A 72089-nucleotide genomic window follows, 5' to 3' on the forward strand; every position below is an offset into this window, starting at 1 on the left:
GCTCTGGCTTCTGGTCAGAGGCTTTCCTCAGCGGTTCTACATTTAGGAGGCAATAATTTTCTAGCAAAGAGATAGGTGAAAATTTGTTAGGACATTTTTGGTTGTTCTGACTGGGGTGTCCTCCTGGCATTAGTGGGTGGGGCCACAGGTGCTCAGTGACCCGAAATGCATAGGACAGTCTGCACAATGAATTACCCGTCCACCTCAAATGCCAGCAGCAGCCAATTTGAAAAATGAAAATAGATTAGCAGAGTTCTCTAAGTTCCTCAGCTTAGAGATGGGGTTACATCACCATAAACCCATCATAAGTTGAAGATATGATGTCCAAAATGCATTTAAAACACCTAACTACCCAATATCAGGACTCTCAGCCTGCCTACCTTAAACGTGCTCAGAATACTTAGCATTATCAGGACATAATCCCACCATCAGTGAAGGAGTAGCTGTGATTTCCTCACGCCTCTTCTGCTCTTCATCAGAAGCAGGAGACATTTATGGGCATTTTGTAAACATGATGGAAGGAGAAAACAACAACGTGATATCCAAAAGACGCTGGCAGTGAAGCACGCTGCAGAGCGTCGGTCGTTTGCCCTCATAATTGCGTGGCTGACTGAGAGGTTAGGGTCACTGCTGCCCAGCACCAGGAGAGAAGATCACACTAGCTATCATAGCCCAGGAGATGCATGAAATGCAGACTTCAAAGTACAGTGTCTATTAAATGCATATAACTTTTGCACCATCAGAAAGTTGAAAAACCCCAATACAGGGGCCATCTGTATTGCAGTTTCATTTGTGAGATCTGTGATCTCAGTCCTATCCATAGTCAATTCTGTCTCTTGTGATCTGATCTTATTTCCTCCTGCCTCCTCAGGGACCTAACTTTCCAAGTGCGCTCATTTTGTCCTATATCGACAGCCATTCTCTCTCTGTTTGAGCACACTCTAATCTATCCTTTGTTAAATGGCCCCTTTTCTTTTTTTTTAAGTTTTTATTTTATTTTTAGAGGGAGAAAGAGAGGGAGAAAAACATTAATGTGTGATTGCCTCTCGTGTACCCCCTACTGGGGACCTTGCCCACAACCCAGGCATGTGGAAATTGAACCAGTGACTCTTTGGTTCGCAGGCCCACACTCGATCCACTGACCCACAGCAGCCTGGGCCAAATAGTACGTTTTCTTAATCCCATACTCTGGCTGGGACCATCTCTGCCTCTCGTTCCCTATAACAGAACAGGGATTTGTTCTGTTCTGTTCTCAGAACAGGACTTTTATTCACCAAGCTATTGATGGAAATTATTTGTTGTATCATGATGAAAAGAAAGCCCACACCATACGTAATTTTGAAACACACTAGTTTATTACACAGACATATCAACAGAGTCCTCATATCATGTTCCACTTTCAAACAGTTGTATACATTTGTGTGTAGGTGCATATATACACACACATATATGTGTAAAAGTTCCAGGAGGAGTCCATTTTCATTCTTTTACGCTACAATGACTGCCCCTTTTGTAGCTAGTCTCCGCAGCACACTGCCGTACCAATTTCATGTATTTTTTTCTATTTAGTGTCACATTAGTTTTTCCCAAGGGTAGGCTTCTACTAAAACTGTAATATAGTCACTTAAAAATATTCTAGTTCATAGTTCAATGTTTGTGAAAATTAAATTTTCAAGTACTGTAATAATGTCTTCCTAATTTCCCTACCCATCTCAAAAAGAATGACTATACACCCCAAATATATCACTCTAAGTAACTGAATCCTGAAAATATTGGGTAAAAATAACTTACATTTAAAGATATAGCTATACTTGGTTATATATACTGTAGACTATTTAGGAAATTGTGATGATTGTATTTCTTCTTAGCTCTATGTCAAAGTAGTGATATGCCTACTTTTGTCCTTTAAGTATGATTTCATAAGTTATTTCAAAGGCATTCAAACATCTTACTGATGTATTATAACTCTGTGTTGTGCAAACATGTGAACAAGGAAATGCCACCTAAAATTAGAGTCAGTGACTGTTCTTTCCATACAAAACTACAACTTTAGATAAACTCAGTAAGACCACACACACAAAAATCGGCATTGTACAGTTTAGATTTTCAGAAACAAAGATCATGCCTGTTTGTGGCATCGAATGAACAGTGCTGATGTTGATTCACTATCTGAGGTTGCACTTATGGCAACTCTGGTAATCTACTGGGGAATGAAATTATCCAAATGAGTTGAGGGACTTCAAAAACTACATCACACAACCATAGTCCAGCTATTTCTTTTGACTATATACAGCCAGCAATTTTTTATGAGCTCATTTAAAAATGGTTAAGTGATTATAATGTTGCTCTAAAACTAAAAGACCTTCAGATTTCCACTAACTGGAATTATCATTTTCTTAGCACAATTAAAACCTGTATTTTGCATCTACTGTATTTTTTGGAGTATAAGACACACTGTTCCACACCCAAATTTGGGAGGAATAATGGTTGTTAATGCTGCTGTTGAGTTCTGTTTGCATTGGTGAAATGTTTTTTATGTTATTAAATATTTTACCACGTTTTTTTGTTTCAGAATTTTTCCCCCTATTTTCCTCCTCTAAAACCTAAGTGCATCTTATGATCTGAAAAATATGGTAAATTATAACATGTTCTCATACTAGATATTAAAAGTGTTGACTTACTTATGGTTCAGTAAGTAACACACAAATATGAGTTGAAAATTAATTAGCTTTGGGGAAAACTAAAAATATGCAATACAGTGAGAGTTACATATTTTAAAATATCAGAGTGTTTTATGTGCTGCCAGAGGTTATGTTCTTATGAATATTTTCAAAGACCATACTACTTTCTTGCCTACACATTTTGTATAGGTTACTATCTTAACATTCCATCATGAAAGAATTGAATCTTGCTATGCAAATGTAATCCTATCTTTTTATTTCCTTCTATAGAGAGCTCTTTCAGGTTCTTTGGACATATGCATTCTTAGAAATGGTTTGTCTATATTGGTCCATGTGAACTGTAAAGCAAACAAAAGACTAAATTCAATTATTGCAAAGCTCATGGTAACTTTATCACTTGGGAATACTTCTCCTTCCTTGCATATAATTTAATTGGGCTATAAGTGGATAAAATGTATATATCATGAATAATCATTTGCCTATATTTATGAATGTGGAAGAATATAATTTAAAGTTATGTTTATAAATCAATATTAATATTGTTATTACATATACACCATAATAATAGTAAAATAGCCAAATAAATTAAGTAATTTATCTTTATACTACACTGTTCAGATCAATTGACTCTATAAATCCCAGCGACAATAATATGTACACATAGCAGACATATTAAAAAGAATAAAAATGAACAAATTTAGTAGAAATTCAAATATGTGATTATTGTGGGCATAGAAAACCCCTGAAAAACTGCCTTCCCACCTCTGTGGGAACAGAATCTTGATGATACCTGCCCAGGATCACAATGTCTTTTCTACTACCTACTCACATTCACGAATACTATACATATGTGCTGTATATATTGTCAATATTTACAGTATATACATGCACATACACATGCATACTTTTTTACTCTTAGGCTCATTCATGAAGTTGCAGATCAGTATAATTAATACTTGTTTATTTACCTTAAGTGATATTCATTCACAACTTTTTCACTCTTGTGCAAAAATATCATACAGATTAGTATTCTTTCTCTAAAAATCTTTTTATGCTTTAAGTTTTTTGTCTTTTACAAATAAATTAGGAAATATAGTTTATTCAAATTGAAAATCATTGCAATGTTTTTACAAGGCATTGCTGAGGTTTTGAATTGTGGTATTCTTGAAACCAACATCTTTCAAAACACAAACTCAGTAAGTTATTGTTATTTCTTGATAGTTGCAATTTGAATTACTTACATGAAATACATCATGACAGATCTAACCCTCATGCTAGTCAAAAAGTGTTTGTACAGAATATGAACCCTTCTGTTTTATCTATTTCTTATTTTTTTTTTCTTGAAATGTCTTTTTAAGAGCCATCTGGAAAATGTTGAGATTTCTGTACTAGAACATTTCTGGAAAGTTTTTCACCCAGTAAAAAAAGCTGAGGACATAAGTGAGGCAAAATTGAGGAAGAATAATTTTAGTGGATGCTCAGGAGAGGTAACAGCAAATGCAACAAATGTTTTAGTTTTATCTCCCAGTCCTTTGGTGTTTCCTTGCCTCATGAAAGTCCTAAAAAATGTCCAGTTCTTTAAAACATCGGCTATACTCTTCCATTAAACATCAGTTGTGGTCCTCCATTGCTCATGCTGTCTGTCATTTCCTGTTAGGAAAATAACATGAATTAATTAAAGTCTCTATCAGAGTAAAGACATTTGATTTGGTTGATGGGTTTGCAAAACAGAAATTTGAAGCCACTGAAGAACTTGCTGGGTTTGGGAGAAGGACAAGGATTGGTATTGGTCTTGCATTCGAGGCAATGAAATTTCATGGCATCTCGGGGCGCATGAAAAAGCTGAAGCGACACAGTCTATGGGACCAAATCTTCTGCCCACACAAGCAGTGCAGTCTCTCTCCAGTTCTGAGTTTCCCCTTTCATTCCTCACCTCTGTTTTGGAAAGACCTCACCTAGAAACAAGATGGTTATATGCTCAAGGGTCTCTAATGTAGAGATTCCTCCGCTGAGCATGTCAACAGAGAGCCAACTAGGCATTGCCTTCATTCTATAGAAAAGTATGTGGCCTTTTTGCTAAGAACTGAAAAAGGCCCACTAGGGGATGACTGCTTATTTGTGACTATGGCTCACTAATAAACCACAGTGAAAAGATTATTTTTATAATACTGTCACTCATACAGTAAAAACAAAACAAAACATATTTTTAAGGGATCAAGTACTAAGTTAATGAGAAAACTACATGGGATAGCAATTAGAAATTAAATATAAAGGATGACCTAACATAAAAAGTTCCATTTGCAAAGGTAGAAAATATATTAACTTAGGAAAAATTTAGAAGCTAATAAATTCTTAGGAAGAATTTATTAAACATTAAACTCTTCCCTACACAATAAAATGTAGTGAGGAGATGTGAGGTCTGTTCACATTGATAATGGTTAATGTACCATATTATAAATAATATTTAGGCAAAACTATCTAAAAATAGATAACAACATCTTTCCTCACTTGAACAAGCCTACTTGCAACAGAGCAGTAAAGAACAATTCAAATGAAAATTATTTTCTCAGTGATCTCATGCCTATCAGTTTATACCTACTTTCTGTTTGGATGAATTAATAATTACAAAGTAAAGTGTTTATGCTTTAGAAATTCTTTCAGATATTTATTTGAAAGTAAAAAGTTATCCATACTTTATTTATAGTCTTTTTTCTTTGAAAAGTCAATACACAAGTTAAAATAGAGTGAAAATGCTTGCTTTTTCATATTGGGGGTGGTTCAGAAAGTTCCTGAGGAAGAGCAAAGAGGTACCTGAAGACCGGAATTGGCCTGGTGGTAGAACATGACTTTTGAAAACTTTGCTGTCTTTTAGAAAATGGGGTAGAATTCCTTCCAAGAAAATTCTGGGAAAGAAGACCATGGGCAAGACGTTTCCTCTCACATCAAGACCAGTCTTTCTAAGCAAAGTGCCCTGGCCTCTTCCAGGCTGTAGGGGGTTGGTCATCTTGTCCCTGGGCATCCATTGTATCTCCCCTAGTAAGATGCAAGGAAATTACCAGACTGAAAAAGCCTAAAAATTCAAGCCCCTTCAGAATTAAGGCAGGAAGTAGAGAACATCTGACTTTCTGACAGGAAGCAGAGTATGTCCTTTAGAGCCTGCAGCCGGCCTCTATGGTCTGGTGATGGTTCAGCTAATTGAGGGGCTGGCCCTGCTAGAGATATGTGAGGTACAAGTGCATCTGAAAATACACTGAGGTTGTTGGGCTGTTGTCAAGTTAATGAATAAGAAAACAGATTTAAGGTTCCATTCAAGAACTCAGTGTTGGTGGCAAGATACGTAGAAATAATTCTTCCAAAACAAAATGATCTTTAACAAAATTTACTCATACATCTTTTTCTATTTCTCTTACTAGAACAGAAACACAATTTCCTAATGAATGTATAAGAATTAACTTTTCTAGTTTCCTTTTCTTCTCCTAAAATGACATTGCATTAATAGTGTAGCTTAAAACTATTAAAAACTAATCTAATGTATAATCTTTTATTGCAGGATTAAAATATCCAGTTTCTTAAATCTTAACAAAAAAAAACCCAAGAATTTTCTCAACTAAATTCACCCTAATATAGATTCAATAAAATCACTGATGGAAAATAACAATGAATACCAGTTTTTTAAAGGTATTATTTATTTTTAGAGAGGGGAAGGGAGGAAGAAAGAGGAGAGTAACATCAATGTGTTGTTGCCTCTCACAGCCCACTACTGGGGACCTGGCCTGAAACCCAGGCATGTGCCCTGACTGGGAATCAAACCTGTGATCCTTTGGTTCACAGGCCAGTGCTCAATCCACTGAGCCACACCAGCCAGGGCTGAAACCAGTTTTTAAATAGCTGAGTATCATACAGTTTATTTGCAAGTAGTCATGTCCTATTTAACAAGATTATACTCTAAATGTGAGCCTGACCAAATGAGAGTATTTGCAAATGGACATTTTTTTGCAATTGGGCCACAGTGTCTATGTGACTCTCTGTATTTGCAATTACATTATTTAACCAAACCAAGAATGACAACTATTTTCAGTGATCCGCATTATGGGAGATAAATTTAAAATGCCTCAATCAGATAATTTTACAAGAAGAAAGTTTCCATACAGTATTTTTACTGCATTAGTGTCAGACTTATTTGTTCATGCAGTTTTGGCATGAGGGAGACACAGTTTGTTTTTATCAAATACATCTATTATTATAAACAAAACTCTGGCCTGAGAATGATGATTCTGAATCGTAATCAATGATGTAGCAGAGAATAAAGGCGTCGTGAATCATCCAAGCAGAAGTGTGTTTGGATGCCTATGGGCAGGCTGAATATTTTAAATACTCAACCAAATTTCAAGCTTCAGATCTGCCATGTAAGTGCATGTCTGGTCCTCAAAGTAGCTCTCATAAAAGTGACACTTTGAGGAGCCACATCCAGCATCAGTCCAGACTGATCTGCTGACCCCATGGCTTCCTACAGGAGGCAGCACTTCCTGCAGTGACATCACAACACGGTAACTCCCTGGAAATCAGCGTACCTTGTAGGTAACTCTGGTGTCGGGGGCACCACCGGGCAGCTGGGCAAGTCGGTTATTTCAATAGCCCTCAATCTCTAATGTAAATATAACAATCATACAATAAATATTGCACACATATACACAAAAATAAATCACACTAGTATTAAAAAGAGCATGAAATAGCCACTCTCCAAATAGATAATGATCATCTATTTTGAACAGCCCATTTCTTTACATGACCAGTCTTAGTATTTCTACTATTAACTCTTTTTTGAAGGACACACATGGATCTAAAATTGCTTTCTAAAAACAATTTAAGGGCCTTTACTCTCCTCATTTGAATGCATAGATTGTATACAAAATAGAAACATAAAACTACAGAAGAAATCCTTTTTCTTCAAAGTAACATTATATAGAAATATACAACAGTAAGTCTTGCTCTTCTTTCTTCAATTCTGTAGTTATGCAGGTGTATTTCCACAATATCAAGTAAAATATGATGTAATTGTTATCTTACTGAATTTATGCCACAGATGCTTTATCTTTTCCTTAATAGATCCAGTGGCAGGAACTAAATTTAAAAATATGTGCAAATATTGTAGAAACACAGACAGCTCACTATATCATTTGTTCTTTTCTGCAGTAAATGTAACTTCCTGTCTGAATGGGTTTCATGAAACAATTATGCAAAAAACATTGTCTAAAATACCACAAAGCTACCCAAATATGCATGAACTGTAGATGAAAATTAAATGAAGCTTTATGTGAATTATAATTTCTGCACTGATAGGCCAGGCTTTTTGTTGCCTTACTAAAAGGCCCTTTTATGCTTGAAAAGCTAATTTACATAATCAAATGCATCTACTTACAAGCATGAGGGGTGGGCTAAAAAAGGCAAATTCATCCAATTTCTGAAACTGGCATCATTGAGTGGAGAATGTATTTAGTGTTTTTCCTCAGTATAATACATAAAAATCCATATTTATAAGGCATTTGATATTTTATGAAATCCTACTTTAGATGCTGTGTTCTTGTATAGAGAGCCTACAAAATTGTGCTGAAAATAGGTGTGTCCAGAATTGCAGAGAGAAGAAAAAATTCTCATCCTTGGTCCAATAGGACCGAAATTTCATAAAATGTAATTTCTCACATTCCCATCTAAAGCTCCAAATTGACTCATCTAGACTTGACTGCGGTCTTCATCCCATGCCCGCAGTGAGAGGACAAGGTCCAAGACTCACTTTCTCGGCCATCTCATGAGAGTGGTGCAGCGAATGCTCCCTTTCTGAGAACATCCTCCTCTGTTCATAGCTGGCTAGGCGACACGTGAGCCATGAAGAGAGGGTGCAGCCACCAATCCCAATGCAGGCAAGAGACATGGAGGCGAGATGCAGAGGATAGAGGGAAGAGGTCTTCTTTGTCACTGCTCGGAGGAACTGAACATTCAGGATGCCCCCGATGAGTCCACAGATGCAGCAGGCGGAAAAGAGGATCATCTGGTAAGGATAAAAAAAAGGGTGTTACTGTTGAGAAAGCAAAGCTGACTCAGTACAGCACAATCTCCCCTCCACCCTCCCCAACTCTTTCTTTCATTCAAGTTCCAAGCAATTGTTACTACACAGCCATAAAGAGTCTTGGTAGAAAAGGTATAGAAAGAATGAAGGCCATGTCTAAAGAGTGATGGGACCATTGTAGAGGCTAATTATAATCTTTCAAGAAAAAAATTTAGCTGAAGGTTTCTCTTTATGTAATTTTTAAACATTACATCTCACACATCTAAAGTGATGGGGTCTTCATCCTTTTCCTCCCCATAGATACTCTCGCACAGAACAAGGAGTGACACAAACAAGCTGCACTACCCTTCCTTCCTCGCCCTTTTCAGACAACAGGTCTCCCCCTGGAAACTCTTTAAGGCTCCAAGATCATTCACTTTCTAGGGTCCCTGTGTGATATTCATTTGGCCAATATTTAAAGGTCTATGATCTTTCCTATGGCATTCAGTAAAATAAACCACATTTTTCCTTCTTTCCAAACTCTCATAAAATGACGTGGAAGGCAGTGGGGAATCCACACTCAAGCACGCAGAAGTTGTCCTGCAGCCAGTATCAGAGTTGACAGGGAGCAATGTTCCGCCCCCCAAAACCCATGATAGTGCCATAAAACATCTGAAAACACTTATGTTTACAATCACAGCAATAAAATAAAATTCAATAAAAAATCTTTGGGAATTAACTGTAGCTATAACAACACAGCTGTTTTGCTGCTGTGTAAAATTAACTTCACAGTCAAGCAAAGCCAGTAATCTTTATGCCTGATTCCATGTTTAAACAGTTAAATTTCCCATGAACTCAAGTTATATCTTTTTCAGCTTATTGAAGGATTCATGTGTATGTTTGGGAATCTATGAATTGGAAAAGTGGAGACTGTCACCCACAGAAGTCATTAAGGGTTGCGTATTCATGTACTAAAGAGTGTCAAAGCACTTCTTTCTTTCTTTCTCTCTTTCTTTCTTTCTTTCTTTCTTTCTTTCTTTCTTTCTTTCTTTCTTCCTTCCTTCCTTCCTTCCTTCCTTCCTTCCTTCCTTCCTTCCTTCCTTTCTTTCTTTCTCTCTTTCTTTCTTCATAATCTCTAATAATCTTCATGGTTTCCTTTGAAAATAAAAAAGCCAGGGTTTATTTATCAGTCTTCTTTTTAGCCTAAATGAGTAACATTCAACATATAATTATTGGCCAGTCACCAATTCCATTTTTGAGCTCTGATATTTCAAATACTTCAATGTGTGATAGATACAAACAGGTCAGAAACTTACGACAAGTCCAGATTTTTTTTTGGCGCACAATATCCCACATATGCCACAAAGAAGAAACTGAAAAGGAAAAGAACAACAATTACTTCACATCCAAAGATAAGAGGACGCCAGTTTTTAGCTTGTAGTTCACTCATGGCATTTGCTCCAGGGAAGCTGGGAAAGTTTACGTTCCCATCCAAAGCTGAAAAGGAAAATAATCCATTCCAAAATAGGAAGGGGGAAAATGCAAATGCTAATAAAGTTTGTTATTTGCAAGGTTAATGTACATAACTGTGGGATATTTAAAAAAAATTGAATCAGTTTTACCACCAGGCAAAATTATGAAGTTAATGAACTTAGAGTTCTGTTCCTCCAATATCCATTCACTGTCTGCTTGTCCCTTCCTATTTGCTTAGGGAAAACAGTGGTGTGATACAATCATTTATACTATGCAATTAGAAACCAATGGGCTAGACTGAAGATAGGGAATTTAGAACAAATGAAAAGGTAAGGCATCAGAAATGGAGATGTTTTTCTATAGAGACATTCTTTACACCTTTTAAACGATGTCAGGTAAAATGGCTACCCCTCATTCTACCAGAAATACTGTCCTTGTGGATATGTTGGAAGAATACAAGGGGATGAAGCTACAAGAATCTCCCCATCCACTGGGGACATGTTCTGAGACGCCCCAGAAAATGTCTGAAACCACAGATAGTATTAAACTTTATATATACACTGTATATTTTTCTATACATACATATCTATGACAAAGATTTATTTATAAATTAGGCACAGTAATTTACAAATAATGATAAAAGAACAATTATAACAATGCACTGTAAGAAAAACTAAGGGAATACAGTCTCTCTCTCAAAATATTTTATTGTACTGTACTTACCTTTTCATTTAAAGCAGTGATTTTCAACTAGTGTGCTGCAGGAATTTTTCAAGCATGCAAAACCTTACAATGTAGCAGGGGCACTGACCTCTTTTCCCTTAGATTGTCAAATTTAAAAATGACAACATTCAACACAATAGCCAACTGGTGTGAATGAATCAAAATTTACCATTTTCTGATAGACTGGCAAAAACATCTTTTTGGGTGTGCCAGAGAATTTCCATAATTAGTTGATGTGCGTCATGAGACGAAAATGACTGAAATCGATGACTTAAAGGAAGGGCTTTATGACTCCTTTCTAGCATATCCAAATTGTCAGCATCACTACTCTTGAACTTTGGGGCCTTTGCTCAGTAAGATAAGGGTGAGTTGACACGAGCATTGTGATAGTATAATAGCTAATCTGATTTTATCACACTACTCAGAAGGGTGTGCAGTTTAAAACTTATACATATTTTATTTCTGGAATTTTCCATTTACTATTTTGAGACCATGGTTTTCCACAGGTAACTGAAACAGCAAAAAGCAAAATCCTGAACAAGGGGGAACACTGTATTGATGGCAACTACTTCCTTGTAAGTGAGCACATGGCTGACCTAATTGTTTGTAAAAATTAGCTGCATCAAATCATCTTTCAGTGATACACAACTAAGACATTTTGGCTGTCAAAAAAGTAAGTGGTTTAATTTGGACAGAAACATTTAAGGCCATTTGAATGTACATTTATACATACTTCTAGATGAGAGGAAACCATATAAATAAAATAATCATTCATTAATAAATAGTAAGCTTACTAAGGGCCTTCAGATTAGCAAAGATAAGCTTGAATGAGGTTAAACTCATTTCCATTTGATTTTCTACTTTTTAAATTTGCTACCTCAAGTCAGAGGTAGCAAATTACCTCTGTCAACATTACATGTTGATAGATTTTTAAAACTACAAATCAAAAGACTGGAAAGATAATCTAAAATAAATTGTATGCTGTTAGAAGCAGCAATAACACTGGATAGAAAATATTGGGTAAGGGAATTTTCCCTCTGCAAGGGAGTTTTCTGTACAAGGAAACTCAGTGATTACAAAGGAAGTAATGATGCAGCAGGGCAGCTCAGGAGACACAGGGATAGATAAGAATTTGGTATATAATAGAAATAATCTTTCAAATAGTGGGGAAAAGATCAGGGTGATTTATTCAATAAACAGAATTAGTTAATCTACTCCAACGTCATATAGCAAAATGTCTAAGAAACAGTTTGAATATTTAAATATATTAAAATATAGGACTTCTGGCCAACATGGAGGCATAGGCAGATGCACTTTGCCTCCTCGCATAACCAAAAGAAGGACGACAACAAATTTAAATAAAAAAAAAACTAGAACTGGCAGAAACTCCAGTATGGAGAGGACTCCTGGAAGGTGGTGGCTAGAGGACTGGGACATACAAGGCGGCAGCTTGTGGACCATTTGAGGTGGTGGCTGGTGGACTGCGCGGTGTCATACTTATTTGCAGATAAACTGGGAGGAACAACTGGGGAGTGAGACAGACCGTGCAACCCAGGGTTCCAGTGCTGGGAAATAAAGCCTCAAACCTCTGACTAAAAACTCCTGTGGGGGTTGAGGCAGTGGGAAAACTCCCAGCCTCACAGGAGAGTTTGTTAGAGAGACCCACAGGGTCCTAGAACATACACAAACCCACCCACCCAGGAATCAGCACCAGAAGGGCCTCATTTGCTTGGGGTTAGTGGATGAAGTGACTGAAAGCCGGCTAGAGCCCAGCAAGCCACACTGTTTCCTCTCAGACCCCTCCCCCACATACAGCGCCACAGCAGAGTGATGTGCTTGCTCCCTGGTGAACACCTGAGGCCCCACCTCTTAGTACATAAAGGGTACTCTGAGACAAAAAATATATAGCTCAAATGAAAGAACAGATCAAAGCTCCAACTAAGTGATGAAGAGATAGCCAACCTACCAGGTGCACGGTTCAAAACACTGGTAATCAGGATGTTCACAGAAATGGTTAAGTATGGTCACAAAATAGAGGAAAAAGTAAAGGCTAAGAAAAGTAAAATAAAGGGAAGTCTACAGGGACTTAATAGTGAAGGCAAAAAAAAAACCCCACAAAAAAACAGGACTCATATCAATGGTTTTGAGCAAAAGGAAGAAATAAACATTTAACCAGAATAGAATGAAGAAACAAGGATTCCAAAAAATGAGGAGAGGCTTGGGAACCTCCAGGACAACTTTAAATGTTCTAACATCTGAATCACAGGAGTGCCAGAAGGAGAAGAACAGCAGCAAGAAATTGAAAACTTATTTGAAAAAGTAACTAAGGAGAACTTCCCCAATCTGGCAGAAGAAATAGACCTCGAGGAAGTCCAGGAAGCTCAGAGAGTCCCCAAAAAGTTGGACCCAAAGAAGCACACACCAAGGCACATCATAATTACATTTCCCAAGATTAAAGATAAGGAGAGAATCTTAAAAACAGCAAGAGAAAAGGAGAGAGTTACCTACAAAGGAGTTCCCATAAGACTATCAGCAGATTTATCAAAAGAAACCTTGCAGACAAAAAGGGACTGGAAAAAAGTATTCCAAGTCATGAAAGGCAAGGATTACTCTACATCCCAGATTACTCTACTCAGCAAAGTTACCATTTAGAATGGAAGGGCAGACAAAGTGCTTCCCAGATAAGGTCAGGTTAAAGGAGTTCATCATCACCCAGCTCTCATTATATGAAATATTAAAGAAACTTATCTAAGAAAAAGATGATGATCAAAAATACAAACAGTAAACTGACAACAAACTTACAATTATCAACAACTGAACCTAAAAAAAACAAAAGCAAACAACTAGAACAGGAATAGATTCACAGAAATAAAGATCACATGGAGGGTTATCAGCAGGGACAGAGAGGGGAGAGAATGGAAGAAAAGCTACAGGGGAAAAGAAGCATGAATGGTAGGTACAAAATAGACAGGGGGAGGTCAAGAATAGTAAGGGAACTGGAGCAGTCAAAGAACTTATATGTATAACCCATGGACATGAACTAAGGTGGGGGAATGATCGTGGAAGGGTGGATACAGGATGGAGGGGAATAAAGGGGAGAAAAAAATGGGACAGCTGTAATAGCATAATCAGGAAAATGTATTAAAAATACATGTATAAAAATATAAATGTAGAAGGATAATAAAGTTATCCTTTATATAATAATTATATAAATATTAAGAGTGGGGAAGGATTTTCTAAACATACTAGCAAAGTCACACAAAAAGGAAAATACTTATAAGTATTAATACATAGAATTGTAATTTTGATAGTCAAAAATATAAGTCACAAAAGCAAAAAGTAACTTGGGACTATATTCAGAAAGCATAAGACAAAAGGTTAACAAAGTCATTTTAATACCATAAAGCCACGGGAAGATAGAACTGAGAACTTGATAAAACTCAAATACTTGCATCATTTTCCGAAGCCTTAAAAGCTATTTCCAAGTGACCCCTTCTCACTGTCCTCTGTGTCCACGGTGTAGATGATTGTGTCCCACATGGAGTCTTTCTTACTGATGCCATCTCTCATCTTTCTGGGCTGGGCTCAAACCATTCCAGGTTGGACCAGTTTTGTACCTCTCAGCATTTCCAAGATTCAGATCAAAGCCTCAGGGTGTTCTTCCCCTTGCCCCCCCAACTAAACTATTATTCACCCTGAAAGCCCATTCACCTGGAACTCATTCTTGAAATAATTTGAAAGCAGTTCCTTGGATCTCTTTTGAAATCTATAAACATTGCCGTTATTTATTCACAGCCAAGCCCGAGGGGACCTCAGGAGGGGTAAGCAGAGTTCCCCACCCAACCACTTTGTTGGAGCATCTAGGTAGCAAAATAATCGTTTCTATCTATTGTTCCACTAAGAAAAGGAAGTTCAGGGCTTGGGAGGAGGAATGCAGAGGAGGAGGGACATCAAACAATATTATTTCACTCTCAGTCAGGCCTGGAGTGTAAGTACTTCCCCACAGTTACTTTTGTTAGCCTACCCAAAACCCACATTCCTTAGAGGAAACTTGTAACCTGAGGAAAATTAGACCCATATAATCAGAAGTATCTAAAATCATGGAATTTCTGAGGAGGTTTTAATGGATCTTGGCCGAAGTTCAGCCATCACAGTTTATTGAAAAGTTAAAACAAGCACAAAAAGCAGCAAAGGATATTTTATTTCATTGGCTGTATTTACCCAAGTCATAGCACTGCAAGGGATCTTAGCAGATGATTAATCTAGCCCTTACAGTGACCAGGGGGAACCAGAGGTCCAGACAGGGTTATCGGCTTCTTCAAGGTCACACATCAAGGTCACGAATCAGAAAATAATGTAAGGTTGCACTAAGTGTCTAAGTTCATTCTAGTAAGTGAATAGAAACTCTTTTCACAAGTTTTTCAGGGCTAGCGTGGTGTATTATATTAGCAAATCCAACCAGAGCAGTTCGGTGGACACCTGGTCATCTGTAATTGCTTGCCTTTGCCATTATTCATTTTTGTTATAGGAAAAATAATTATGGAATTACTCAATGGTATTGCAGCCTACAATTAAGTATACCTTATTATATAGGGAATTTGTTATAATATTTCAAGACACTTTTTTGTTGCTGAACATAGTTTTATTCATGGTTCCAAGCACTCGCCACATTATGAAAATTACAAAACAAGTTAAAAACAATTTAGTTAAAAGAAGTAAAACTGATGGCTGAAGACACACACACACACACACACACACACACACACACACACACAGGTTTACAAGAGAAAATATCATTTTATTCCTGAAAAGATGGGCTGCTTAAACACATAGAATGGTATTTGTTTATCTTCATGAAAGTATGTAAACTAAGTGATCTAAAGACAGGGAATTAAGCACAACAATGTAATAAAACTAGTTAGTCCTCCAAGTAAAATTCATTTCATTCCAACTTAGAATAAATTCGATAGATAGATAACTAAGGTTGTCAACTCACTGTAGAATGAAATGGAGCTCTGACAGAGATGGCATCCTACATTTTGAGTGGATTTCCCAAATAAAAGGTCCATGGAGGCTTCTGCTTAGGTTGTAGAAGGTCCAAAGATGTTCTTCCCACCTTAACAGTAGGCAAAACCAGATAACCTACAACTTTCCTACACTGACAGCTTTTCTGCAGTCAATCAGAGAGTGAAGGTTCCAAGGCCATGAGTAACCAAAACTCAAAGAGGAAGATGCTCCTCCAAAAAAGTCTGAAAACACAAACTGTCATCAGTTGCAGAGATGAGAGGAGTGGATGCTGGTTGTCATACACGTGTGTGGCGGGGGCAGTGGTGATGCAAAGCCCAGCTCCTCCCTTAGGTCTTCTTTCTTGCAAATCAAATGCTCTAAGTTCTTTACAGAGGGGTAGCAAAACCTGTCATTTCCAGGGCATTTACAAATACGTATTGCTACAGGAAATGGAGAAAAATAGAAGAAAATATTCTTTATATAAGGGAAGAGGCAAAAATTCATCTCTGGCCTAACATCCTATGCCTCTTCTAAAGGAGAGTCAATAGCCTCGGAGGGGAGGCAGGCACCTGGTACAGGAAACCAACCACAGATGCCAGGCCAAGTTTGGCTGTCTCAGGGAACGGAGTACAGGGTACTGAGAAAGTTTTGCCCCTGAGGCCAGATCACAGGGCCTTCCCAAACCAAGACTGGAGCAGAACAACAAAAAAATCTTCATCTCCACTCCCACCTATCCATCACCATAAATCTAACAGGTGTGAGTAACGGGCAACAGCAGTCTACACCAAGGGAGATGCTGGAGAGCGGAAGGAGACCTCCACTGCAGGGAGGTGGGTGAGAACAAGGAAAAGCTGAGTTTGAGGCACTGGTGCTGAGTAATGTTAAGGTAACCACACACAATCATCATTGATGGAACTGATCAACTACAGTGCTCTGAAGACAATTGTAACAGTAAAGTCAGCTCCTCACTAGAATGACTCCACCTTCACACTGATAGCCTAAAGAAGATACTAAGATAAGATACTACCAGGTTCTTTTATAAAGGACTTTGGACTTTGAGCTATACATCAGCCCGATCCTCACACAAGAGACTACAAGAGACATATACTCATTTGCTCAATAGCACTGTGGAAGACTGGATTATGGCACTCCAAAGATTATGTCTCAGTCCCCAGAATCCATGACTGTTACCTTCCGTGGAAAAAAAAATTATAGATGTAATTAAATGATAATCTTCACATGAGGAGATTATCCTGGATTATCCAGGCTGTCTCTATATGTAATCATGAGGGTCCTTTAAGAGGAAGACAAGAAGGTCAAAAGAAAATGAAAGCTATATGAAAATACCAAGAGACAAAGAGAGAAAAGGACTCAAAAAAGCAACACCGCTGGCTTAGAAGATGGATAAGAAGGGCACAAGGCAGCGGACGTAGGCAGCCTTAGAAAAGTGGGGAGGACAAGGGAACAGGATTTGCCCCTGGATCCTCCAGGAAGGATGTAGCCCTGGAGACCCCCACTCGATCTGTGGCCTCCAGAACTGAGAGAGAATAAATTTCTGTTGTTTTAAGCCACAAAGATTGAGACGATTTGTTCCAGTGACAATAGGAAACTAACACAGGCTCCAAAATGTTATTTCTCTAAGGAGTTACTAGAAGCTGTTCCTCCAAAACAGAAATAGGGAGAGACATAAGATAGGAAAGGAAGGTAGAATAAAAACACAAAATAAAACAAAACACTAAACCTTTTAAATTGAAAAAAATGTTGACTGGAAAAGTTAATATCTTAGAGTTAATGTTTAGAATCAATATCCCAGGTGATTTTAGTATAACAGATGGTGTGTTGGCAGTAAAGGAGGTGTAAGTAAACTCCCAAGATTCTTGTATCATTAACTGTATAAAAGAAGACTTAACCTGTTCTAGATGTCAATGGAAAAGTAGAACTTTAAATTTGTTCATTTAAAGTAGAACTTCTCATTTGTTCATTTTCCCATCAGTAGATGAGTGGATAAAAAAAGCTGTGGTACATTTACACAGTGGAACACTATTCAACCATAAAAGAGAAGGAACTCTTACCTTTTGCAACAGCATAAGTGGACCCGAGAACATTATGGGAAGCAAAATAAGCCAGTCAGAGAACGACAAGTACCATGTGACTTCACTCATATGTGGAATCTAATGAACAAAATAAAGTAACAAAGTGGAGACAGACTCGTGGACACGGAGAAGAGCTGTCAGAAGGGCAGGGGTCGAGGGCTGGATGAGAAAAGTGAAGTTATTAAAACTCACAGACACAAAGAAAAATATGGCGATTAGCAGAGGGAAGGAGGGTGGGGAACGTAGAGGAGGGTAAAGGCGGGAAATGGTGATGGAAGGAGACTTGAGTTGGAGTGGCAAATGCAAAATATAGTGTACAGATGATGTATTGTGGAATTGTATGCCTGAAACCTTTATAATTTTACTAAACAATGTCACCCCAATTAATTTAATTAAAAATATAGATGACAAAAAAATCTTAAAGAAAAACAATAAAATGACACTAAAGTTTGAATCCACAGATGTCAGGAAAGTTAAAAAAAGTGAAAAGAAATAAATGAAGCTATAAAGTAAACTGGTACAATTATAATAATGTAAACAATCTGACTAAATGTGAATTCACTCAATTTTCTTACTAGGAAAAATAGAGGAAGGGACAGGTCCATTGCTATGTAAGGAGGGAAAGGGACTTGTTAGAACTTCCCCCCAAATAAATGAAAACCTCTTCTTTCCTTATTGTTTTTCTTCTCTCTCTGCTTTTTTGTTTTTTGCTATCTCACTGTCTCTCTCTCTCTCTCTCTCAGCACTGACCTACAATGCTAGTTAATTAATTCTTCATTAATATTTCTTTCTGCCCAAGAAACTTTATTTGGGGAAAGGACTAAGAGTAAAATAGGCTATTGTAGATTTTCCAGGTTTAAACCGTGTAATGGAAAATTTTGGAACCATGGAAGTAATGGAAGCAGATAAAAGCAGCAGTTCTATCAGCTGGGAGAACAGGTGCTGGGCAGTTGGCCTTATCATAGACCGCGGGATGATCTTGTTTTAAGACAGCTTATTGAAATTTTTTCCCAGAAAACATCTATCCACCTCAAATTAAATAATTTTGGAAATTCACTATTAGAGAGATACACTCATTAATAAATAGAAATGGCACTTTTTCCCTCATGATAATGAGCTGAATCACAAATGAACTTAATACTTTGATACCCTTTTAAGATTTATACAGTTTCATCAGACTTAGTCAGTTTCTTTAAAAGGTGTAGAAAAAATTACCAGGAAAACACACTGATGGTAAATGTTGACAAACTGAAACAGAAAAAATCTATCTCTGGTTCAATACTGCATTTTCTGTGTGTCTGGATCCAGTCTGATGGTTTGCTTCACTACCACCAGTTCTTGAATAATTTTAGTCTGCTTTGATCACCAGTTAAGAATGACAACTGACTCTCTTAAAGAGCTACTTTGTAGCACAGCATACAAAATGCCAGTGTGCTGAGCAATTTCTGTTTTTGCTGATGCTGAGCTGATAAGATGGTGCTTTTCCTACATGATACCCTGACTAGACTCATGAGGTCATCCTCTCTGCCATGGGCTTCCTTCCATTTGGGATCCTGTGTCTCCAGTGCTGCCAGCACAAATTATCTGTGCAAAACAAGGAAAGCTCATCAAGTTGGAAAGCCTGCCCAATGACAGCGATTCTTGGCTGTGTGTTAGCTTTTAACATTCCTGATACGTTGGCCAATTAAAAACCGGAATCTCCAAGCTGGGGCTAGGCATCACTATGTTTAAATCTCTCCACTCTTTAAAAATCTTCAGTGTGTCCTGATGTCCAGAGCGGCATGCAGGGTGTCCCCCAGTGCTTTCTCAGAAGGCCTGCGCGCTCGGGCTCCCCGCTGGCGCACCCAGGTTCCCCTTAATCACTCTCGGTTAGAGATGAACAAGCATGAAGCTATGAAAGTGCTCTTCAAGGGGGAAACAAAGTCCTTGTTTATGACGTAAGGTCAAAGGGTCAGAACTGTTTGGTCTCTAATGGATCTTAGAAATAGACATCATTTCATCATCTTTTAACTTATTCCACCCAGTGCCTTTCCTTCATTGCTGCTAACAGATTTTTGCATATATATATATATATATATATATATATATATACACACAAACATATATGTATACATATATATATAGCCTGAGATAAGCAATGCCCCTTTTATTACAAAACATTTCATTATAAAATCATAAGCATGTAATTCTGTAATATAACAATATCATACTCAAGCACACCATATGACATTTTAGGTGAAATGTTCAAATTGCTGTCCACTGTGTGAGACATTCATGTACCCTACCAACCACACTTAAGTAGGTGTTTCTTTTGCCGAACCCTGTATAAGGTAAACCAGTATATGTGTGAATGAGATAGAATAAAGTGCTGTATATTTCATACTATTATGCTTTATTTTATTTGCATATATATATATATATATCATATACTGGCAATGAGCTACCTCTATTTCAGAGGAGAGAAGACACAAAGATAAACAGTTACAATTGTCTTAACAACCAGAGAATTAATTTCACATTCTGCCCTATAAAGTGACCCAAACACCTTGCCCTACTGCATGGAAGTAATAAGACACAGTTCCCCATTAACCCATAAGGATACTTGTATAGCACATTACTTACATCTTATTTAAAGTATAGAGCTGTTATAAGGCTCAAACTGGAAAACATGTAAGAAACAAACAGTTGTGATTACCTGGGTTGGAGAAGCGCTGGAAGGTATTAGGCAGCGATCGTCCATCCAGATTCATCCTCACTGGTGGATCACTCCCAGCCTTGTGCACAGGCAGGCAAGATGGCGGCCTGAGTGTTGAGATGCAAGAAACACTGGCAGAGCTCCTGGAGTCTGAAATATGGGCCGCCATCTTCCTGAACACTTTCTGAAAATGTATAGGTCAGTGAATGGCTCAAAGTTACGTGCTCCTCATGGGCATGGGAAAAAAGTGCTAATAAAAACTCCCCAATCTATGGTTTTAGAACGTGTGTTTGGAAAGGAGGATGGCAGGTCACATTTTGGAGTCTAGGCGCTCTGATCAGTGTTTCTTCAACATAACTGTGTAAGACCATCATCTCATTCACCTTTGCACAAGGCTGGGTTTTTGTGTTCAATTGAGTTGAATTTGGAACCTGCCATGATCAGAACTTCCAGGCATAAATTTGTAAGTGCCGTGGAGTGGTTGACAAGAACTGAGTTCAGTCCTTCTGAAATAAATGGGACCTGTCCTGGAGAATTGAGGTTGAAGGCTGAATGTGGTTTATTCTCACTTAACTTGAATAAAAAATAAACTGCTACATAAGTAGATGTAGCCTCATCTTCAATGACCAGCAGATTTTCATCTTTATTTAGAAAAGATTCTGTAGTTCTACACATCCATGGTAGTAGCTGAAATAAAGCTTTTATTGCGAAAAGCATTTTGAGTCTCTCTACCTTTTAGGAAAAGATGGATTGTAAAAGGAAAGTTTGCTCTATGATGAGCAAGTCAGTGAATAAAAGAAATTATGGGACAGAGACACGGTTTAGAACCTCATATTATACAAGAAAAGGAATTGAATGTATTATTTATGTGTGATTACTGGTACAGTCATGGTAAGAAATCATTGATTTTTATATCCAACTTTGCCATTGATTCTCAGACAAAGCTGTGCTGTTGAAATCAAATTTCTAGATGATATAATGAAATTTCAAACTGAATGGATTAATTGCTAGATGGACAGATGAATATATTTACAGTAAGCATGGGAAGGGGCAGAAATTAATCAAATTTAGCCAATTTCAAGACACATAACTGAGTGCAATTAGTCTTTTCATGAAATAAAATCCAATGAACTTTTTGAACTTTTTTGTTTTTCTGAAATACTCAATGGTTGATCAGATTAGGTTAATTCTCTTCTCAATGGCGGCATTTCGAAATGATTTGAATGATATTGACCTTTTAAGCGTCACAATCACAGCTTTTGTGGGTTTCAACATTTCCTTCTGAAACCCCGGTTGCTCTTTATATGTCAGCATTGGACCTTTTTACACCAAAATCACTGAAAAAGGAGTTAGCTTGGCACTGACGATAACTGCCACATTCTTTTTAAAGGTGAGAAGGTACTTTCCAAACTAGAAAGGTTGTGACCTTTTAAAATATTTTATTAAACATCTTTATTGAGATGTCATTGATATAGAACATTATGTTAGCTTGGGTTCTCAATAACGTCAAACAGAAAATGACTTGGGAAAGTAACCTATGAGTATATTTCCCAGAGGTTGATTCATTTCCTCTGAGAACACCAGGCTTAGCTTCAGAATAGACATAAAATAACCTTTTCCACTTTGGTGAAACTAGAAGTTGGACAGGGTCTCAGCACTGTCCTATGAATGCTGTTACCTATAGACAGCCGGTCTGTTCTGCAGTAAACTGCCCTTGGTTATTATAGCTCAGTTTCCCCTTCAATCACCCTTTAGCCTTGATGCACACACTACCCCAATCCCATTCAGAAAGGTGATCCTGGAAGAAATCCAGATAGTTTTCCTTCAGTCAGGGTAAAGATCAAATGTAAAACTATCTAAGGATATCACCAAAAAAAGCTCCAGGACATTAAAATATCAGAATACAATTTTTAAAACTGCTTTGTAACTTTTTCTCAAGCCATCAGGTACTATACCTGGCAAATGCAACCTGTCTGCACAGAGATGCTAATGGAGGGGAGTACCTCATTTCCTGATTATAAGCCATGGTCTGTCCTGGAAGAGCTACAACCAAAGGTAGGTGTTTTCTATCATTATGTGGTCCTTTGTACTATGGCAGGCAGAGCAGGGTCCCCTCAAACAACTCCATCAAACCTCAGGGCTTATGTCACAATTATAATATTTCTGACTTTATGTACTTGAAATCTTTGTATGATTGCAAAATAAAGCAATCTTTCCTCAATTGAGGACATATGTTTCATGTACCAACTCCATCTGAATATGCACGGGCCCAGTTTTAAGTTGCAAGGTTTCTCTCAACACTCTTGGCTTCAGGCAGCATATAAAGGTTGCTCATCTACATCCCCCTTTTCTTTTTCTCCAAGGACAGTCTTTGAGAATACATGTTTGGGTGTCTTTATGTTTGGACTCCTTGTAGCCCCAATGACCTGAGTTACAAAGCACTGACAAGAATATTTTGAAGGATTTCATTCATAAACCATTTATCAGGATGACCTGTGGACACTTCTTATAAGTATAGTCTCGAGCTCCTATCAAATCAAATTTTGGTGGGGTGGGGTGGGATCCAAGAATCTGAATCTTGGATAAATTCCAAGGTAACTGTCATGCCCCTTATAATTTGAGATGCTTAGATGTAGAATCACAGGACTGATTTAATTTTCTATCCAATAGTTTGGCTGAATGAATTGGCATTGCCATAAGCTGGCCAGAGGTGGGAACCACTGTGGGAGTAGTAGCCTTGAAGGGAGCAGCAAAGGACATCTAAAATCAGACCCTGAACACTAGGCTTATATGAGGAACCTAGCTTCATCTCTTTCCTGAAGGGTTTAAACTCTCATACTTCTCCATTCCCAGGTATTCGGCTGGTTAACAGAGCATTCTAGGAGAAGTACCATATTTTGCCATGTATAATGTGCTCCTGTGTATAATGTGCACCCACGGTTTTGGTCCAAACATTAAGGAAAAATCTTTCATTTTAATTTTTAATTCATTTATTTATTTATTTATTTATTTATTTATTTATTTATTTATATTGAGAAACAAAACCTATTATCATATTCAGGGTATTATTTTGCATACAGATATCATTACTGCTTTCTAGAGTTATACTTTTAGTGCATTAGCATAAATAAAAGCATTAAAAACATTTATATAGATATGGAATTAGTACTACCCACATATAATGCACATCCTTATTTTTCCCTCAGAAATTTGGGCAAATAGCCCTGGCTGGTATAGCTCAGTAGATTGAGCACAGGACTGTGAAGCAAAGGGTCACTGGTTCAATTCCCAGTCAGGGCACATGCCTGGGTTCAGGCCAGGTCCCCAGGAGGGGACACATGAGAGGCAACCACACATTGATGTTTTTCTCCCACTCTTTCTCCTTCCCGTCCCCTCTCTCTAAAAACAAACAAAAAAATTCAGGCAAATAAAGTGCTCATTATATGTGGCAAAATATGGTAAGAGTATTTTGTTCATATTTATTTCCATCAGCCACAGGAAGAGAGGAAGTTGATGTTAGTTTCTCTGGACCCTATTGTGGACATTTTAGACCTTTGCCTGGCCAGTTTTAATGGCTTCTCTTTGACGGGTTCATTTTTCCCATTGAGGAACTAGTGGTATATTTGGGTTTTAAGATCCTTTAAGCTTTTTTTCCCCCTGTTTTCTATGATGGTGGATCATGTTCGGGGATCAGAACACCAAGGTTTAAGCAAAGATGGGGGCCATCAGTGTTCCACAGAGAGCCTCCAAGGACCAAGAGAATTGGTTCTCTAAGTGGAATGAACAAAAATGGTGATAACAAAAGGGAAAAAGGGCCACAGGCCATTTTCCTGTTCATCTGCTTCTAATTTCTTGCCCCAAATTTTCCCTCCACCCCTTTCTCTGTCTGCCTCTGTCTTGTAAGAAAGAAAGCCTGCACCACTTGATTTAGAGGATCTTGCAAAATAAAGAGAGAAAATGTTTACTTTCACTCTGTGAGTCAGCATTGTAGTTTGTATTATGTAGCCAGGCTCTCACTATTTGCAATAGGTCATATAATAAAAAGCTTGGATCAGGTAGAAAATTATAGTTTTCTTTTTTGATATATATTTATGTCAGAACTTGTCAGTAAACATAAAAGGACTGTGAAAATCAAGAGGTTGGGAAGAGTCAACCAGAATAAGGTGTTTCCAAACTCCACGAGTAACCAATGGGTTGCAGAGTGTTATTTATAACGCACCTGAAATTTCCTAAGGGAAAAGTGTCCCTTCTCTCCACAAAGCTATTTAGTTCAGTTCAAACTGGTTTTAAACAAGGGCAAACATGCATTGCATCTTTCACTACCTGGTTCAGTTAGAATCCTGGCAAGTCCTAAAACCTTGACGAGGTGCACAGATAGACGTAAGTCAATTCTCAAAAAAGATTATTGGAAATGTTATAAAACTAAAACTGATCATAAATTTCTGATTGTCTTAAAATTATCTTGCAAGACATGAATCAGCTGTTCAAATGAGCAGATTCTAGGAAAGGAATCTGGAGAGTGAGGTATTTGAGGACTAAGTTTTGGAAGATATTATTGCAATTAAAGCACAATATTGGTACAGAAGATTTATAAACTTAACCTAATAAAGCATCCAGGGAAGATGCTGAGTTTCTGAATTGTTTCAGAATAGCTCTGAATAGTGGTTTCTGAGCCTCATTGATTTGTGTTATTAATGCGATGGTTTTCAGCTTCCTCTGGATAAAGAGGATCATCATAAAACAATTGGAACCCTTCTTCCAGGCTTCTACCCATTCATTTCTTCATTACTCAGCACCTTTGTTATGCCAGTGTAGTTGTATGGACACATACACAACTTTTTAGTATTATATGATAACATTACAGTGAATAAAAAGTATCCTACACACTCAAAAGAGCCAGACAATAGGTTCTGGCTCTTAAAGGAACAAAAAGATTAAGTCTGACAGATTTTCCATTTCCTGGTGTTAAGGTGTGCCTGAAAACCTCACAAAGATTGCAAGAGAAATATAATAATGTGGCAAAAAAGAATTTTGGAGCACAAAAGCATTCCAGATATGGTCTTTGAAGAAAGTATTAAATGTGGCACTCTCTGTCAATATGCTTCAGCACAAAGATTATTTGCCTTCCTGGAAGAAAGGTTACAGCTGCCTTAGCAGACAAGCCTTCGCCTTCATCATCCAGCCCCTTCTTTAATTTCCATTCAATGGCCCCAAACAGAAATACTTTCTCAAGTATTGTTGCGATCAATACTCAATTTTCCACAGTTAATTTTTCAAAAGTTTGTAACACATATTGTTTGGGTTCTCTCTCTCAGTATTTCTGGGAAGGCTGGAAAAACAACCCCACACTCTTTAATATTTTCATTTTGTGGATATAGGAATTAAGATGCCAAAATATTACACTGCATGTGAGTAGAGTAAGTTCAATGAAAATGGAAGATTGGGGTTCTCACATTATTGCTTGCTGTGCACTCCAGCCTGTTTCATCACAGCCCTAAGTGTATCAGAAACATCTTGCCAAAAGCCTTTTTTTAATAGAGAAGTCATCAAATGTTCCCAATGAAAAAGCTTTGAGAGAAGTAGCCAGAGGAGAGCTGGGAGGGGATTAGCAGGGAAAGAAAGGGAAGGGTCATCAAGGAACATGTATAAAGGACTTAGGGACAAAGCCAATAGAAGGGTAAGGTGTGGGAGGTGGGGTGGGTAGGGCGGGAGAGCATAATGTGTATGTGGGGGAATGGGAACAACTGTAACTAAACAAGAATAAACAAACCAACCAACAAATAAATGAAATTTCCAAGGAAAAAAAGAAACCTTTGTGGAGGGAAAAACAGCTATACATGTACACTGCACCACAGTTTCAGCCCTCCCCTTGAAATTTTTTCCTTGCATTTTTCCCATCACATTCTCCTATCACATTCAGCCTCAGCTTCCCGACTGTATCTCTAGGCCCACTTCGGATAAAACCTAACGTTAAAGAAACTGCTTTCTATTTATCCCCTCAACACTATTAAAATAAGCTGGTATTATAAAAACAACTTGGTAAAAAAACAAAGGGTATGACAGCAAAATTAACAAAGAACTGGTCAGACGGGCAGCCGTGGTCCCCTTGCCGGTGCACAGATCATCTGAAGTGCAGGCACTGCTCCGTCCCCATGACTTCGGTGCTGCTCATACCAAGAGGAGGTCAAACCTTAGGAGCCAAAGGGCCAGAGGCTATTTTGATGTTCATCTGCTTCCAACTGAAATCATCCTCTGGAGTATTTTGTGAGCTGATTTTTTAATTAAATTTATTGTGTCGGGGACTTCCACCAAGATGGAGGCATAGGTGGAGACACGGTGCCTTCTCACACAACCAAGTTTAGAGACAACTAAATATTAGCAACAAAAAACACAGCCAGTACACAGAAAATTGAACTTTTCGGAAGTCTGTTAACAACAAATTCTTCAGCCTGGCCGGTAAGGGGCGAAACCAGCAGCTGGTGGAGTGGGGTTGCACAGGAAAACTCGGACAGATGGACTCAGGCGCGCGGAATCCAGGTGCAGGGTTGGACCTAGTGAGCGACCGAGTGAGCGACCAAGTGAGCAACCTCGGGGAAACAGCGAGAGAGCAGGGCTGCGGGTTGACTGTGGTCATGCATTGGTGCACGGATAGACAAGCGAGGGAGTGGGCGATTGGACCGGGACTCAGCCGGTCCCTGAGGCAATCGGCAGAGAGAGCACCGCCATTTCCCGGCTCTGACCCCACCTCCACATACAGCGTCATAACCCAGCGACTCTGAGTGGCCCGGCCCAGGTGAACCGCCTAAGGTGCTGCTCCTCACCCAGCGGCCTGTAACAGCAGAGGGGGCCGCCATTTCCCCGATCTGACCACGCCCCCACATGCAGCGTCACAACCCAGCGACCTGGGAGTCCAAGGCTCTGCTCCTCACACTTAAAGGACCCGAACAGACCAAAAATGGCTCAAGAAGATCTCAAAGCCCCAGAGCCTATAAATCTAAGCAATGAAGAAATAGCAAAACTCTCAGACGCACAGTTTAAAACACTGGTGATCAGGATCCTCACAGGACTGGTTGATTATAGCCACAAATTAGACAAATATATGAAGGTGAAACTAATTGAAATGAATGGAATTGCACAGGAAACCAATAGCAATGAAAAGGAAACTGGGACTCAAATCAATGGAGTGGACCAGAAGAAAGCAAATAATGGCCAAACAGAAAAGAGTCGAGAGTCTTAGGAACCTCCGGGACATCTTTAAACACTCCAACATCCGAATTATAGGGGTACCAGAAGGGGGAAAGGCACAGCCACCAGTGAACAAATAATAAAGGAGAATTTCCCCAATCTGGCAAAGGAAATAGACTTCCAGGAAATCCAGGAAGCTCAGAGAGTACCAAAGAAGTTGGACCCAAGAAGAAACACACCAAGGCACATCATCATTACATTAGCCAAAATTAAAATGAAGGAGAGAATCCTAGAAGCAGCAAGAGCTAAGGGGACAGTCACCTACAAAGGAGTCCCCATCAGACTGTCAGCAGATTTCTCAAAAGAGACCTTACAGGCAAGAAGGGGCTGGAAAGAGGTATTCCAAGTCATGAAATCCAAAGACCTACAACCAAGATTGCTCTATCCAGCAGAGCTTTCATTTAGAATGAAAGGGCAGATAAAGGGCTTCTCAGATAAGGTCAAATTCAAGGAGTTCATCATCACCAAGCCCTTATTATATGAAATGTTAAAGGGACTTATCTAAGAAAAAGAAGTTAAAAAAACATGAACAGTGAAAGGACAACAAACTCACAGTTATTAACAACCACACCTAAAACAAAAGCAAACTAAGAGGACAGCTAGATCAGGAGTGGAAACATAGAAATGAAGATCTCAAGGAGGGTTAGCAACAGGGGAGTGGGAGGAGGAGAAAGGGGGGAGAAGGTACAGAAAATAAGTAGCATAGACAGTAGATAGAAAATAGATGGGGGGGGCAAGAATAGTATGGGAAATATAGAATCTAAAGAACCTGAGACACATGGACATAAACTAAAGGGGGGGTAATGGTGGGGATGGGGGATAAGGTGGAGGGGAATGAAGGGGGGAATAGAACAACTGTAACAGCATAATCAATAAAATTTAAAAAATAAATTAAAAAAATAAAGAAATTTATTGTGTCGACATTGGTGAATAGGGTCATGTAGGTTTCAAGTGCACGTTTCTGTGATACATGATCTGTATATTGCATCGTGTGCCCACCACTCAAAGTCCAACCATCTTCCGTCACCATGTACTTGGCCCCCTTAACAACAAGACAGGTAATAACAAGTGTTGGAGAGCTTGTGGAGGAAAAGGGACCCACATACTCTGCTGTTGGGAATGGAGACTGGTGCAGCCACCTTGGAAAATAGTATGGGGCTTCCTCAAAATCGTACAAATCAAGTTCCCATATGACCCAGCAATCCCTCTTCTGGATAACTACCTGAAAACCTGTGAGTCGATTTAATAAAAACGGTGACCTCTTTGTCATTGTGATTTCTAGCCAGAGCTTTTAAAAAGTTGAATATCCCAAGGATCTTTTTTTTTTAATTTTAAAATGCTGACATCATAAAAACACCTGCCCATGAGATTTGATTGCTGAGAGATAAGTGATACAGACTATACAGAACATGTACATTTTGTGTTATAGGATGTACAAATTCATTGGGATGAAGCTAAAAACAAAAGTTTGGTTCTTTGCCCTGATGGGACATGGAGGTAGTCTAGAATATTGACCATTATTTTTGGATTTAAGTTGTAGACTAAGAAAAATGCATCTGAGTTTCACAGAGAGAGATTTTCGATCATTACGAGGACAGTTTCTCTAATGAATAGACCTATCTGCAAAATAGCTTGGGTTTACTCATAGCATTAGTGAGGTCCCTTTGGATATGTTTGGGGAGTGACCATCTTTGGGGGTGTAGAAGACAAATGGCTATAATTCTGACAAGGGGTTAAAGTAGGATCCCGTGAAATGTACTGACATTCTGGTTGAGGGCAATTTACTGCATAGCAAGATGATGAATTTTCAAAGAACTGGAGTTCAGTGACAGACCTGTGGCACTGCGCAATCTATCTCTGATGCAACAGAAGGGATTTTAATCTTAGGCTCCTCGGCTATTTATTGTTGTGACCACAAATTAGTCAAGACAATGTACTGGAAATAAATGTGTGGACATACTGGTTCATTGAAGCTACTGAATATATGGAATGCCAGATAACAGTTTACCATAATTGCAGAAACAGCCTTGCTATTTTTACCTTTTTTTAAATTTAAGGTCAATAACAGGTTTATGTTATGGTCTCCCATACATAAAATTATAATTGGCATCCTTATATGGATTTTATATTGTAGGCAACTTGCCAAGGAATTAATTCATTCATTCATATTCTTTGGAGCACAGGGTGAGTTAGGGGAGCAAAAGGTGGGCTTGGTTGCCTGACCCTGAACCTGAGCAGGAAGAAACCACTGCCAGGTCTAGATTTAGATATTAGAGAGTTTCTTCATCTCCTTATGTCTTCTCTCTTTAGTTTTCTCTTTGGGAAATCATGGAACATCCCTCTCGAGGTGGCAAAGTTTGCTGTTGTGATAACACTACCTTCTTAGCTTGTACCTCTGGAGGGTTAGCTAAGTTGGATTACATTAATAATTATTGCAGTGACAAGATAATATGTAGGCTCAGGGAGGGAAATGCAGTGTAATAGGCATAGTAATAAAAAGAACGGGCTAACATTTATTGGGAACTTGCTAAAGACCAGGCTCTGGATTACACATTGGATGTGCATCATCTAACGTAATCCTCATATTCAACAGAGAAAACTGAGACAGTCTTTTTTCATCACACAGCTGGCAATGCAGTGCTGACCTGGTGTTCAAACACTGGCCTTTCTAACTCTAGAGGCTGAACTACACTGGATTTTCTAATCGTTACTTTACACCCCAAATTCCTTCCAGATTCATTGCCTTTATATTTATTTCCTTTTTCTTTCTGTATTAGAGGAAGCTCCTGAGGCAAAGATCAAAATAAGCCTTAAGGTTAATCTTTTGACAGAAGGATATTTTGGTACCGTGGTAATAGAGATCAAAGACAGCTGTCCATCTGATGAAGATCAGAGCTTGCATGGCTGTAACTCAATGGGAAAAATGGAATAAATGAGGGCCCACCATGTAATTAGGAAAAGGGATCTTTTCCCCTTACAAGCTATAGATTCCAATCTCTAAAGTAGTATTTTCCTACCACTTGGTGGCAGTAGCGACCAATTAATTTACAGGGTTGTTTTCCAATTTACCACAAAAATCTGATATCCATCTAGGAGTGATTTCTCCCTTCAGTTAATCAACCTTTTTTAAAAAAAACAACATTGTATTTTACTGATTATGTTATTACAACAGTCCTGATTTTCCCCTTTTTGCTCCCTTCAACCCGGCACCACTCACCCCCTCAAGCAATCTCACCATTATTGCTCATGTCCATGGGTCATGCATATAAGTTCTTCAGCTACTCCATTTCCTGTTTGGTACTTCACATCCCCATGACTATTCTGTAACTACCTAGTTGTACTTCTTAATCCCCTCACTTCTCCACCCATTCCTCCACAACCCCCTCCCATCTGGCAACCATCAGAATATTCTTGTTTGAACAAACGATTGTGTCTCTGTTCTTCTTGTTTGCTTAGTTTGTTTTTTGGATTCAATTGTTGATAAATATGTATTTTTCCATTTTATTGTCCATAGTTTTGATCTTCTTTTTCTTAAACAAGCCCCTTTAACATTTCATATAATAATAATTTGGTGAGGATGAACCCCTTTAGTTTTTTCCTATCTGGGAAGCACTTTATTTGCCCTTTAATTCTAAATGATAGCTTTGCTGGGTAGAACAATCTTGGCTGTAGGTCCCTGCTTTTCATGACTTTGAATATTTGTTGCCAATTCCTTCTAGCCTGCAAAGTTTCACTTGAAAAATCAGCTGACAGTCTTATGGGAACTCCCCTGTAAGTAACTAATGTCTTTTCTCCTGCTTTATGCTTCTCCCTGAATCTTTAACCTTTGGCATTTTAATAATGATGTGTCTTGGAGTGGGTCTCTTCGCATCCATCTCGGCTGGGACTCTCTGGGCTTCCTGGAAATAGACTTGCATGACTATATCCTTCACCAAATTAGGGAAGTTTTCTTTCACTATTTTTTCAAATAGATTTCCAATTTCTTGCTCTTTCTCTTCTCATTCTGGCACCCCTATGATGTGAATGTTGGACCTCTTGTTGTCTCACAGGCTGTTTAAACCATCCTCATTTTTTTGGATTCTTTTTTCTTCTTGTTGTTTTGATTGGTTGTTTTTTGCTTCCTTAGGTTCCCAATCATTGATTCTCAGCTTTATCCACCCTACTGTTGGTTCCCTGTAAATTGTTCCTTATTTTAATTAGTGTATTCTTCATTTCTTACTCGATCTTTTTTATGGTGTTAAGGTCCTCACTAACTTCCTTGAGCATCCTTATAACCAGTGTTTCAAACTCTGCATCTGATAGACTGATTATCTTCATTTTGTTTAGCTCTTTTTCTAGAGTTTTGATCTGTTCTTTCATTTGGGCCATGTTTCTTTGTCTCCTTGTTTTGGTAGCCTCCCTGTGTTTGTTTCTGTGTATTAGGTAGAGCTGCTTCGACTCTGTGTCTTGATAGTGTTGTCTAAGTAGTGGGTGTCCTATGGGGTCCAGTGGCACAGCCTCCCTCCCCTATCGCCCAAGCTGGGTACTTAAGGTGTGCCCTTTGTGTAGGCTGAGTATACCCTCCTCTTATAGTCAAGCCTTGATTGCCATTGGCAGATCAATGGGAGGGATTTACCCAGGTCGGTCAGTGGCAAGGACTGACTGTACCTACTTATTACCAACCTCCACCCTCCATGGAAGATTGGTTGTGCAGGGGCAGGGTGGTGGTGCTTTGATGTGGTCTGTATCTGTCTGCTGGGCACACTGGCTCTGGGGTTTCCAGAGTGGTGCAGGCCAAGGTCAGCCCCCACCTGTGTTTTCCCTGGGGCACCTTACCTGAACTAGAAATCAATCTGAGATGGTTGCTACTTGTGCTGGGCTTAGAGAATCCCAGGCAAAGCCAAGTTGTGAATCTAAGCTGGCTGCTGCTATTGCCAGGCCTGGAACTCACTGAACCCAGACACTGCTTCTTTGGTAGGACTTAGGAAGTTGTGAGGCATGAGCCAAGATCAGCCATTCACATAAAGGAGTTTGGGTGGGCCCATGGGTTGGGTAGGGCAGAGCCTCTGGGGATCTCCAAGGCAGGGCAAACAGTGTTCTCCTGGTTGATGCAGTCTCAGACATGGCCCCAGCTTGCAGGCTCTGTGGGCGGAGTGTTTAGCAAAGGGACAATGGCCTCTGCTCTCCTTGATATCAGACACTTCGGTTTCTCTCGGTATGTCACTGGTGCATTACAAGCTGCCACCCAAGTGCTAGAGCTCAAAGAAAGTGAGTCTTAATGGGTGAGTCTGTGTGTGGGTTCCTTAAGAGTAAATGTTTGGGGCTCAAGAAATTTCTTTTACCGACCCAATCCCTGCTTATTTTTGCAGCCAGAAGTGGTGGGGACTTATCTTCCTGGCGCTGGAACCCTGGGGTGGGGCTGGAACTCCTTGCCTCTGAAATATCCCTCCAGAATTTTTATCTATTACACATGGGTGTAGGACCAGCTTGTTTCATGTCTGTGCCCCTCTTACCTGTCTGGATGGATGTGGTTTCTTTAATTCCATAGTTGTCGGCCTCCTATTCAACTCGATTTCTGATGGTTCTGAGCAATGGTTGTTCTATATTTCAGTTGTATTTTTGATGTGATTATGCAAGAGGAGAGCCCTGTCTGCCTACATTGCCATTCTGCCTGGAAGTACCAACCTTTTAATGTAATGCTTATACTTCCACCAGTTCCTCTCCCAAGTATATTTATGCTGATGCCCTCCTGCCCTTCCTAAGTTAAAGTCCTTTGCTTTCTCTTTAGAATAAAGACCCTACATAATTACAATAGAAAAGTTTCTGCCATTCACCGCTTTAGCGGTATTCATTCGGTGGCTGAACAAAACACAGCGATGACAGAGTTTGGTGGAAATAGATAGGATGGCTTATGAAGCCACACATGGAAGGGAACTTCAGGAGTCATCGAGTATTAATCTATTAGCATTGGTTTACAATAATCAAGGAACTTCAAGCATATTGTCTCAATTGATAAAACCAGTCCATTTTACAGAAGAAGCTGAAGTTCAGAGAAAAAAGTCAGTGATCTTGTCCAATGTCTAATTGGATGGTGTTAATGAATGGCAGAATTGGACTTAAATTCAGAACTGTCTGACTCTATAGAGTGTTTACTCTCCACTGTCTCAGGCTGGCTCTCTGATAATGGTATTACCATCCCTTAGAAGAGAAGCAGTTATGACAGACATCCCATTTTCAAGCTTGAGAGGTTATATCAAAATTCTAAGGGTGCCCAACTCTCCAATGTAAAGACAAGAAGAAATGAGTTTATTTGATAAAGAATAAATCTTTGTTCAGCTTTGAAGTAAGGTAGAAGTTGCAGTGGCCTACTAAAACAGGCAAAGGCAAATGTTTTTTAGGAGGCATAGATAATATTCATCTTAAATAATTGTATAAAGTGTCTGAAAGAGGGCTGGACTAAATAACTAAAATTTAGTCCTTAAAATCATCTTTTCTTAGAATATATTAGGCCACCATGAAATGCTTATAGCACTCTTTTAAGTTTGACAAAATGACAGAATGCAAATTTTGTTTTTATATTGCAAAAATTATTATTTTCTTACAAAGCTAAAGCAATAATCACAATATAAACAGTGATTATTTCTGCACACTGGGATCATTGGTGATTTCAATGTTATTTTTGCTTTTTTTACTTTCCCAATTCCCCAGAGTAAACTTTTATATAAAATAATAGAATATTTCCTTTTCTGTTTAAAGAACTTTGTTCTGGTCACATTGTATAAGCCATTGGTTATGACTTTAGCATTTAGAGGAGTTAATGAATATGAACAGGGTGGAAAATAAGTCAGCAGAGGCAACCCACCCTAAAAATGGAGAAGGACATAAGTGCATATGGAAAGCACTAAAAGTATTTCCCTCTTTGGCTTTAGGTTCCCACCATGTGAATATATATTTGAACTAAGTCACAGAATCCCCAGAGGGCATCCATTTAAATTCCAATGTGTAACTTGGGTGGGTTCTACACACAAATAATTAGTATCCATATGGGTAAAACATCAGCTTCTTTTTTATGTGTATGTCAGAACACTTGGTAATGATCCAGAGCAGTGCTAAATGTCCTGGAGAGTTCTGTTTTCAATGAAAGAGAAGGTCAAGGGCTTTTGGGAGTTAGCCTTGTATTCACAACAGCTCCTCCAGATTCTTCTCTTCCATTTATCTTCCTTCCTTTCTACTACTCCCTGTTCCTGCTTCCAAATAAAGAACATTCACAAACAATTCTCCTGCTTAGTAAACTAGGAAGTCAGTGAGTCATGCAATCATAATGTCACCAATATGATTCTGTTACTTCTTGCTTGTCAAGAGTCTACAGTTTAAGATCAATCTTGTGCATTAAAAGAGGCTGCCTTGTTCATCTTTAAATAACTCTGACTTTCAGAAAGTTCTTTCTTTCTTTAAGCCTGAAGCCTTTATCCTTGTGGTGTCTACCCACTTGTCCACATTTTAAGACAAGTACATACTTAATCCTGAATTTTCTCTTGGACAAATGAGCCCTGGTTTCTCCACCACCTTCCTAATCACTTTTGAATGTTTTCTTATCTTTCTCTCTCAATCTCTTTAAGAAACAAGTGTCAGCAATGTAATTGCCTGGAAAGCAAATCAATAAACTGGCATACCTTCTTCTCTGAGTTAAGAGAAGATTCCTTTCAGGTAAATTTCCAGATCATTGAGGTCCTAATCATCATTATCTCTGGCCCATAACATTTACCCTCCTTACAGGTTTGCATCTCAGAAGAATTAACACATGTCCTAAACTAGTGGAAATTTGTTGTTGGGTGACAGACATTTTTAAGTCATGCCCTTCTGGTGTTGGACATTCCAGGCCATTTTCCATCCCAAGCAGAACAAGAAAGATGAAAATACATGGGACCTACAATGTTAGAAGTCTATAAACAAACCCCCCTCATTATCCAATTCCTTTCCTTTCCAGATTGTTCTGTACTTTACAGAACTCAATAAAATTAACACCATTCCCTCAGAAATACAGTGAAGCTTGTATAATTTATGCCCAAAATACAGCTTCAGATTCTCTGAAGGCAGAAATAGCATGTATTATGTGATTTTTAATATTTGTTTTAAAGGTTACAACTTCCCAGTGCTCATTTCCTTGAATAATGTTTTGTTTCCAAAAGTGTCTGAGAGGAGTAATTGTGAGTTGGAACAAGTTGAGGGGAATAGTTAAACATGAAACACAATTTTAAGTTTTACTCTGATTTCTGGAGGAAAATCAAGGAGAGCATCTGATTAAAAAACATCAGGATTATTTTGGGTTCTAGTGCAGGACTAGGAAGAAGCAGGCTGGCATGTTTTTTCTGTTACCTCACATGAAGAGGAAACATGAATATTCGACGAGAACCTCACCCCTTTCCCTTGCTAGATAGCGTGTTGCTTAGGCATTGGCTGTCAGATACGATTAAAGGGCGAAAAGGGCATCTGCAGTGACTCTTCAGGTGGAGCTGCTGGCTACTCTGAAGCATTAGAGGAACCATATTTAAGCTTCAAGTCACTTCTCATTCTGAATGAAGATTAATCAATGGGTGCTTTCCACCAAGTCTGGGTTATAGAACCACCACTGCTCTTTCTAGCCAGGGCTTTGAAGAAATGAATGAAAGATAGCCTGTGACAAGTACAGTCTTTGGAGTCAGGAATGCATGGGATTTCAATTCAGCTATGAAACATATTACTGGGACATCAAGCAGCTACTTCAACTCTTTGAATCTCAACTGTTCCATCTGTAAAATGGATATATCACTACAAGTATCTTAATTCTTACCTAGTGCTATTACATTGGATTGAGATAATGCTCATGAACTTGGTATAATTTCTAATATCTAATAAAATAAGACTAAATGAGTTATTATGATTATAAAATATATAATATTTTTAGCACCTGATGGGTTCAGATCAGTGTCTGAATTCATGACAAATCCAAAAATGTTTTTTACATATTCTTTTTTTCTCATTTGCAGAATCTTGCCTGAGTGTACACTGCTGTGTGTATACTGCTCAGGTTCCCTCCCTCGTGGAGGTGGTTTGTCTGATAGTGAATCGATATGTGCCTCGGGATTTGGGTATTCATCTTCTCCCCCGCTTCTGGTGCTGCAGTGCTGAGCTGCAATTATCCAGACTTAAAGGCTTATAAGTGGACTACTTTCTAGAAAGTAACAATAAATGTATTAATTTCTATTTGATAAAAAGGAAGCCTTTCTGGTGTTACCAATATTACTTGCCTCTGAATGTGACATTTCAAGGCAAAATGTCATATCTAAAGTGGGTCCATGTTCCAAGAGACCAGAGGATAACACAGGATGTTGTGCATCATGAAAGCTGTGTCTATTTTTAGCTCAGCCTACAATCGTTCTGCGAGTCAGTGTGCTCACAGCCAGGAGCTGCAGAGTCAATGAATAGATCCACAGGGATACTGTCAGTTCCAAATACTCACAAAGTAACTCTCAACTCGGCTTTGACTCATGACTTTCCTACTTTTTATCACTCTTACCACTATTCTCTGAAAACTCAGAGGCATTTAGATTTTTCCCCCTTTTCCATATCCATTCCCATCAAATCAATTACTGTGTGCCATTAACTCTACATCCACAGCAAACATACTTCATTCTGGCCATCACCAGGCCTCACCTGCATTATCTTAGAGGCCCTCCCTGCCCTCAGTTTCCCCAATGTCATCCTAAGGTCATTCTAAGCATGATTTTTAGCATCTCAGTCCTTTGTTCATTTATTCCAATGGCTGTAAAAATGTCTTGGCCTGTAATCAGGGCCCAGAGGGATGGTTCATAAAAATCTTCTCTTTCATTGCCATTCCCACTAGAGTGGCCCTGCATCTGGTTCCAAATTGTAACATGAAAGATATACATAAACCCCCTGGCTGGACATTTCCACACTGCTGCCTAGATCATCATTCCTGAAATACATCAACTCTTCATGTTACTCCTGTCCTCAAAACCTTTAAAACGTTTTCAGTGCCTCTCTTTTTTTTTAAGTATATAATTCAAATTCTGTAGTATAGTACTCGAGTTCCTCACCATTGGGTCAAGCCTCCCTCTTCAGGCTGTTTTCTGCCTGCACATTCTGTGCTCTGAAGCCAACATTCTCTTTACCTGTCTCAAGCCTTCCATGGGCCCTGCCTCCACCAACCTCAAATGCCTTTCTCTCCTCAACCCCCATTAGTCTGTCTCTATTTCATTTTTTGAAGCTTACCCTGACCCCAAAGACATATCCTCCATGAAGTCATCTGTCTCCCTCTTCATTTTCCTTTGTGCATCCATGGGGTTAGCACACATTACATTCCCTGTTTATTCATGTTTATTTTATCTACAGTGGGAGGTAGTATAAGTTAGTGATTAAGAGAGACCGAGCTAGAGTGAAGCTGGCTGCTTTTGAACCATGGCCCCACCATTTACCAGCTCTGTCACTTTGAGAAAGTTCTCAAATTATTTTACCACCGTGTTCTCTTTAATTAGATGCATAGGAGTTCATTTCTCATCAAATTGCTATAAATATTAGATAGAATAAAAGGTGTCAAGCACTTAGAAGAATTCAAGTGCTTCATATGTAAGATGATTTCCCCCACGGGCTCCAAAGACCTTGGAGTCAAAGTCTAGTGTATCATCTACCTTCAAATTCTCAGCAAAGTGAGACCAGTAATTGTTTGCCAAGGTGATATATCGAAGATCCAGGATCTTGTACATTCCGAGACTTTGTATTATAATAACTATGTCATTCAGATTGATCCTGTTAAAGGACCAAGTATTTCAGAAAGCCATGAAGGGAGAAGAAAAGCCATCAAAATATTTAAAAGGAGAAATTAGGTGATAAAAATTTTAGTTATATTATAACATCAACTCTAAATTGTTGAATATAGAGAGCAGTCTTGGGCAAACAAGCTGACAGCTTGCAGTAAAGGATGAGTTGGGGTATGTGTTGTTACCAGACAACTTACTACAGTAACTTCTGATGGACTTGCTAAGAGGCTTACTTAGATGGCTTACTCAGGTGGACTTATTTGGGCTAGGAGGCTGAGGCCATGCACTGTCAAGAAAAAAGTTCAGCCTCTACAGCAGAACCCCCAAGGCTCCCACCCAGCCTTCCTGGCCATTTACTGATATTAAGCAAGTCAATGGGCTTCGCGTTTACAAGGAGGAAGTTGGACTGGATGGGATTTGTGAGTTCCTCCCTGCCCTGACATTCTCTGCTCGCTGAACTAAATGTGCCCGTTCTTCCCCTACTCATTTTTAGCAGACTTTTCTCCAGTATTTGCCGCCTGTACCGGGTATTTCTCCAGTATCTACCCGGACATATATCATAGCACCGTGACACTAAACATATCATTTGTAATGAAATAACATTCCCTATTCCTTTTATAAGAATGAAGAAACTCAAACATCACATGATTATGAACTTAAAAGGGTCAACCATGTGAGAGCAAGTAGCCTTGGTTGTGGGACCTGGCAGGTGCCCATAAATGTTTATTGTCTATCCATTTGAAAATTCTTTCTTAAACATCAAGATCCATTAACTCTATTTGTGAAGGCTTTTTTCAACTTCTCTTATGCATTCCTAGTCGAAAGCTAACAAAATATATTATGCTCATGTCTATTGTAAAAACTGATACCCTGATGATAATTTATGGCAATTATTCACTAAATACCTGTCATTCCAAAAAGGTTTTGACTCAGGTTCTTTCTTTCAAATCTTTAACACTGTACCATTGACACAGGACCTCACACACACAAGAAGTTCAAATGAGTGTTTGTTGATGAATCAATAAATATGAATGAAAGAAATGCAGGTTAGCAGAAGTGGTAAAAATTCTCTCCTTTCCCCAATTCTTTTGGTACTTGTCAACTGACACTTGAAATCCCGTTTAAAGTCAAACAAAACTGATTTCATCATTTCAAAAATAAAGGTTGAGCCTTGACTGGTGTGGCTCAGTGGACTGAGCACAGGCCTGTGAACCAAAGTGTCACTGGTTTGATTCCCAGTCAGGGAACATGCCTGGGCTGTGAGCCAGGTCCCCAGTAGGGGGTGCACAAGAGGCAACCATACATTGCTGTTTCTCTTACTCTCTTTCTCTCTTCCCTTCTCTCTAAAAATAAACAAATAAAATCTTTAAAACATAATAATAAATAAAGTTTGAAAAGCTTGTGCCACATGAGCAAACACCTTAGTTGTCCTTTTTGGGAAACGCTGTACAGGTAACAGCTGCTTCTGTGTTTCTACCAGCCAACTAAGCCAACTAGTAGCCAACTACTAGTTCAACCTTCCTAGTTCACTAGTAACACAAATGGGTTTAAAGTCTTTCCTTACCGGCCTGGCTGGTGTGGCTCAGTGGATTGAGTGCCAGCCTCCTAATCAAAGGGTTGCTGGTTTGACTCCCAGGCAAGGCACATGGGGCATGTGAGAGGCAATCACATATTACTGTTTCATTCCCCCTCCTTCCCCTCTCTCTAAAAATAAGTAAATAAAATCTTTTTTTAAAACTTAAAAAAAAAACAGGCTTTTCTCATCTATTGCTCGTATCTTAGGTAACCCAGGCATGCAGATTTTCCTGACCAACTAATCCTTTCTTTTGATTAAAAAAAAAGGAGAATATCTAATAAGAATTGTTTAGTAGGAACTTAAGGAAGCCACAGTGCAAGCACACATGTAACTTTGCATTTTCTAGTAGTTATATTTTAAAAGGATGAAATTTTAATAGTAGATTTTATTTAACTCAATAGACTCATTATTATTTCTCTATGTAGTCAACATTTTAAAAACTTGAGCTATTTTACATTCTTTCTGTCTCTACTCAGCCTTTGAACCCCAGTGTATATCTTAGAGTGCAGCTAAACCAGACTAGCCACATTTAAAGTGATCAATAGCCACATGTGGTTAATGGCCACTCTACATGACCATGCAAATCTAGATGATACCAAAGGCCAGCTGCAGCCACAAATAAAAGAAAAACAAGTTTCTCCCAAATATCTTGTCACCCAGAGATCTAATGCTTTCCAAGGTTGGCTGATTTCAGTTCTATGAGAGCTCTCTCTACCCTCTACTCGCTCCAGTAACCCATTGCCTCATGACTCTCACACTTGTATCATTTAATGCAATAGATACTTTCAGCTTGGTATTTTATAAAATCCTCATGTCTCCCTCCAAGAGAATATGCTGAAGATTTGAGAGCCTAAGATACCTGATGATACTATTTCTTGGCTAGAGCTGAAAATAAATGAGCAAAATTACAAGTTAAAATTATACTTCTCCACAAGAACTGATGCTTTCAGAACATCCTTTACTTTCACTATAACTGATCAGTGAATATTGCTTATCTTTCATAATGACATTTTAATTAATTTCTTAATGTCACATTAGAAAACTCTGCTCACATTATCACTAGTAAGAACACTCTTCTATATCCATGGCTAAGGATACATTTATGAAAAAGAACATCTTTAAAAAAAAGTGTGGCCCTTTTATTTAAAAATTTTTTAAATGAAATTTGTTCAGATGACAACGATTAATAAAATAATGTGGGTTGCGAGTGCACACTTCTATTGAACATCATTGCACGCTGCATTGCATGTCCACCACCCAAAGTCACATTTCCTCCATCACCTTATATTTACCTCTTTTTCCCTTACCGTCCGCCACCCTCTTCTCTCTACCATCACACTGTTGCCTGTGTCTACGGGCTTTTGTTTCTTTATTTTTCTTGTTGTTCATGTGGTCTTTTTTAAAGACATATATCTTTATGCAAAATATGCTGACAAGTTTTTTAAGTGTTGAATGAAGGCATAAATACATAAACCTATTTGTTCTTAGCCAATTTAGGCAAATTGTATACTAACTCTGAATGTTAATTTTAGTTTCCATATGTCTGAGTGAAAAAGAAAACACTCAGAAAATATTCAGAACTACAGGACTTTGGCATTCCCTGTTTACAGCTTGATAAATGAGCTTTGGAATCTGTTTTTAAATGTTTCTTGAAGGAAATTCACTTACCTAAATTGATTACTAGCTCTTGTGGGTTTTGGACATAGTAGTGAACTTTTTAAAATTAGCTTCAATCTCTTAGTTGCTTTGGAAAAGCACCATGGAGAACAGACCACTATTTCTGTAGAAAGCTGTCTCCTTGAAACTCCCAACTGGAAGGAAACCCCGAAAATCTGTTAAAATGCTAATTATATCTCCATGATACTTCAGCAGTGCCAGTAATTTAAAATCATTCCTATTTAGTTTGGGGTAGTGGCCAGGTAACTACATTTTCCTTTTGGTTGAGCACTTGTTTTAAGGATACTTAATATTCTGAGGCATCTGTGGAAATAGTGTTGGTCCAGGACTTGGACTCTTGTCTGGTTCTTCATCAGCAGTGCTCATTTTCTGGCCTCCAATTTGCTCATCTGTGAAGTGATAAATTTGGAACAAACTATTTCTCTGTCTCTATCCCCTTTCTATTGTGTGAATTACAATTCTCAACCAATAGGGAGAGAAAACATTTTAATGAAATTCTCCTCAAAGCAGACGTCCAGTTCTTCCTTACCCTTAGCAATCAACCGATCTCAGATTAGACAGGAAAGCCAGAAGCCTTCAGAGACTCCGGTCCGCACTCCCTCTTAAGTGCAAAAATCCGCATCTTTACTCATATGCATTTTGCACTCTCTCTGTTTTACAATAGACAAAGATAAAACATCAACAAGAAACCTCCACTTCAGCTCTAAATTCAATCATCCTTCGCCCACTCAGAGAGTTCCTCTCCACTTATAGTCTTCCTTTCCACTCCATTATTCACATCAGCATGCAAAAGTGCTCCAAAATCTCCCCCATAACTTGAAACTTTTCTCGATTCCAAATCTTTAGACATCTCTTGCTATACTCTCTACACAGACCCATTTTTCCTGTACCACGAGACCTCTACACTGAACTATTTCTGTATTCTTACTTCCCATTCTCCCTTTAGCAAACTTCAGGCTGGCTTATACGCCCACTGTTTAAGTACTTCCACCTTTTGGTCCTCATCTTACACAGAAGCCCTTTCCGTCGGGCTTCTCGAACACCACGCTTTCTTGGCCTTCAACATATTTCTGTGGTCACAAGTTCTCAGTCTTTTTTCTTCTGCCTCCTAATCACTATCTGACCTCTGACAAAGGTTTTGTCCTGGGTCTGGACCCATCAGTTGTGTGGTTTTAAATGCCTTGATGTATATTCTTGTATTTATAGGCCTCTTCCTAGCACAGCCCTGTCTCCTGAACTCTGGGCCCACCCAACACTCCACAGCATCTCTCCCTTTGGACATCTCACAGGCACCTCCAATTTAACAGATTACAAATAAATCCTTGTTCTCTCCCACCATACATAGTTACCCACCCTTTCACACGGGAATTTCACACAGAAATACACACAGGAATTTCCCTTTTCTAATCATCTAATTCTCAAAGGAGTAAATGGGATCCTACCAGTTGCTGGATCCCAAAATCTGAGATTCATTCTTACTACTTTACCCTACAATGGCATCTAATCAGAGTCTCGTCAGCTCTGTTTCAAACATACGTGCTTTCTCTATGTTTTTTTTCTTTCACTCTCATCCATGTAACCATTGTATCCTACATCCTAGTAGTTTCCTAACTGGACTTGTAGCTTCTCATCTGACTTTAAAAGGTTTCCTAAGCTGTAACCCTAGGTGGCTCCTAGTATCCTATTACAATGAGAGGTACATCAAAGCATTGTAGACACGTGTGTCTTTAAATTTCTTTATGTTTATTGATTTTAGAGAAAGAGAAAAGGGAGAGAAAGAGAGACACTGATGTGAGAGAGAATCTGTTGCCTCCTGTATACGACTGACCAGAGATTCAACCTGCAACCTAGGTTTGTGCCCTGGCCTGAAATCGAACCCACAACCTTGCCTACGTGGGACGACACTCCAACAACTGTGCCACCTGAAAAGCAGTAGCCTGTGGGTGTTTTTATTGATTTTTTATTGATTGTTACCTGTTTGTCTCTCCACCTCAACCAGTGCTTTCTAAATTTCCTGCTCGCTGGCCATATTCTAGTTACTCAGGCCTTTTTTTTGTTTGTTTTCAACCCCATGGAACTTTTCTTGCCTCAAGGTCTTTGCCCAAGGTCATTGTTCCCCCTGGTTGGAACTGTGTTCTTCCCCCTCTTCACCTGGGCAATGCCTCATTATCCTTCAGAAACTACTGCTTTCTTAGAGATGCTTTTCCTGATTCTGTTATTATTAATGACAGTTATATTCTTCATAAACCTATATTTCTCCTATCTAATATGTCACAATGTATAATTGTTATATTGTGCATTATTTGTTCATTGTTTATATTGTTTTTTAAATTAACCTTTAGAAGGTCATGGATCATGATTATTGTATTCAGTGCCAGATCCTCAGAACCTAACTCAGCACAGATTACAGCTGAGGAATCAACATTTGTTACTTACTGGAAGGAGAACTGAGGAGAATGAGCGTTCGGCTCCTGAGATTGGGAACAGACACCTCTCTTGGTTTCCCACTCCCCTTCCTCCACACCACACTTCCATTCCTTTTTTTGACTCATTCCAGCCCAGTGCAGACCACATAGCCCAGGCCCATCAAGTGCCTTCCTTCGTCATTGACTTTAACATTGATTTGGCCCCATCTCCATAAGTCGTAACCTGGGGGTCCTGGGCTCTGAACTGTATGTACTACCTCGCAATTCAGTTCTTTGGGTTTGCTCTGCCTCTTAGATTTACTGATCTCCTTAGTGGCCTCTGCTCTCCCTTCTCTTAACTCTTTGGCATTTTTAGCCTCACATTTATCTTTTTTTAAAGGCATTTGTTCACTTTTCTACTTATATTTCTCTCTTTTCTTAGTCCATGCAAACCCCTGCTGATTATGCAGTGTTCTTTACCCCCTTATGCTAGAACCAATTTTTTGTTGTCTACTCCCAAAGAGAACACTGAGATAAAGCAAGACACATAGATTCATATACTGTATTTCTCCCACTCCAGAAAATTTTGAAATTCTCAAAATTTTAAAAGCTCAACTGGAAAAGGGTAAGTGTACATTTTAGTCTATAGAGCCACAACATCTTACACATATAATCACCCTCACAGAAAAATCAATTACCAAGGGGATAAATATGTACAACAGATAGATTGATGTGATAGGCAGTCCTCCTTTACCACCCGGCCACCAAGAGGCAACCACAGCAAACAAACAAATTGAACTAAAACCACTCAAGGGAGAGAAAGAAGTAAATACCCTCACGGTGATAAATGGGACCCACAGCAGGTACTAAGAGTAACCTTTTCAGAGACTGTAAAGTAACTGAATGAAATCAGCAGTACACAAGACTGAATTTCAAAAATTGTCAAATATAGCATGTAGCTGTTTGCATGCCAAGCTCTTCTAAATGAATCCAAGTCCAAAAATCTCAGAACCTTCCCATTGACTCAAGACCCAAATCTTTCACTGTACAGAAGGAAACAGCCTTGCTCCTCAGAACACCTTTCCTTCGCATGCCTCCCCCCTCCACGTCCATGTAACGTAACCTTTCTTGTATTTAGCTCATTATGCGTTGTGGCCTGTTCCAACTCTGCATTATGATAGCTTTTCCTTTAAAAATAAGCTGTTATGAGTATATTAACAAAATAGGTGTTTTTCTTTTAGAGCTGTTTTTGTTTCAACGGTAAGAGGAAAGTTATAAGTTAACGTGTGAATTTGGATGAGTGGGACTTAGAATTTCCAGTATATTTAAGTTATCAGTTGTCTAATTAAGTCTTAGATGTAGTCTTAATTCATGTTAGTCCTTAAAACGAAACAAATGTCTCATAAATAGCAGTAACAAAATTTGAAGAGTTTAACTCCTGAGTCCAAATTTCTGTTATTTCAGCCAAATACAACAGATAAGTAAATTTTAAAATTCAAACACATCAATTTAAGGTAATGATTCCTACTTTGTAAGGAAGCAAAAGAAGATGCAACCAATGTTGAATATCCAGGTACAGATATTATATCAATAGCTGGTAATTATTAAAGCAACAAACTTCTTATATACAATCCATAAGACCTGTGTATGCTATATTTCATAATTATAATTTTATAACTATTTTTATATAACCTAAGGTAGTTTTACACTTTGTTACCTCAATTTGCATGATTTTTGTTTATATTTTTATGTTTCAGATTCCTTCATGTCATATATGAGTAAAATAAACGTAGGTGTTATAATATATTTGAGCAACATTCAAGTATACATGTGGTATATGTACATGTATATACGCCAGATATACAACTTGAAAACAGCTTGATATACATGGAAAATATAACAAAATTTCAAATGTGGAAAATGAATTGGGTAGAGAGGAAAGAATGAAAAAACCAACCCTTGGGAACATGCCGACTTTGAGTCTATGACTTGTGACCTGTCCCCACAGAGCTGAAGATAGCCAGGGACTCCAGGGCATGAGAGGACAGAAGTTCTCTCTTCCCGGAACTGTCCATCCACAAATGAAAGTCCATCCACCATGCTTGGCAGCTTCTACAAGCCAGCCAGTTATGGAAACAAACTGCAGAGGGTTTGCAGTTTGAGAGAGGGTTTCGGCATTGTGAACTTGCCCCAGATCAGGACATTCAGTAACCCAGATGTAGCCTATACTGCACATTATTGAGCACTGTGAACTGCCTCCAAGGAATTGCTTATCTCTTCATCTCCCCTGCATACAAGCATGACAGGCGCCCACACATACCTTCTCTTTTCCGGTGACTTAAGTTTTTATCCTACTGCTGTTACTGATTTCACTTTCAGATTTTAAGTCCGTGAATCCTAAATCTGTTAGGTTCTCATCCCTCAGTGTAGAAACTGATCTGCTGACATAAATGGTATAATGAAAGCAGTTGAACTTCATAGACAGTATAGTATCCTATAAACAAAAGTTGCCATTACTGTTAGTATTAATGTTCTAATTATCATTATTATTTTAATTCCTCAGAGTAATCCATGCAGGGAAATAATTGGCAAGCAAGTTAGAGAAAAAACTAAGACATCCAACAGCCCAGCCAAAAATAATGGGAAATCAAGCATACACCTCTATTTAGTAAATAATAGTTATTCTTCTTTATCCCAATATTGACATGGAAAATTTTCCTTGGATCTTGGGACATGCATACTAAATCACAATGAACTATTAATGCCCCAAACTGGTTATGAAAAGTCCATACTTCCTAAGAGATAGTATGTGATCTAGATATTACCAAGCCTTGAGTCCAAGGTCAATTTCATCAATGGTCTCACAATAAGCTCCCCTTAAGAAATGTATAAAAATAAAATGTCTATAATACACAAATAGACACCATGTATGGATGAATTTTCTAGGAATATGGCAAAAGCATACAGTCATTGTTGTGGGCCAGTTGTAGCTATTGAATACCTAATGTGAATAAAGTCCTTGATATGAGTATTATATTTAGTCTTTCCAACAATTCCATGAGATGGGCAATAGTATTGCTATTTTGCACATGAGTTAGCTGATTGCTCAGTGAAATAATATAACCCACTCAAACTTAAAGAACTAGAAAATGCCAGAGCTAGAATTTGAACCCAAGCCTTAGTACCTCCAAAACTGGTTTTCATTTCTTTGTGTCACTCCGACACCTCCAATGACATAAATGTCTCTTATTTTTATATGTCAGGCAGCTATACGAATGATTGAACAAAAAGAACATCTGATCTTACAAATCCACCATCAACAGGAAAGTCATTTGAAGTTGGGGTTAGGTTTGTGTTGGTAGATTTATGCTTCCCTCAAGTCTCGAGACTTTCTTCAAGTCTTTCTTTTGATCCAGGATACACATTTGGAATCCAGGGCTAGTGTTTTGCTTGAAATTGAGCAGCAGTGCCTGGCTCAAGTGCATTTGCCTCATGATCATCAAGTTCCACCCAGCAGAGCTCGCCAAGCTTAGTCGAGAATCAGTAGCAGACTAGTCTTGCTGTTTTTTCTGGACACTTTTAAAGCAGGTCCCATCCTATTTAATTGGGGTAGATCTTTATCTACTATGTGAACACATCTTCACTCTAACAAGTCCAGTCTCCTCAGTCTCCCACAGACTCTGTTTTGTTGTCCCTTCCATGACGTTACACAGGGTAATGGCTATGCTTAGTACATCTTCTTTCCTCTGCCCACTGCACACTGCCCAGTCTCCAAGGCCTGGAAAAAGTTCTCCCTCCATGAGGAAGTCACCCTTGACCTTCACCAATACCTCTCATTTTGAACTATCTTTAAGTACATCATTTTGTGTCATCCTGACTTGCCTTCATAACATTTAATAATCATTGAGATGCACAACTTAGTCTAATTTTTAAGGCTAAAGCTTAGGCTACAAGTGTGGTAACAACTCGATTTGATACCTCACACTCTACTGAGAATATGGGGGTTGAGTTGGTTGATCAGTTGACTATGACAGTCTTTTCTAGAAAATAGACACAAACTGTGAGGCCTGACCTTCATGCCATCCTGTTTGGTTCATAGATTCAGGAGTAGGAGCAAAGAATGAGGTCAGGCCTCAGTGAATGACTTTTTTCTTGAAAATTCACAAGTACATATTTTGAAATAGGACTGCCAGGCTGTAATACTAACTCAGTGGATTAAATAATATTGGGCACCAGGTCATTTCTTTTCTCCACATAAACTTTATAAAATACTATATTTTTCAAAATGCCAAGATTAGAAACAATAACATATATGAAAGTATCTGAACCATAGTTAACTATTAATAAGTCATGCCCTGTATTATTTCCACCAGATAAGTAGCTTAAGCCACCCTGTTTCCCAAGGTAATCTACTTAACCACTAATATTTTCTCTTTCTTAGACCATATGATTTTAATAATAGATCATGAACTAATGGAACTTTTAATTGCTCCTCAGGAGTCTTAATAGTGGTGCTAAAGATCATGGGCACTGATTAATGTAAGAATCATTGTTGAATATGGATACCTCATTGATGCATCTGTTAATAATACACAGGTAGTAAACACTGCTTCAAAAGCCATGTGGGTTGTTCAAGCAAAACTCTATAAGCCTCTGAGATAGTAAGTATATTTATTAGAGTATTCATTTGTACTTTTAACTTTTTGACAAGACTTACATGGTTTTATATGTTTTTGAGGACTTTATTTTATGATATAAATAGTAGTTATGATATCTCCACTGTTTGAGTTGCCTAACTTAGATAATTGCCTAATTTATCTGATTACCAAATGTTTTTATGACAGAGTTTCTATCACTGCCTCCACTTCCCAAAGGAAAAAAAAAGAGAAATGTTTCACAGCAGCAACTGTTCCTCCGTTCAGTTTTATCTAATGTTGCTATTTTGGTACACTTTTGTAGTTTCTGTGTGTTTACCTGAATTAAATCAAAAGCTAACTAGACACATGCTATACATGGGAAAAAAAGGATGAGTCAAGCTGAAGCAGATTAAGAGGGCTGGAGAAATGCTGAGACAGTGCAGTCCTGGTGTGCTGTGGGTCCCGGCCAGTCATGGAGCAGCATGAGGACAGCGGGGAATGAGAGGAGCTGATGCCCACTGGGCACTTACTCTGTGCCAGGCTTGGTCCTGACAGCTTTGTGCATATGGTCTTAGCCTCATTGTAACCTCACAGCAACCCAAGAAACAGGTGCTGGTATTTCTCTCCTTGATCCAGTGAAGACACATAAATATCTGGGGCCACAGTTACACTGAGTGAGATACACGAATTGAAACTATCATTTGATTTAAATGAAGTATATATACATCAGACCTGTATTCATGAGGACTGCATGACTTTGAACATCACAGATGAAAGTAGTCATATAGTTTCTTCTTTCTTTCTTTTAGAAGGACTATCAGAGTCTTTATACACTGTCATCTAATTATTATGGCATTGTCCATTTGGCATCCTGAAATAAACATCGGTCTGCAGAATGACTATCTGGTAATTTGACTAAACTACTAAGACACAAAAAGTATTTTGAACAACTTTGGACTCAGTTATTTAGGTACAGAAATGCTAGAAATGCTATTTAAGTGAATAGCATTTCATATATATATTTACTATATATACACATATATACTATATATACTTATATACAGCAATATATATACTCATATACTACATTACTATATTATTAGATATAATTAAATAATATAGTATTAAATAATACTATATTTAATAATATATAGTTGTGTATATGCTATAGATATACTATATATACCTATACCTATAGTAATATATAGGTGTATATGTAGTAATATGTATTTTACATAGTATATGTATACTTATATATAGTATATATACATATATAGTAAATAAAAATTTCTTCACTTCAAAAGTTAATGATTCAAAATCATTTGAACAGAAAACTGTTGGGTGTTTCCCTTTTTTGGTGGGTATGTGCATACCCATCAAATCCGTTTCAGTTTTTATTGATTTAAAAAACAAGAATTTCAGTTAGGATGGCTGATCTATGCCCCTAATTTACCAATAAAATTAAGCATTGTCTGAGGGATAAGTAAATATAGAAAAAAGTTAAATTGCTTAGCCATATTCAAAGCACATACTGGATGATCTGACTAATAATTAAATTAATGCAGAAAGCCATCTTGAACATTTTAGGCAAAAACATCCAAATGAAAGACTTTGACTCTATTCAGATTGTTTGTATCAGGCAAACTGTCAACAAATTGATAACTGAAGGGGACCAAAATTTCCTTGACTAATAACTACATTTCCCAATAGTTTAGCTTGGCTAACCTATTTCATTGCCTATTATCTAATCGCCCTCCCAGGGGTGTCCAAACTTATGGCATCTCTGGGCCACACTAGAAGAAGAGTCTTAGGCCACATATTAAATACACAAACACTAATGAAAACTGATGAGCAAAAAAAAAAGGGGGGGTTTAAGTAAATTTACGATTTTGTGCTGGACAGCATCCATAGCCATCCTGGGCTGCATGTGGCCCTCAGCCCACAGGTTGGACACCTCGGCAACCTAGCCCCAGGGGGTAACAGTTAGCACTTGAGAATAAGAGTGTATTTCAGATGAGGAAGAGATTCTTTACCTGAGCTTTACAGAGTTCATACATAGACTTCACCATATCCAGAGACTTGATCAAAATTAGTTTATATGTTCAAACAATACTGTTTACGCATGGAAAGATATCCATGAGATTACACACTAAATTTATAAGGGTGGCTAATTTAGATGACATGGTAGGGAAAAGAACTTCAGTTTTAATCCTTTTTAACCCTTTGAAATGAGATTTTATTTATGAATTAATGACATAATTAAAATTAGTTTCAAAATGACACATAAATATACATTTGTGGTTTTGTTTTCTTAGGGTAGGTCAGTATTTTAATTCATGCTAAAAGATATAAGTCCCTTATGTTATATATTTTGAGTCTGGTGAATAATGATATATTATATGGTACGAGGCACACTAGCTCCAAATTTTGTACACTTGAAGTAACTTTTTGAGGGATTTCTTTGGTTTTATTGTTTTTTTTCTTAAATAAATTGAATAGATTTAAATATTAAAAATAATACTTTGGAGCAGCTATCATTCATATCCAGCACATTGTTTGTGTCACTATAGTATGGATCAGAATGTATAGCAGGTGAATTTCATCACAATCTTAAAACTGGCTGAGTTGTTGCCATGGTGAATCAGAGGGCCACACAACAGGTAGCACTGGAGACTGAGGAAAGTGAGCATCACACAGCAGCTTGGAAACACAGCCTTGTCCATTTGACTCCCTGTTGTTTTACACATCAGTTATATTCCACATGACCATATCTTTTCTGAGACAGTTTACTCAATGGTTCATACATTGTTATCTAACAGTTATGTCTTCTTTTATGCTCTTAATGAGGCGACTCTATCAGAGATAACAAAGAATCAAAAAGAAGCAAAATACTGCAAAGGCATGTATAGCTTCCTGTCTCTATAAAATTGTAGTTAAAAGATTTTTTCCTTCTAAATGCCCACATCTTTTAAATGGATTGCAGAGGCACCTTTTGCTGGCTTATGAAATAGTGACTGGAAATGATCTGAATAAGCATCCATCTCATGGATTTTAAGCCCTTTATCTTGATACTATTTTATTGTTAAGCTACCTTTTAGATTTTAGAAAATATTTTGGGTCCATGTAATCAAAATACTTATCTGAATTCTTACTGCATTTGGCCTAGATAAAAGAGCTTTTGACACTGGGTTCCAAATATAAGAAGTAATCCTTTCATAGTATAGTTTTTATTTCACTCAACTTCTAAAATTTAATTCAGAAATTTGTGATAATGATATTAATGTGTTGAAAACACTTCATGGCACCAATCAAAACACACTCTGGTTAGAGACAATGGTTATCCTGACAAGTTATTGTAAAATACTATCTTGCATTCATAAATAATACTGATTTTTTAATTCATAAAATACCAGAGAGATTTGTAATCTTCTGTCTAGTTTTCCTCTGTATGTCCCTGGAGTCTTTTCAGAAAGTAAAAACTATTATTATTGTTATTAATAGTAGTTTACAAATGTGAAAAAATAAACCCATTACCCTGAACTGACACACAGCCTCCTTCCTATGCTCTGGCCCCAGCCCCATCTCTCCCTCACACATGGGAGCCCCAGGGGGAGGAGCCTATTCTTCCTGGAAAATAACCCACCCTGCCCCAGGTGTCTTCCTTCATCCCGACTGCCTGAAACGTTTTCCTTTCTCATTCCTCTCTCTACCAATCAGTGCACCCAGTATTAGCTGCTTACATTTATTCAGGGCTTACTACATGCTGTGCTTTTAACTAAGAGCCTTATTTGTGCCTTCTAATAGCACTATTTTACAACACGGGAGAAAACTTTGGCTAGTCGTGCAGAAAGCAAGTGGCAGATCTTGGATGTGTACCCAGACAGACTCCAGATTTCACACTGTGCTGTATCCTTGAACACTGTGACACACTAATTCCAAGTTCCATTAAACTGGCAAGATCAAGAGAAAGTGATAGTTCTCACATGGCTATTTCATTGGCCAACCCAACTTCTCTTCCCTTTATCTGCCCCTCTGTTTCTCTGAGGCCAGATTCTACTTTGCCACTGATAAAGTCAGTGATGTTCCCTTCATGTTTCCTCCACTAGGTATTCTGATTCATGTTCGGAGCCTTTGTGTAAGACAGTAAAATGCCTTGCACATGGTGATCCCTCTGTAAATGCTGGCTGTAGGAATTCGTCATTGACAGAATTGGGAGAACTCAAACTGTCTCACAAATGACCTCTGAACAAATAATTTTTAAAAATCAATTTAGCAGGCCTATACTTTGATAAACCATGATCATAACTTGATATTGATTTCTTCACAAATTTGCTTTTTTAACTTGAGTTTATAAAAGTGACCAGCTGTTTGGGCATTCTAGTTTCAAACCTATTCATTAAATAACATGCAGTTTTTAATTTTTTCTTTTTTTACTGAATCAGACAGTAGAATTCAAAACTATTGCTCTAGGGTCATAAGTGAATTCTAGTTACACTAAAGAATCAGTTAAAAATGGAAACAAGTATTTATGATAATGACTATATATTATTGTTTTATTTGCTTTTCACTGAGATTCAAAATTTTCATTTTCTTTATGTACACATATATCAACTCATCTACATAATAGCCTAGGAAGAAAGATAATGTCATTTAATTATTTTTCTTAAATGACGTCAAGCAACTGTAACTATTTTTTATTCTTAAATATAAATGAGATACTTTGATACTGTTTAGGGACAACCTAAGTTCACTTACTCAGTCTCTTAAATATCAGAGGGGAAGTGTTTGAAGTGTTTGAGGCTTCTCCCCCCATAAGCCATCAAAAGATCACGTTTTCCTCCCCTTGCTTTAAATGTTGACATTACATTTCATTTTGACTATTGTCTGATAGAAGTTTTAGAGTCAGACCATTTCTGTTAAATAATAACAACTACAACTCTCAGAATAATCACCACTACATATGGGATGTAAAATTAGATTGAAGCTTTGCCTTTTAGACTTTCATATATAAATTTAAAATATTCATTAAAATTACATGGTAAAGAAAAAGGTAAATAATTCAGAGGTTGGTAGTAACATTAAATTTAGAACAAGGATTCTTGGAAGAATTCAATATTAAGCTTGAACACCATTTTTTTCTTTTTAACTTCTGAAATTAAAAAACATTCATTTTGCTTTGAAAAATTAAAATATTAAAACAAATTTTCTAAAACAGAATTATACTGGCTTTAAGAAGGCTAGAATTTTCCTCAAAAATAAACTACTTTGGAATAATTTTTTCTTGAAAAATGGTAAGTTTTCCCTCAGTAACTTAGCACAAGTAACTAAGCCATGATTTTTAATTACACCCACCATGTATCAGGGATAGAATAACATGCTATTCAATTATCTAAAGTAAGATTGAGCTAGAGACCCAGAAGGACCTAGCGGCTATGTAACTTAAAGGAGAAGAAAAGTTGATTTTCACAATTGGATCCCTACTGGAAATAGTGCTGAGTTATTTTGCTGGCTCTTCAAGGAAGCAATGGATCTCTGAGGCTTTCCTGGAGATTCACCTAAAGTAAATAAACCAGAAGCTCTTTGGGTCAGCCACCTGACCTAGAGAAAAGTATGACATTTTCTCCGAGCATTAGGCACTCTTTGAGCTGAGTTATTCTCCAATTAAAATGTTGTTAAATACCATACCACTTATTGTTCAACTTACTGCCTAGAACTTACAAAAGAGTTTTTAGACGCCAAGTACAGAAAGCTAGCAAGAGAAACTGAGAGCAGTGTTATCTGGGATAAAATGCTCCTTCACACCCACACCACAGTTCTCTTTTTGTCATACTGGTGTTTCCTTTAGTGTACGCAAAAATAAATGCATAACTCCATCCTTGCTTGTTCCGGGTACAAGAAAATGATGTAACACTCTCATTTTGATTTCCCTTGTAAAAGAAACAAGACGCGGAGTCTGCCCTTGACAGGCGTGACCCCTCATCAGCACCCCTGGGCAGTCTTTTGCAGACGCAGCTGGTGACAACTGCCCCCTCCCCAACTTTCAACAAGGGCATTTAATTTGGTCTTAAGCCAGGTTATAAAAAAGAAAAGAGAACAGTTAGTGTGCTAAATAAAAGGGCAACATCAAGAGGCATACCCTGCCAACACGAACCTACACTCAAGCCAGAGGAGCGTTGGGCTGTTCTTCCCCGGGGAGGGGTGACTAACGCACGCACACTGCCCATCACCTTAAAGAGGTAAAGAGAGTGAAATGGCTCAACGTACACACACCCCGCTCCATACCGGGGACGAGTCTCCGAGCTGCGGCTTGTGCTGTCGGAGGGCCAGGCTGAAGCTGACCGCCCCCACGGCCACGCTGGACACCCCCAGCCCTATCTCCAGCACGGAGAGCACCAAGAGGCTCCCAATAATCTGGCCGCTGGTGCACATTCTTCCTCGGTCATCATTCCTTCCAGGTCAGCGTGGGAAACCAACCATCCACCTTCTCTCTTCCACTGTCGTCCTTACCCCTTCCTCCCTCTACCAGACCCCAAAACTTTTCTTTCTTCACCAGTGAAGCATTGTCCGCAAGGACTGGATGTCCAGAACCGGAGACCCTCTTCCCTGGCCCGGCCAAAGGCGAAGGAGCCGCTCCGCCCCCTGGCCCGTCCAGACAGGGATCTTGGGAGGATCGGGGGTCGGAGTCCGGGAGCGCGGAGGGACCGGGTGGCGGGGCTTCTGCAGAGCAGCCGGGACGCCCGCCGGCCCGGGGCTCCGAGTCCCGCTCGCGAGGCGCTGTCCAGAGTTCTGCCGCGTCCCGCGTCTCCGCGGGAAACCCGCTCCCTCCTCCTCCTGCCGACCGTCAGGCGCCCCTTCCTTCCCCCGCCAGGGAGACGAGCCTGGCTTCCCGGAGGTGCAGAGCGAACTGCTGCGCGCCTGCCTCTCCCGCTCCCGCCGGTCTCCTCTCCTTTGTGTTCGCGGCCGAGAGCCCCGCGGTCCCCAGGCTGAGCGGGCGGACGCTATTCAGCACCACGCGCCTCGCCGTTGCGGTGTCGCCGGGAAAAGCGACCTTGTCTGCTGGCCTTTTCCCGTCTGGGTTTCTTCTCCCTCACAGTCCTCTTCCTCCCCCCTTCTCTCTTGATCTGACTCTCTCATCGCAGTGACCTCATCGGGATTTAAGAGGGTGACGGAGGAGGGAAAAGCTTGGTCTATTTGTGGGTCTAGAACCAATACTCCTGGGTGGCCCTTAATTGGTCTCCCCTAGGGACCCTAACCTCCGCGACACAAGCCATTCCCACCTCCTCATCTCCCTTACTAGCTCCCTCCTGGGCTTCTATCCCGGTGGGAAGGAAAGGGATACCTACGTCAACGCCGCACTCACTCTGTGTAAAACTTACCTGCGTGTACACGGGTGGGGGCGCAGTGGGCAAAGAAAGGCAGAGAGCGCGCAGGGGATGGAGACAGGCCAAAGTCCTAAATTCACCAAGGAACGCCTCTCTCTGAAGAGCTAGACTCAAGATTGCTAATAAAACGTGTCCACTCCCCCGTTTCCTTCCTTATCTGGTGGAGGGGGACATGCGATTAGCTGGGGCCACACTTAGGTGGGGATGTGGCCGGCAGACCCTTCCTGTTCCCTTGCTCCACATTCCGGGATGCGTTGCCAGACCAAGCAGAACTGGGACCGTGTGTTCTCACTGGAATTCCAAGAGATGTGCACATTTAAGTACTACATTGGAAAGGACACAGAACCAAAACCTGGCACAATGCACAATTGTTTATGACAGTGTGCCCTCGTCAGGATCATTAGGGCAGGGGGCCGCCTTGACTTGGGGATTTGTGTATTGTAGGCTGTTGCATAGGCAACTATAGATGTCTGCAAACCTGTGTGTGGGGACCCCGTTTGCAGGTCCCTGATTTTACCCCATGAAAAATCACAAGGTGGTTCCTCCAGGAGACTCAGGAAGTAGGGGACTGAGAAGGTGTTTGGGGTATCATCTTTCTCCAAAACCGGGTTCCCCAGTTGGACATGGGTTGACGGAAAACAGAACACAGGAGGATTGAGTTAGGACACATTAACAAGACCCGGGTATTTTGACCTGTGAATATATGCAAAATAGCGTCTGTGCACGCACCTTCCTGATTTAGAAGCTTCTTTTTTAAAGTCCCAGCAAGGAGAACACTAATGCTGAGTGATGTACAGTCTATAGCTTAAGTGGAAATTTCAGTTTTTTTCAAATTTGATTCAGGACTGGTTTCATAGTTAAAATCAATTTTACACCATAATTTATTTTCCTTATATTTATATTAGATTTTTTAAATTGAGTCTTCTTCCCTTAGAAGTAAAAAAGCAAGAAAGGAAGAACTATGTTATTGGTCCTTAAAGAATCTTCAGTTACCGTGATGTGAGGAGAACAAAAACTTTGATTTTGAATGATTAGTGAATTCTTTCTACTTCTTACACACTCAGTCTATCAAGTAGTCAATTGTTAGAATACTTCAGATAGTTTTGCCTTTAATGAAGCATAGTTTATTTTATTTAAATCTTGTAGAAGTCATCTAAATGATCCAGTTTATATGTAGAAATCATGAAGCATCTCAGCACCTAATTTGGGTTTGTCTTTAGTCATTGCTGTCCTATTATGAAAAAAAGTATTCCCCACTAGGAAGAAAATAACAAGCTGTAGCTATTGTTAAAATAGACTGCAAATGTATAGGAAGGAAGACTGCAGCTGTATTTCTTCCCTACCTACAGGAAGGGAAAGGAATTTTGTAGAGAACCCAGAGGGAGTGGTAAAAATAGATGGCTTTCACACAGGGAAAGAAATGGGTAAATCATATATTATGGTTGAATTATTATCTCTGAATGTCATAGAACTATGTTTACTTAAATACCCCAAGGCCTAATCATATGCCTCAATATAAGCACTCTTGATTGATCCTTTAGTATTGGTATAAAATCTAAAACTTTTGAAAATCAAATGAACATGAAAGAAATTCAGTTCATCTTCATGTATCAATGACTACCAGCAACTCACACTAAAACATAAATATCTGCAGGGATAAAATTAAAACAATTATTACCTACAGAAGAAATTACTGTTTTGAGTCAAAAAACGTGAGGGTCAGTGTTGTTAAAACTTCCAAAAGCATATTGCGTTACCTGTTCTGGGAGACAAAATATATATTGCATGACCTTATAAATGAGATAAAGATCTTCCCTAAAGTAAATGCAAGAGAAGCTAATATTTACTCCAAACCAGGGATATCACAGCACACAATAGTTCAAACTGGCATCTTCTATCTCCCAAAACTATCTGTTAGAGAAAGAATTACAGGATTAAACAGTAACTCAAGAGAAAACTATAATGAGTACATTGCTATCCAAATGCCAGTGACTCTACAATTAGAGAGGGCTTAATTTTTCCTATGCCATGGTGCACCAAAAGAACTATTTATGAGAGCCATTGATACACTGTTTAATACATCTTCAGCAAGAGCAATAGTACAACAAAATCTCAAGTTTGCCACCTGCTGGCTTATATATGACATGGTGAATATACATATGCGGATAACCTCAAAGTAATTCTTACTAAACATAGCTGCTAATCAGAATGAAATTCTTCACAATTGCTGTCTTTAAGGACCTAAATTCTGCCAATAAGTATTAAAGAGTTCTGAGTATCTTCTGTATTCATTTGCCCATATAAGATTTTTCATACACATTTTAATGTATGAATGAAGGACAATCTAGGATTTGGAAAACAAATACCACCTGTCTTAATATAATGAAGTAAGTTGATGAAATAATTGAATCACAAATATATGGTTAATAACTGAAAAGGTCAAAATCTTAAACTGATCAATTTTGAGATCCAAATCAATATTCAAGCTATTATAAACTGAATTTGTATGGTGACTTGGCACTGGACTGAATGACCAATGTAGTATTGAATATTCAGAGAAAGAAAAATCACAAGATTGTTACAAATCATTTAGAAATTCTTAAGTGCTGCAAGTCTATTTAATATTTTAATACTTTTATCAGTGTGGTTAAAAATGGTTGTACTGTAGGACTTAGCTAGGCTTTGATAAAGTGATTCAACCAGAAACAGAAAAAACAAAAACACTCTGAGAATTTTTTAAATTTAAGGATCAAGAAGTACATGTAACTAAACCTGAATTTAGCTTTTGCTTGTTTTTCTTATAATAATAATGTAATTTAGAAGTTATTATTTAATAATAACATCAGTACTTATGGAAATTAGAGAAAATACAGTAATTAGAACTGTATTTATTACAATTTTGCATTTATGTCTAAACATATTTTGGTTATTAATGACTTTTATACATGGAAATATCATATAATGATTTCAAAATGCTTTATATCTTTAATAGAGAGTGTTGGTACTTCTACACCCAGCCATTCCTGAGTAACTGGCATTGGACTTACTCTTCTGCCATATACAACATATTTAAATCAACAGAGTTCAAGAATCCTTGTTGAACACTAGCCTTTGGTGGAGAACACAGGTAGGACACGTGCAAGGAGTGGGGCTAACCCCACGGCTGGAGTAGACCACTCCAAATCTTTCCTTCCAGTGCCTAAAAGTAGACCCCTTACATATAAATCTGTCATTAGTAACTTATCAAAGTGTAACACATCCTTTAAAAGATGACAAAAACCATCACTTGACAAAGTAAAACTCACAATATATGCTATCTAATTATTATAATAACTGAAATATAAAGAAGCAGGAAAATGTGATCCATAACTCAGATATTAAAGATGATGGAATTAGCTAGTAACACTTTAAAACCTCTATTATAAATATCAGACATTCTCCAAAGATGAAGAGAACTTTATTAATATGATAGGAATGTAAATTGAAGATATAACAGAAAACAAAATATAAATTCTATACATGAAAATTATATATCTGAATGGAAAAATGAAATATCTGAGATTAATTGCTTAGTTAATGAAGAAAAGATCAGTGACCATTAAGTCATTACAGTAGAAATGAAAATTACAGAGACAAAAAAATAACAATATGAATTAAATCACAAAGAGAAAAATAAAGGACAACAACAAGAACAGTAAATCAGTTGCCTGTAGGATAATTCAAGAAGTGAGACAAAGATATAAGTTCTAGAAGAAAAAGTGGGTAAAAATATTTGAGGTTATGAAGGCCAATTATTTTCCAAATTTGGTAAAAACTACAAACCCACATATCCCACAAAAACTCAATAAATTTTATAGGATAAACCAGAGTAACTGCAAGTAAGGTAAACACAGCAAGGCATATCACAATTAAAAATGGAAAGAAAAAACGGAAAAGGAAAGACACACATGTACAGCGAAAAAAGAAGGACTAAGTTTAGACTTCTCACTTAAAACTATTTAATCAGGAATACAAGTGAATGCCATTTCAAAATAAAGACACTTAAAACAAACAAAGCCCTGGCTGGTGTAGCTCCGTGGATTGAGTGCGTGTCTGCAAACCAGACAATCGCGGTTCGATTCCCAGTCAGGGCACATGCCTGGGTTGCAGTCCGGTTCCCAGCAGGCCAGTTCCCAGCAGGGGATGCACGAAAGGCAACCATTCATTGATGTTTCTCTCCCTCTCTCCTTCCCTTCCCCTCTAAAAATAAATAAATAAAATCTTTAAAACAAACAAACAAAAAACCTATTATGCTATAGTTATATACCCAGCAAAAATACCTTAAAAATGAAGGCAGACAGATTCTAGCAGACCAACAACAGCAGAGAGAATTTACTTAGTAAATTTACAGAGTAAAGATATAAGAACTTTATCACAAGAAATATTAAAATAAATATTTTCAAGAATTAAAGTGTGCCCGAAGGAAACTTGGGTCTACAGAAGGGAATTCTGAATTATAAGGGGGCATTATGTACGTGAGAGTTTTTTCTCCATGTGAGTCTTACACAGACTCACAGACATGTGCTGAGACTGGAGCTGCCACGCTCAGAGTTTTTAGTTCCAGCACCGGAGAGAAAATGACAAGTAAAACAAAAAATATAATGCCTACTGGAGAATATTCCCAAGTGACAAAAAAAAAGAAAGAAAGAAAAAGAAAAACATCAAGCCAGTCTGACCACAAAACAAGACCTTGAAACTAACAGATAACTATTTTAAAATAGAAATTCTAATGATTCCCAATAAACTAAAAGAAAACATGTTTTCTAACCAATGAATATTTACATCAGCAGAAAGGTGGAAAATTTTAGTGAGGATAAAAAATGAAAATTTGAGAAGTACAAATATAAGTTTGAAATAAAATAATACTGGAAGGACTTAGCTAAATGAATATGACCAAAAAAGAGTAAGTTAGTTTGAAGATAGATCAATAAAAATTAATAATTGTAATTGAAAAATTTAAAACAAGGTAACTGTTTTAAAATTGAATGGAGGCCCAGGGACTTGTTAGATGACATCAAATGGTGTCATTGGTACACAAATATAAATACAATTGGAAGAGATGAAAAAGAATGGGAAAGATAATTGACCAGAAAAATATTTGAAAATATAATGGCTAAAGTTTTACAAACTTATGAAAGAGACAAGTGAGAAAATTATGTAGTTAAGATACTAAATCAACAACAAACAGAAAAAAATAAAGAAGCTAACAATAAGGTAAAACAAAGGAGAGTTAAATTGTTGAAATCCAAAACTAAACATCCTCTCTTAAAAATAACAAGAAAAAAATGTGATGCTATGTATCGGAATCAATGCCTTCTCATCAGAAACCATGGAAACTAGAACAGTTGAGTAACATACTAAGTGCTTTAAAACAATCAACCCAGAATTCTACATAGAGCTAAAATATCCTTTAAAAAGAAAGGCAAAACCAAGATCTTTTTAGATAAAACACTAAAAATTCATGCTTTCAGTCATAAACTACAAAAATCACAATTTTTTGTGATTTTAGTGTATTGTATATGTGTAATATAACTATATATATATAATACACTATATAATATAATACACTATAGTGAAGAGGATAGAAAACATGGTCATATGTTTTTTAAAAAACAAAAGAAAAATGCAAAATAGAGAACTAAGCACATAAAAGCTAAAATGTTAAATAGAAAGTTTAAATGGAATTCTAAAACATATTTTAAAATAAAAAAAGTCAAGAAAAGTGAAACAGAGGAACAAAACACAGAAGAGACATGTAGAAAAAATAATGAAATGGCATACCAACATACAATATTAATAATTAAACATTTTAATAAGAAAATGAACATTACAGCCAAAGTGCAAATATTACCAGAGAGAATAGTGTCTCTCTCTCTTGCTCAAAAGCAAATGAAAATGTTCTCAGGTGAGGATAAGATAATAAAAGAAAAAGATAAAAAGAAAGAAGCAAAGGAAAACAAAAGACCCAACTACATGTTCAAACAAGATACAAACTTTAGGGCCCTGGCTGGTGTAGCTCACTGGATTGAGCACAGGCCTGGGAACCAAAGGGTCACAGGTTCAATTCCCAGATCCTGGCACATGCCTGGGTTACAGGCCAGGTCCCCAGTAGGGGGCACGCAAGAGGCAACCACACATTGATATTTACCTCTTCCTTTCTCCCTCCCTTCCCCTCTGTCTAAAGTAAATAAATAAAACATTTTTAAAAGATACACACTTTAAATAAAAATACAGATAGAATAAAAATGAATGAGATGAAAATAATATTTTATGCAAATGGATATATTAATAAAAGATAAAGCATATTTCAAAACAAAATTATTATCAGAGAAATGGACATAAAAGGATAAAAGTGTTAATCCAACGAATAAACTGTGGTAGTTAGCTTTCGACTACAATGATTTCTACCTCTTGGTGTTCAAACCCTTGTATAACAACCTCCCCTTGAGTATGGACTAGACTAGTGATGTAATTCTAACAGAATTTGGTGAAAGTGATGGGATGTCACCTTTATTGTTAGATTACAAAAGACTCTACTCTCTTATGGCCATCTCTATCGCCTCCTCTGGCTGTACATTTTGATAACGTATGCTGATGCGTTGTGAAGCCCACAAGACAAGGAACTGAGGGCAGCTTCAAACCAACAGTCAGTAAGGAACTGACACCCTCAGACCAGCAACAGAACGAGGGACTGAATCGAGCCAACCAACACATAAGTGAGCTTGGAAGCAGATCTGTGACCAAACAAGCCTTGAGATGACCACAGATCTGGCCAACACCTGACTGACCCACCTAAGTGGCACTTGGATTTATGACCTCCAGAAACTATGAGATAATAAATGCTGTTTCAAGTCATTAAGTTTTGGTTTAATTTTTTACAGAGCAATAGATATATTAATACAAAGACATAACAATCATAAATATGGAAACTCCCAATAACAGTGTCAAAACATATGAGGCAAAGTTAATAGAACTTAAAAGAGAACTGGAAAATTTCATAATCATATTTGAAGGCTTCTAATATCCAATGATAGACTAGGTAGATCAGCAAAGGCATAAACTAAACAAGCAACACTACTAACCAACTGCCCTAATCTATAAACCATGGATAATAACAACTGCTGAGACTTGCTTTCTACTTTAAAACGAATCACCTGACTGGCTATGGAGGGACAGTGAAATGCAGTGTTTTTCCCAAATTCTTGCAATTAGAGACAGTTTTCACATCCACTTCTGATTTATGATACTCTTTTGAATATCTTTAAAAAATCACTGCTAAACTATTTAATAATTATTTTGTTATGTATTAATTAACTGAGTAAACTTCTACAAAATTGTTTCAGAAATAAAAAAAATCAATGAGAACATTGCAACATGAAAATTATATTAGCATAGAATGATAGGCGTGATAGGGCCATGAGAATCTCTCTTATTAGATTTCATCCCATATTTAAACTTAAAGTATAACATTCCTGACCTCTTCTTCAACTCTTCCAGTAACTGGAAACATACATTTTTCATTAAACCAAGATCTATATTTTTGTAAATTCCACCCACTGCATTCATTACTATCTTCTGGAACAACAGAGAACAAGTAAAAACTGTTTTATTATCATAGTCATTCAAATATTTTATAATGTTCATGCCTCATGTAGAGTCCAACATTTATAGGGGAAATTCTCAAGTCCTGTAGGGAGCCTATAAAATGGTGCAGGTCACTGATACTAGTGAGTCTCAGCTTGTCCCGGTGTCTCTAAAGTAAAAACACTTATAATTGTGCAAAGTCCAACCAGTGTGTTCCGATCAGGACCAACTACTGGAGGATAAGTACCTCTGTCATTGTGTATTTTTGTAAGTGCACCTTATAATAATTGTGACCATTTTTGGCTACATTCTGAACCACTGATTTCATCCCGAGTTTTCAATCAGTTAAAACCCCAAAGAATTTTTCCTGGTTCCCCAATCTTGTATTTGTACAGTTGATATATTTTTTAAATTGTTATTCAAGCACAGTAGTCTCAATTTTCCCACCACCACTTTTCCCTGCCCCGCCCACCTCCACCCTCAGTTTGAATCATTTAACACTATTTATTTTTTATCTTGTTAGCTTGGACCCTTCATTCTTTCCTGATGAGATCTTTTTGAATCCCCTTTCTGTCATCTGATGCATTAGCTATTCCTTCCAGAATTATGTCATAGGGCCCCAAGCAGTGGGCCTATTCTGGCTTCATTGTTCTTCTTCTGGACAGTTCTAAAAATGTTACTTTTATTGTCTTTGGCATTTTTAACGAGCCTCTGCTCATTTATGCCTCTTGCTTTTCTGTCTCTATTTTAGATTCTTGCCACTCTGGGGATTTTTCATCATTCATGTGCCCCACCTCTCAGATTTTCACATTTCCCTCAAAATATCTGAGTTATTCCTGGGCAGGCACAAGATTTAATGATTTTTATCTTTGTATTTTCCCTCAAATAGGGAATTTGTAGTTATGAACAGAATTTTGGCTTCTGTTTCCTGTCCAATTCAGCTGTCTCACAACCAAAGTATCTGGCCAGGGCTCATCTTCCAGGGTCTAGAGATGCAGGTGTACATCTCACTGTGTCAACAATGCTGTCCCTACTTTGAGTTGACACTAAATAAACACTTAATAAGTACCTGTTGAACAAACATATAAAAATTAAAAGAACTAATGAAAAACTGAGATATGATGTTATTTTTCTAAGACTAACCACTTCGATTTTTTCAATTACTTATATTTAATTACCAAATCAAATCAGCATAGTGATTATTCTCCTTACTTCCTTCACTGATTCATTTAAAAAGTCAATGAAAGAGGCAAATAATAACCTAGACAAATGAGAAGCATTTATGACAAAGCATTATTCATATATAAATAACTATTCCAAGCCAAAAAGAAAATAACCTGGTTGAAAATGGCATGATGTATGAGCAGCAATTTTTCACACCCAAACTAAATATTATAATAGCTAGTTCACTTGTTTAAAAATGTTCAGACTCAATAGTAAATAACAATGCAATTGGTCATTAATCCTCATATTAGATGGGCAAATACTTATTTAAAATGATAATTAGTGTTCATAGAAAAATGCTTGTGAATCTCAGTACCTCTGGAGAACATTTTATTAAAATTAAATTTAAAAATTTCAGTTAATGATCATGCTTGGATATTAAAGTTATAGCATGTTAAATATTCCCAGTTTAAGAAACTAGTGGATTAAATCACAAGATTAAAAAAACTTTTTAAATGAAAAATCTTTAAGCTTTAAAAAATAAATTCTTCTGCCATTTAGGAATGAAGGAAATATTAAAAATCCAATAATATAGAAGGAATTATCCCTCCAGGGGTAGGCTATTCCTGTAGCCGATCATATGTCACAGGAGTTGAATACTCTCTGTGATTTCTAAGGAAACCTCTGCTCCTCAGTCAACACTACATTCTCTCAGCACAGATGCCCACTGCCGAGAATAGATAAAAACACCAGAAGTTCTGTTAATTTTGCAAGCCATTGAGACATAAATATAATTCGTATTTTATTTTATTTCCTGCATCTTCAGTTAGTAAAATCTTGAGGAATAAAAGTAGGCTTTATAGTTATTTGATAACTTAGGGATGGTTTTTATTTCAGAACTCTATGTAGTCAAAAGCAACTAAAAATCTTGGGTTATTAATTGACTAGAAAGTTGCTTATCTCTAAATAAGTTGGTCAAACTTTATTTTGAGGGGCATGGTTTAGGAAGAGAGATACTGCATAATGTAAAAAAAAAGTCTGATTAAATTAATATTCTTTGGGATTATTGTAATTTTTCCTCACCCATACACTAGAAATTGACTTGGGGTTCTATGTGTCATCTTAGGCCCTGGGACATTTTCTGAGAAGAAGGACAAGGTAATACTGATTCATGAGATAATATCAAAAATGAATAATAGCTAATATTTATGGAGTATTTACTATGTACAAGACAATATTCTAGCCAATGAATAAAAAAGAGTATCTTCCTCAACACAGTTTACATTCTGTGAGAGATTCATCAATAAACACAACATTGATGTCTGTTCCCTCTGCTCCCCTTTTGCCAAGTGTTTCCACCATAAACAAATCAACAAAAAATAAGTGCTGGTGAGGATGTGGAGAAAAGGGAACCCTGTGCACTGTTGGTAGGAATGCTGACTAGTGCAGCCTCTATGGAAAAACATGGAATTTCCTCAAAAAACTACAAATATAACTGCCTTTTGATCCAGGGCCCCCACTGCTGGGATTATACCAAGAATCCTGAAACACCAATTCATAAGAACCTATGCACCCCCAATGCCCATAGCTGCATATTTATAATAACCAAGTACTACAAACAGCATTTTAAGTTCCCAGTAAATGAATGGATAAAAAAACTGTGGTACATTTACACAATGGAATTCTACACAGCAGAAAGAAAGAAGGAGCTCCTACCCTTTGCAACAGCATGGATGGAACCAGAGAGTGTTATGCCAAGTGAGATAAACCAGGTAGTGAAATACCATATGCTCTCACCTCTAAGTGGAACCTAATCTACAAAACAAACAAGCAAGCAAAAGAGAACCAGAGACATTGAAATAAAGAACAAACTGTTAGTACCCAGAGGGGAAGGGGGGAGGAGGATAACAGGAGAAAGGTTGTCAAGGAACGTGTATAAAGGACCCATAGACAAAGACAAAGGTGTAGGATTGAGGGTGGGGTAGGTGGGGAGGGGAAAAGTGGTGGCAGGGAAACAGAGACGAGTGTACTTGAACAACGATAAAATAAATAAATAAATAAATAAACAAACAAACAAACAAATAAATAAGAGATATTTATCATAATCTAACTTTTACATAGGAAATCTAGTATTGTATTACTCTTTGACCTTCAAGAGATTTAAGGAACAAGAAAAAAATAATTAATTTCTAATTAGCATATAAGGATTGAATTCATTCCACAGCACTTAAATATACTAACAGAATCTGGTATTTAATATGATACTGAAAATTGGATTTGGCCTGGCATAATACTTTGTCCACTTTATAATTAAATACTGAGCATAATTCAGGTATGTGTAGTTTCCTCTAAATTCAATCTTTTCATCATTTATTTACTGTTTGTCAATAGGCACTGTTTTATGAGTTGAAACTAGAACAGAAAAACCTACTTTTTTTGGTTAAAACTTTCAAAATATCCTTAGCTTTAATGATATTACAGAGACACGTTAACTTATTCCATAAGATAGCTCTATTATCTTTTTTATCCACTCATTCAGAGATAAACAACCTGTAACAAGACAAGCTAAAAGAAAAAAATTATATCTGAAATTAGGTGTCTCTTCGTATGTTTATAAATAAGACTAAATTTTAGTCTTCTGAATGCTAAATGAAACCAAAATCTTGTCAGCAAAGTATTGCTCCCTCTAGTTCACCCTCTGGCTGCTTAACCCGCTTTTGTCTGCACTGTTTTGAGAAACAGAGTGTACATGGGCTCTTTTACCTGAGTGTTCCACAGATGAATAGGTGTTACTCTCATTCTGGTGTTTAACCTAAAATGTTCTTTCAAAAAATGAGATCCTACATAGATCTGCCTTCTTCCACTTGGCTATCATCATTTATCACTCTCTTACTTTAGAATTGATTCCCTTTCCCATATTTCTGCGCTATTATTTTCCTTCTCACTGACAAAGCAAGATGATACACATTTTCAGGCCATTATTTTTTTTCTCCTTACTGGTATGGAACTTCACAGATTCTTTGTACCACTTCCTAGGCTTCCTGCTCCTGAGATGCCAGAAATGAGAGAACAAAAAGTTTTCCAGGTGCAATCTTAACACAGTCATGTTGAAAGTGATAATAATCCTCTCACCATGCCACTGCCCAAAATAGCATCGGCATCCTCTGACACCATGAGGAAGCAAGTTTTATTTTATCTTATTTCATTAAATACTCACTTGGCAGTCCTGCCATGTGACACAGGCTCATTAATAGAAGGCCTCCCTTGATGACTGGGCTTGAAATAATAATTCTCTGGATAAAGAATAAGGAAAGTAATTGAACATGAATGATGTACCACTCATTTCTTCATACTGGCCATGCTGACAATTCAGCAGGCTGAAACCCATTTCATAGGCAAGCGTGGTAAATACTAGTTGAGAGATTTTTTCCATGTGTGTATGTTTGTGTGATGCTTGCACATATTTTGATTTTAGTTAATCCTCACAATAATTCTGTTATATTGTAAATGGGTAAATTCAGTTTCAGAAGTTTATCAGATCATGTTCTTATGGCGAGTTATTGACAGCTTTCATAAATGTGATGACCTTTTACATTACATCATAGTGTCCCTTTATGTTTTTTACTTTTTAAAGTTAAATATAAACACACAAACAGAAAAGTGCACGGAAGTGTGCAAATACATGGACTTTGGCAAACTGAACACACACCTGTAATGAGCACCCAGAGCGAGAGCCTGAGAAGTTCCCTATAAGCAGGTAGAGTAACTTACACTGCGCCACACGCCAGGGTGACCCAGGGCCCGACTTCTAACAACACACATTCATGTCTGCGTTTGTGCTTAACATCAATGGAATCCTAGTTACACTCTCTTTAGTATTTCACTTCTTTAACTTAACATTTTGTTTGTGAAATTCACATTCTAACTGCTATATACTACTCCATAAATTGTAAATATACCACAATTTATGTGTCCACTGTACTGCTGATAAGCATTTGGGTATTTCTAGCATGGGGATGTCACAGACAGAGCTATTACGAATGTTGGAGTGCATGCCACATGATGTAACATGTACATGTTTCAAAAATACACATATATACACTCCCACCTCCTGGAAATGGGATAGCTGAGGCATGGGATGTACAAACATACTTTGGGAAATATTGCCTAGCTGATTTCCAGTAGCTATCTTTTATTATTATTATTAAATAATTACTATTACTCATAATGTGTCCAGTTATAACTCCTACCATCACCACTATCATTTCTGAGTAATGATTAGAAGCCAGGCACTGTCCTAAGTGATCCCTCTATATATAATTTAAAATATGCATTATATTACATATAAATATATATTTATATAATATAGAATTAATATTTAATGTATTATACACTACATATAAGTGATATAAATATAAACATTACATGAAAGTACTATATATAGCATATTACAAATATACATGCATAATGTATGATATTATATGTCATGCCTAATGTAAAACTATATTATATGTACATATATACCTATATTATGTATAGTAATGATAATAGAGATACTTCTTAAGGTTGTAATACATACTTTTTTTGAGGGTGGAGTATTTAGATACATTCATTGAAATTATTTTGCAGTAAAGACTTGTTCGTTTTTCTGTTTATCTGGTCATTCATTGACTCATTAATCATTCATTTATATCAGTATAAACTCATAGAAATTTATTTTACAGTTCAGGTATTACTATTATTATCATCATCATCATCATCATTATTATTATTTTGCTTAAATTGTTCTCTTTTGCTCTTTAGAGCACTTCTAGTAGTTCCAGTCCTAGTCCAACAATAAGTCGTTTATCCAAGGGCCCTTCATTCTTGTACTGGAGTGTGGCACCAGAAACCAAGTTCTGCATGCCTGTGTGCTGGCTGCCATGAGGTGTCATTGCTTGGAGGTCCCCTCAGATGACAGATCAAATAAACAAAAAAGATGTTTATACCAACCTGTGTATACATACACCTATAAATATTTCTTCATATAACCTTCAAAGTCTATACTAATCTAAACATGAGTTTATACTGATACTTAATCCATTGCCACATGGATCATTTTAGCCTTCTCCCCATCCTTATCCATAAATTCCTGCAACAGTAAAACAAAATTACTCTCACCACATATTACTTAATTGGTCATTTCTAGTATATATGTATGGCAGGATTGAATTGTTAACCAGCATTTCTGTGAGAATCAACTTCATCAACTAAAATGCTTACTTGCAATTCCTTTTGCTCTTACTCTTACAGAATTCAGTTATTTTCAAAGTTACACAGATGAGCACCTTTCTGCACATGCCATTCAGTGAGATTGTTCACTACATTTGAAATAGTTAGCTGTTCTTGTCACAATTTGTTTTCCTTCCTGGGATCCCCATTCTCCTAAGTGATTTTTGCAATGCCCACAAATACTGTTAGCTCTCTCTGCTGTTATACTCTATGTGTTTTGATAAATTCAAAATGTCATATAACTACCATCAGAGCAATACACAGAATAGCTTTACAGTTCTCAACAAACTCCCATGTCTCACCAATTCACCCCTCCCCCCAAACCTTTAGCTAGAACTGATCTATTCATTGACTCTATGGTTTTGCCTTTTCTAGAATGGCATATAACTGTAGCTATATAATAGTACAGCCTTTCAGACTGACTGTTTTTCACTTGGCAATATGCTAAGCCTTTTATGCTGTGCTGTGTCTTTTCATGTCTTGACAGCTTATTTCTTTTAGAATATTAAATAATATTCTATTGTATGGATGGACCAAGTTTGTTTATTCATTCTCCTGTTGGAGGTTCCATCTATCTTTTGGTGACCATAAACAACACTGTTTTAAACATTTATGTGTAGGTTTTGTGTGAACATAAGATTTTTTTTTAAGATTTTATTTATTTATCTTTAGAAGGGAAGGGAAGGAGAGAGGGAGAGAAACATCAATGTATGGTTGCCTTTTGTGTGTCCCCTGCTGGGAACTGGCCTGCAGGGAACCGGCCTGCAACCCAGGCATGTGCCCTGACTGGGAATCGAACCACGATTGTCTGGTTCGCAGGCCCGCGCTCAATCCACTGAGCTACACCAGCCAGGGCTGAACATAAGATTTTTAATCAGTTGAGTTTTCAAGTCAGTTGAATCTGTCAGTCTATGCTCATGGAATACTTATCTCTGTGGTTTTTAAAAATCAGAGTTGTGTAGTTTTCTGCAGCTCTGGTCACAGAGAGATCTAAGAACTCAGAAATGATTTCAAGAAAATAGTTCTTTTCTCCATATTTGAGTGCTGTGTTCTACAACATTGGTCTTTTCTCAGATTGGCTCTCTCCAAACAAAGGCCTTGGAAAATTCAATTATTTTCAAAGAGTTTATCAACATCAGGAGAAAGAGTTGCCTTTTCCCAGCAGTGAAAGCTTGGGGAGGACTTCAGTTCAAGTTTTTCCTGTGCCCATTATGGACCAGTCACATTCAGACTGAGACTGTCAGTCACAGTCTCCACGAGTCTGACAGAGGATGGTATCAGACTCATGGAGCAGTGGGGGGGGGGCAGGAAACTGTACTTTAACAACAATAAAATTTAAAAGGGGGGGGATAAGACTGCTTCTCCAACAGAAAATTGAAGTTACCAGAAATGGGGAAGGAGACTAGTGATGCTATCCAGGCAAGAATCTATCACAGTGGGTAAGTTTTACATCTAGTCACATTCTAAACATGTATGTTTTTGTTTTTTATAGGAATGATATTTTGATTGTGCCCATATAAAGAAGAATTAAGTGGTTGTAAAGAGAAAAAACAGTTACTGTGGTGGTTAATCCATCCGTATGTCAATAAACAACTGAT

At 37.8% G+C, this 72089-nt stretch overlaps 1 protein-coding gene across 6 annotated transcripts; it reads right to left on the minus strand.

Moving 5' to 3' along the window:
* Window positions 1–3704: 3704 nt before the first annotated feature.
* TMEM196 (transmembrane protein 196) lies at window positions 3705–56448 on the minus strand. 6 transcript variants are annotated; one of them, XM_053655046.1, is made up of 5 exons: window positions 56428–56448; window positions 10041–10097; window positions 8473–8727; window positions 7253–7326; window positions 4272–4331 (listed from the first exon to the last, which is right to left on the minus strand). In XM_053655046.1, the coding sequence occupies exons 3-5, from the start codon at window positions 8725–8727 to the stop codon at window positions 4325–4327; spliced, it is 336 nt and encodes a 111-aa protein (XP_053511021.1). In that variant the 5' UTR covers window positions 10041–10097; window positions 56428–56448; the 3' UTR covers window positions 4272–4324. The 6 variants fall into 6 exon arrangements, with proteins under 6 accessions (XP_053511020.1, XP_037019823.2, XP_053511021.1 ...); XM_053655044.1 differs by lacking the exon at window positions 56428–56448 and adding an exon at window positions 55334–56129; XM_037163927.2 differs by lacking the exon at window positions 56428–56448 and adding an exon at window positions 55316–56129.
* Between the last annotated feature and the right edge of the window lie 15641 nt (window positions 56449–72089).

The sequence above is a fragment of the Artibeus jamaicensis genome, unplaced genomic scaffold (assembly GCF_021234435.1).
Source record: "Artibeus jamaicensis isolate MK-2021 breed Jamaican fruit bat unplaced genomic scaffold, CSHL_Jam_final contig_923, whole genome shotgun sequence".
NCBI classification, from domain to species: Eukaryota; Metazoa; Chordata; class Mammalia; order Chiroptera; family Phyllostomidae; genus Artibeus; species Artibeus jamaicensis.

Excerpts from the sequence above, each read along its gene's own strand:
- TMEM196 (XM_037163927.2), bottom strand. The coding sequence starts at position 55,480 with ATGTGCACCAGCGGCCAGATTATTGGGAGCCTCTTGGTGCTCTCCGTG. Across the intron at positions 10,098-55,315 it reads CGGTATGGAGCGGGGTGTGT|TTTCTTCTTTGTGGCATATG; the intron begins GTACGTTGAGCC and ends TTTCCTTTTCAG. Across the intron at positions 7,327-8,472 it reads CTCATGAGATGGCCGAGAAA|AGATTGAGGGCTATTGAAAT; the intron begins GTGAGTCTTGGA and ends TATTTACATTAG.